This window comes from Crinia signifera, chromosome 7, assembly GCF_055691185.1.
Source record: "Crinia signifera chromosome 7, ASM5569118v1, whole genome shotgun sequence".
NCBI classification, from domain to species: Eukaryota; Metazoa; Chordata; class Amphibia; order Anura; family Myobatrachidae; genus Crinia; species Crinia signifera.
Genome location: NC_139223.1, coordinates 36382758 through 36448552, shown reverse-complemented (window position 1 = coordinate 36448552; position 65795 = coordinate 36382758). Strand labels below are relative to the sequence as shown.

The 65795-nt window shown below is 48.1% G+C and overlaps 1 protein-coding gene and 1 pseudogene across 1 annotated transcript; both read left to right on the top strand.

The window, feature by feature from the left end:
- The first annotated feature begins 34101 nt into the window (after positions 1-34101).
- LOC146025470 (U2 spliceosomal RNA) lies at positions 34102-34206 on the top strand (annotated as a pseudogene).
- Positions 34207-34797: 591 nt separating this feature from the next.
- On the top strand, positions 34798-49173 carry LOC146021166 (uncharacterized). The gene is made up of 5 exons (XM_083154967.1): positions 34798-35785; positions 35996-36279; positions 36401-37592; positions 38301-39225; positions 49134-49173. The coding sequence occupies exons 1-5, from the start codon at positions 34798-34800 to the stop codon at positions 49171-49173; spliced, it is 3429 nt and encodes a 1142-aa protein (XP_083011093.1).
- Positions 49174-65795: the final 16622 nt, after the last annotated feature.

Genomic DNA, 65795 nt, shown 5'->3' with positions numbered 1-65795 from the left:
CCAGCACACCCACACTCACCTCCTCAACCCTCTATCTAACATTTGTACCGCACACTTACTCCCTGCACACCCTTATATCAAACACACTGCTAACACGTATACCTCAATGCAAACATACCCCACACATCCACAACCAAACACCACCTACTCTATGCTTAAACACCACCTACAGTTACACACCACTATGCCATCCACCTACACCACCAATGCACACGTCACTCCATCAGTCACACTACTCCAACACTTTCACAATAACCACACATGGCACAACCACCTCACACGCAAACACAACCCTACACAACTTCATGACATATGCTAAACACAACCAACACCTTACAATAACGAACATCTCACAACAAACATCCTAAACTGTACTGCACCACACCCTAAATCCTCACTGCACCACCTACACAACTCACAACCAAACAAGCATAATTATCATACTCTAACACCTACAGCGCACACACACACACCTAGCCAGGGGCGCATAGGGATTTAAAACCAGCCCAAGATAATTTTTCAAACCAGCCCTAATGGGGGTGGGATCTGATGTGGGGGCGTGCTAAACCAAAGAGCCAGGAATACTACCGCCCCATATATAACTCCCGCCCTTCCCGCATAACCACACCCCCTCACCACAGCTATGCTGCAGCCCAGGGTGTGTTAAAGATTAGAGTTAGGCTGCAAGAGGGGAGGATGAATGGATAGGGTTAGGCTATGTGTGTGTATACATAGGATTAGGCTACGTGTGTGTATTTCTACCTTTAATGGGGCGTAGCCCCTTACGACGGTGTCAAGAGCGCCCAGAGGGCACAATGAATCACCTAGTATAGTGTATATATAACATAATGCTGAGAGCAGAATAGGCTACAGGGAATGGACATTACTGTATGTCACGGACCCACCGGTCGCCTGCTCCGATACGTCAATCTGAGCAGCCCCGGCCGTGACTGGGGTTCACTTTGGACACTCGGGTCCTTTCTTTAAGGTACACTGCCACCAGCCAAAACCTGATTTTAGCGCATGAAACTGCGCAAGGGGCGGCTTGGCTCACACCTGACCACACAATACATAAAACTGAGGTAACGCTGACCACTCTTCGTTGGCTTACAGGTTCTAAGAATCACAAAATCAGAACTGAGAATATGTATTATTTATTCCTAGAAATACTACAGAGCTTTAGTGAAAAAATGGTTACAAGATATTACAATGATTTTAAAAGTACACACAAGATAAATGCAATTCAGAAATAAAAGGGAATAAAAAGAAATGACAGAACCGTATCTTACACCTAAATACAAATTCTGATGTGGGGGGTTCTCCACAAGAAACAAGCGGTCGCTTCCAGCTCGATGCTGCTCCCCAAGAAGTACAACTAGGTATTGAAAGGAGAGGTGTTTTATCTGCAGCCAACCTCATCCCTCCGACCCTTGGGATTTTTAACCATTCTCTTGCTGAGCCTAGGGAAGGTCCATAGATATAGAAACTTTCCCATGAAAAATTCGTCCCTGCTTTGAAGTAGATTTTACACATTCCTCAAGTGATAAGAGGTAATTTAGTGGAGGGGCGGAGCACCTTTGACCTGTTGCTCTTCCCCCCAATCTGGTTTATGAGGGGTCTCCGATCTTATCGGACATCCTAACTTCAGAGGAGCCCACAGATGGTTACACTCCCTGGGTCACCAATAGTTTACACACATACTACATGACATGTCCTGATTCCAATCATAATAATCACAGGAGACATAACTATACTATGTACAGCGCTGCGGAATATGTGTGTGCTATATAAGAAACTGTTAATAAATAATAAATAATTGAAAGAATTGTCTCTTCTCAGAAGCTGTGTTCTAGGCACCTGCTGACTATGCTTTTCAGCCTGCTGTCTAATTAATCCTGCTACTGAGATTTCAGCTTCCAGTGCACCATTAGGATTTCCTGCTGTTCTGTTCTGGTGTCTGCAGCACAGGCCTGTACTCAAGACCATTGGTTCCCAGGCCAATATTCCCAGACCATCTGTTTACCGGGCCGATACTCACAGACCATCGGTTCTCAGGCCGTTACTCTCAGACCATCGCATACCTCCCAACATGCCCCTCTCCAGGAGGGACACATTGCTCTGCTCCTGCACTTGCCTCTTAATGTATGATTGCCATCACCTGTGTTGAGCAGGGTAATTAGAAAGAAAGGCGCTTCACCACAGGTGACAGCAATCATACATTTGGAGGAAAGTCCAGAAACAGAGCATCGTGTCCCTCCTGGAGAGGGTCATGTTGGGAGGTATGCCATTGGTTCCTTGGACGATACTCTCAGACCATCGGTTCCTTTGCTGATACTCACAGATCATCGGTTCCTTGGCCGATACTCACAGACCATCGGTTCTCAAACCAAACTGCAGACCATGGGTTCCTTAGCCAATTGTGTTACCATCAATTTACAGTCCAGACAGAGGGCCTCCATCTATCAGTAGTAGCAAAAAACATATCCTTTGCAGGGTTCCCTGCAGATTAGACTCTATGCTTCTGTTTTGGGTATCTGCCAACACCTCTATACTATCTGTGCCCTCCGTGTCCACCTTCTCTCACTCAAATCTCATCTGTCCAAATCTCATCTTTTTGCAGATAACACAAAGATATGCAACAGAGTAGACACACCAGGAGGGGTAAATCAAATGACTGATGATCTAAGTAAACTTGAGAATTGGTCAAGAGCATGGCAACTACAGTTTAATGCTAAAAAATGTAAAATTATGCACTTGGGACTCAAAAACCCAAAGGCTCAATATAGTATCAAGGGTACCATAATGGAAACTGCTGAGGAGGAAATAGATCTAGGAGTCACTATTTAAAGTGACTTAAAGGCAGGAAAGCAATGTAGCAAAGCAATGAGGAAGGCTAGTCAGATGCTTGGTTGCAAAATGAACCTTCTCCCTCGTTTACTTTATTATTTTCAAACCTTACCAGTTAGGGTTCCAACTTGTGTTTTTAAATTCATACAACGTAAGATAATGAACTTTATCTGGTTCATGAAAAAACCAAGAGTAAATCGTAAGATAATTCAAAGACGTGCTTCGGAAGGTGGATTAGGGGTCCCTGATGTAAGATCGTATTATCTTGCAACAAGACTATCGCAAAATATCCTTTGGAATAGGCCAAAATCAGAAAGAGTCTGGGTTGAAATTGAATCTAATGTTCTTAATATGCACACTGTTTCCTCTTTATTATGGTTACCAAGAAAATCTCGACCAAAATTTTTTAAAAATCATCCGATAATTTCTTTAAGTTTAGAAATATGGGATATGTGTAATAGACTTTACAACATTGCCCCGTTGCCTAGTCCTTTGATACCGCTGTCCGACAATCCCAACTTTACTCCTGGATATAAGACAAAGTCTTTTGATCCTTGGTGGCAAAGTGGAATTAGATTTCTTAATGATATTACGCAAACTGCTAAATTTCCAACATTTGCGGAAATCCAAACTTCTCGCTCAATTCCTCATAAAAATTTTTACCAATATCTACAAATTAGATATTTTCATTTCTCAGTAAATCAACAAATCACCACCAGAAGTTTGACCCCAACTGAAAGGTTAATTTATTATAATACAACCACTAAAGGTCTTATATCAACATTGTATCCATTGTTATTGCAGCAGGGATCTAACACTAGAGATTTACATGAGATCGCGTGGGAAAAGGATCTGGGAGAGTCTCTAGAGAATGAAGATTGGTCTGAAATTTACAAAAATGTCTCGAGTAGCTCTATTTGTGTAAGACTAAAAGAAAATGCGTACAAATTATATTACAGATGGTATTATGTCCCGGTTAAGCTTAACAAAATGAATTCTGAAATTAGCTCTACCTGTTGGAGGTGTAAATGTATGGAAGGAACATTTCTTCATACATGGTGGGATTGCCCAGTTTTAATTCCACTCTGGAAAAATATAGCTCTTTTGGCTGTCTCTGTTTTATCAATTCAAATTCCTTTCAAGGCTGGGTATTATCTTCTTTCCATGAACATCCCAGGAGCTAGTCATGCACAAAACAAATTATTCATGCATATAGTTCTGGCGACTAGAACTTGTATTGCTAGCCACTGGAAATCATCGAAATTACCAACTTTGGCAGAAATAACTGACAAAATATGGTATATTCATTCAATGGAGTATATAACCAGCATTTTGAAAGGCTCGTCTTCAAAATTTATTAAAATATGGAGCCCATGGACCACATATTTCAATGTCCCCCCAATGTTTCATTAAATTGATAATAATATTCTCAAATATCTATGAATGATTAACATATGCCAACCGGGTTGGTTCCCTTTCCCTATCCTTTCCTTCCCTTTCATCCTTCTTTCTTCAATTTTTTTTTTTTTTTTATATTTTTATTTTTTTATTTTTTTTCATTTATTTTAATCTGTATATATATTTTAGTCTATATATATACATATATATATATAAGATGGAGTCTTCTGAAATAAAAGAAAACTATATACATTTAGAGTATAGACATGAATTATTATAAGCTACTAAACAGATAAGCTTTTATTTTAATGTATTTAATAAGTAAATATTTTCGGTCTAATGTGCTCTAAAAATATTACTTCTGAATTTGAACATTTGTATAAATGAATTACTTGCTATTTATTTGTATTCAATGAATTATCTTTAATAAAATATATTTGACAACAGATGCTTGGTTGCATAGGGAGAGGAATCAGTAGCAGAAAAAATATGTAATAATGCCACTGTATAGGTCATTGGTACGGCTTTATCTGGAATACTGTGTCCTGTTCTGGAGACCATATCTTCAGAAGGATATATATACATTGGAGAGTGTACAAAGAAGGGTAACTAAAATGGTGCATGGCCTACATCACAAAACTGAACTGGAAAGGCTAAAAGATCTTAAGATATATAGTTTGGAGCAGAGAAGGGAAAGGGGGGACATGATAGAAATCTTCAAATATATCAAGGGTTTTAACATAGTACAGGAGGGAAATTTTCTTCAAAGGAAAAGAAGTAATAGAACACGAGGACATGCACTGAAACTGGAGGGAGGTAGGTTCAGGGCAAATGTTAGAAAAAATTAATTCACAGAAAGGGTAGTGGATAAGTGGAATAGCCTCCCATCAGAGGTGGTAGAGGCTAAGACAGTAGAACAATTTAAACATGCTTGGGATAGGCATATGAATATCCTTACAAAGAAATAAGGATTAAAAAGGGTTGAGATTACCTGAAGGGTAATAAAAGGGGCAGACTAGATGGGCCAAATGGTTCTTATCTGCCGTCAAATTCTATGTATCCACGTTACATAAAGCCTTCCAAGTTCCAGATCTCTATGGCCACCACTGGACCACTACTGTCACAGCCACACCATAACATCATTGTGACTCCAATTGGGAAATGGTTAAGTGGCCTGAAGCAAGGCGACACGCTACACTAATTTAGTGTCCGCCTTGTGCATGTCGACATCTTCGTATCGACCTAGACGCTGTCTATCCTATGATCCAACCCTAAATCCAGGCAAGTTCAGTCAGAAAGTGGGTGCTAAGCTGTAAGCAGGCAAACAAGTGGGCAGGCATGTTATTAGGACGCCTGTAGGTGGCAGCACTTTGTTGTACAGAACTTGCAGTATGACAGCTAACCTGTAGATGGAGACAGAGTGCTATAAGCTCAATGTGTTATCATATGACTAATAGCTGGCATATGATTTCTTGGCTATATGTCTCCTACCACCTGGATCACCAGTGCCTACTGCCACACCTACCCAGCTGACTGTATCTTATATTTACAACATATGACTTAATATGACTGTAATGGGCATTGTTCATGGAACTTCACTCAGTCTTTAGTATCAGTTTGTAGTGTTTACCTGCCTAGTCCAGAATTCCCTAATCCCTACCGAGTTTTGTTTATTGGTTCTTATGTGGTTTTGCTTATTCATGCTTTGTTGTTGTATATACAGTATTATACCAAATTGTTCTTTGTTACGAAATATTAATTTATTGCATCCACCAATGTGTGGGTGTCTGTGCTGAAGCCGGGGGATTCCTGTAAGCCTATGATCTCACTGCCGACATTGAGGAAGTGAAAAAACCTCAACATTGTCTGTGAGCTATACCACACCCTCTGAGCTTACAATCCGTATGATGCCTGGAACTGTGGCATTGGAATAGTCTATACAGACCCCACAGTGGCTTGCAGGTGCTGGCTGGCTTCTGGGCACTGGGGTCCTATTGTTACGCCACTTCCTGGACCTGTAGATACTTGTCTGCAGTCCCATCGCACCTGCCCCATTGAGAAGGCCCCTCCCAAAATGTCCGTCGCCTCAGAGAGTACAGTTATTAAGCATGCTAGAGGAGGCTGTGAGGGACATTTTTAATGGGAATACATGCAACAGACCCACTGTGAGGGGGGGGGGGCGTCCCAACTGACAACAGCCTGGGTTCTTCCAGGGTCCTGATGTGAAAGGGGTAAAACCAGGGTTGCCGACCCTCCCGGAATTTGCGAGAGTCTCCCGAAAATCGGGTCCTTCCTCCCGGCCCCCGGAAGGATGGGCAACCCTCCCGGAATCAGGTGGACCCTCACTGAGCCCCCCGATCGCGGCATTTATATGCCGCAATCCGCGGGTCTCAGGGGAGGGGGCGGAGCTAAAACGGCACAATTGTGTCATTTTAGCCCCGCCCCTTCCATGGATATCAGGTATTTCGGCTATTTGCCGTAATGGGGACGGGGCTTAATGACGTCACCGTTAAGCCCCGCCCCCAAAACTCGTAATGCAAGATTCCTCTCCGGGCTTCTCCCGGAGAGGATTTTTTTAAAGTCGGTAACCCTGGGTAAAACGCATGTGAAACTGTGTTTATTTTCCCAACTTGGACATCGGGGTATGAGTAAATAAAATATAGACATCATAATGCAGACTATAAAATACAGATGTAGCCAGCCAGCATAGTTATTGCTAAATCTAGCGTCTGTATTTAGAATATGGCGACACGCACATTATATTTCTTATATTAAAATCTTAAATTGCCTTTCTTTTTTTCTTTTTTTTATTATCAGATCAATCAACGGAATATTAGGCTCCGGTTGTGAAATAGAAGATTTTATCCCTGGGCAATAAACTTTGCAGCTGTAATAAAACATTTTAACGTAATGTCAAGGGAATATGCACCGCTCCCATTAATAGACAGTATTTGTCACGGGGAGGCCTTGGCTTTGTCTGCGATGGAAGTCCGCCACACTTCATCATTGAAAGTACAGTCAGCTACAGCGAACACTAAAAACTATCATTGGAGAGGCACAAGGAAAGTTATAAATAGAGAAAACGTAAAAAGTAGAATCTGATTGGTTTCTATGGGCAACACCCCATCTTCGTTAGAACTCCTATCTTACTTTCAATGCATATTAAATGGAATGTATTGCATTTTAGAACCAGTTAAAAAAAATCGAGTAAGATGAACTAGGTTGAGCCAGTTGGACCATTTCAAAACTCGTTTGTTGGTTTTCAAGGTGCTTTAGTTTGCACTGGTTTGATTAATGTAATGCCAGCAATAGGCGTGGAATGGGTTAAACATCCAAGGCTGTGTGTGTGACCCTTGGGAAGCAGGTGACTCGGGGGTCCAATAAGGTACCTGGGAATGGCAGAGTTAGCTGAACATTAGGGCAGGAAAGGGAGGAGTCTTCCTCTCTTTCCTGCTGAATTTTCCCTCCCTCCCTTCCCTGGTTATCAATGGTCTAAAGGTTTTTTTTTCTTTGGGTGTTTTAATCACGTTGGCTGATAGGCGGGAAAGAACGGCAGGTTAATAGTTTTTAGCCTTCATTACCTGTTGATGCAACGTATATAGATTGTTTTCGGTGCGCTCGCCTATTCATTGACTTTGGCCTTTCACTTGATCACCCGCTCGGGGGCAGCGAGACCACCCGGCTGGGTGGTAGTCAATGCAGTAGGTCGAGTGGATACCGCTTGGTAGGGTAGTTTGATTACGTATGCAGTGTTTGGGGGTGGAGTTTAGTTTAGTAGCCGTTCTTTCTTGGCCACCATTTATTTAAATTAGTTTAAACAGATCAAAACTAGCTTAAATATTTCAAATAATAAATCAGCTAACAATTTCTGCCAAACCTATGTCTCCGAGTCTTTATTTCAGGTTTAATGTTAAGTTAAGTTAAGTTAAAGGTTTAACATGCTAGAGGTACACACACATGAGGTGCTAGGATGTTTAGAGCTGTTTCAGGATTAACCTTATAATCATAGTTTTCGTTTAATTTATTCAGTCGGTGAAATATTGAATGACAAATTGCAAGTTGCAATTGAAAATTTTACCGCAAATTTCAAATTGTAATTTTTCAACCATCTTTTCTCCCTTTTACCTTTTACCATGCAGTAGTGATTTTCAACCTTTTTTACTCGCAGCCAACCAACCAAGATTTTAAAATTGCCAAGGCAACCATCGGAACCTCCACAAGGCAAAAACATTGGCCCCATATGAAAAAACAATAACACTGGTCCCCACAGGAAACAAATATAAAATACATTGGCTCTCACGTAAAAACAAGAGACCAGTAAATAACAGTTGACCTGGGGGTGGCGGTCAGGGTGAGATACAAACAGGAGCGGGGAGAAAGTTATCTGTGAGGTCTCAAATCCTTGTGCATTTTTACAGGTCAGTGGCATAAGGGCTTATTTACAAAGCATTGCCTTGTATTGACCAAGATCACTATATAACCCAGTTGGCAAATCTTGCTTTAGAGATATTCCTATTTCCAAAGATGTCTTTAAACATAAGAAAATAAATGATACAATGATATGCCAATTATTAACATGTAGACTTTAATGATTTACTGCCTATTCCGGGTAGTTTACCTTGAGATTTAGGTGTACCTGTGTGTGCCATGCTGATTTTGGTGCCATTAGCTGTGTCTCCTTTTTTGACACAACCCAATGCAATTTATCAGGGTGTATATGCTAATCTATATACTGTATATAAAAATGTATGTGTGTGTGTGTGTGTGTGTGTACTGTATGTTCTAACTTAACTTTGGAAAGCCTGGAGCAATTGACACCAAACGTGGTACACATATGACTTACAATCTGGGAAAAAAATTACTGTGGATGTAAGACACACTTAACATCCCTGTGGGTGTCCCGTGAGCCCAAAAAGAGGTCCGCTTACTACACAAAGTGGGACAGAGAAGTGAGATATGGCAATGTTAGAGGACATTGATTGGGTACACATTAGGTTCACAGCCACTAACATCTGCAATCCCAACACCGCTGGGGACCCAAAAAGGGGTCCGGTCAAGGGCGTAACTAGAACTCTGTGGGCCCCATAGCAAAATCTTGATTAGGGCCCCCCTGTCGGCAGGCATGTGCGGGTCAAAGGGGGGGGGGCAGCTAAGTTCAGGGCACAATCAGGTCAGAGAGGGGGAGCAGGTAAGTGCAGGGAAGAGAGGGGTCCAAGCTGATATCTGTGGGGGTTGGTTGGCAGGCATGTGCAGGTGACAGAGAAGGAGGGCAGACTGTCAATTGCAGGTGAGGGGGGGTTGGTAGGCACATACTGGTTTTGAAGGCAAAACATGTAATGCACAGGGATGGGTGAGGGAGGAGTAAAGTAGCACCTCTGTAAGCAGCCACTAGCCCATCTACAACACCCCCACCCCCCTACCCAGTTACCTGCTCCTAGCTGAGAGTATACTTATTACTGCCCATTCATCCTGTGTACACAGATGACTGTAAGGGGGCATCTGACTCTCTGCTGCGGTGCCTCATTAGGTAGGAGCTCCGTACCACCCTCCCTCCGACATCCCTGTGCAGCGTACATGGAACATTAGTGCTCCTCTTGTGAAGGACCCGCGGGGTGCCTGCTGGTAAAAAGACCTTACCGAGCGATTGGCTTCCTCCTCCTAGCCGCGCTCTGACTGCTCTCTCCTTGCTGCTCACAGGCTCAGTCAGCTGGGTTATGGACACCACGGACCCCACTCCCCGCGGGCAAATGGAGAGGGCAGCTGCAGCGCCCTCTAGTCAGGCGCTTCATATAGTCGCTCTAGCCCACCTCCAAGCTTCCGTCACTCTCTGACACTCCAGCAACTTAGAGTGGCAGACGGCAGCGCAGCACCGCAATTTTTTTGGGGAAAACAATATTGAAAAGGGTGCAGGCAGTGCCGTACTTATATAGGGTGCAGGGGATAACCTGTTGGGTCCTCGGGCCCCCCCCCCCAAGCGGCCGGGCCCCATAGCAGTTGCATCCCCTGCACCCTCTATAGTTACGCCACTGGGTCCGGTCACTACACAAAGTGGGTCAGGGATGCAAGAAATGGCAGAGTTGCATAACATAAATTGGGTAAAGGACATGGGGTTTAGGAAAAACAATCTGTGATCAGATCCGGGAGCCCAACATAGACAGGTGTATGCTGGACACACCATGGGCCCAACACAGACAGGCGTATGCCGGTCACACCATGGGCCCACCACAGACAGGTGTATGCTGGTCACACCATGGGCCCACCACAGACAGGCATATGCCGGTCACACCATGATCTCACCACAGACAGGTGTATGCCGGTCACACCAGGAGCCCACCACAGACAGGTGTATGCTGGTCACACCATGGGCCCACCACAGACAGGTGTATGCTGGTCACACCATGGGCCCACCACAGACAGGTGTATGCTGGTCACACCATGGGCCCACCACAGACAGGTGTATGCTGGTCACAATATGGGCCCACCACAGACAGGTGTATGCTGGTCACACCATGGGCCCACCACAGACAGGTGTATGCTGGTCACACCATGGGCCCACCACAGACAGGTGTATGCTGGTCACACCATGGGCCCACCACAGAAGGTGTATGCTGGTCACACCATGGGCCCACCACAGACAGGTGTATGCCGGTCACACCATGGGCCCACCACAGAGAGGTGTATGCTGGTCACACCATGGGCCCACCACAGACAGGCATATGCCGGTCACACCATGATCTCACCACAGACAGGTGTATGCCGGTCACACCAGGAGCCCACCACAGACATGTGTATGCTGGTCACACCATGGGCCCACCACAGACAGGTGTATGCTGGTCACACCATGGGCCCACCACAGACAGGTGTATGCTGGTCACACCATGGGCCCACCACAGACAGGTGTATGCTGGTCACAACATGGGCCCACCACAGACAGGTGTATGCTGGTCACACCATGGGCCCACCACAGACAGGTGTATGCTGGTCACACCATGGGCCCACCACAGACAGGTGTATGCTGGTCACACCATGGGCCCACCACAGACAGGTGTATGCTGGTCACACCAGGAGCCCACCACAGACAGGTGTATGCCGGTCACACCATGGGCCCACCACAGACAGGTGTATGCTGGTCACACCATGGGCCCACCACAGACAGGTGTATGCCGGTCACACCAGGAGCCCACCACAGACAGGTGTATGCCGGTCACACCATGGACCCACCACAGACTGGTGTATGCCGGTCACACCGTGATCGCACCACAGACAGGTGTATGCCGGTCACACCATGATCGCACCACAGACAGGTGTATGCCGGACACACCATGGGCCCACCACAGACAGGTGTATGCTGGTCACACCATGAGCCCACCACAGACAGGTGTATGCCGGTCACACCAGGAGCCCACAACAGACAGGTGTATGCTGGTCACACCATAGGCCCACCACAGACAGGTGTATGCTGGTCACACCATGGGCCCACCACAGACAGGTGTATGCCGGTCACACCATGATCCCACCACAGACAGGTGCATGCCGGTCACACCATGGGCCCACCACAGACAGGCGTATGCCGGACACACCATGGGCCCACCACAGACAGGTGTATGCTGGTCACACCATGGGCCCACCACAGACATGTGTATGCTGGTCACACCATGGGCCCACCACAGACAGGTGTATGCCGGTCACACCATGATCGCACCACAGACAGGTGTATGCCGGTCACACCTTAGGCCCACCACAGACAGGTGTATGCCGGTCACACCTTAGGCCCACCACAGACAGGTGTATGCCTGTCACACCATGGGCCCACCACAGACAGGTGTATGCCGGTCACACCATGAGCCCACCACAGACAGGTGTATGCCGGTCACACCATGAGCCCACCACAGACAGGTGTATGCCGGTCACACCATGGGCCCACCACAGACAGGTGTATGCCGGTCACACCATGGGCCCACCACAGACAGGTGTATGCCGGTCACACCATGGGCCCACCACAGACAGGTGTATGCCGGTCACACCATGATCCCACCACAGACAGGCGTATGCTGGTCACACCATGATCCCACCGCAGACAGGTGTATGCCGGTCACACCATGGGCCCACCATAGACAGGTGTATGCCGGTCACACCATGGGCCCACCACAGACAGGTGTATGCCGGTCACACCATGATCCCACCACAGACAGGTGTATGCTGGTCACACCATGGGCCCACCACAGACAGGTGTATGCTGGTCACACCATGGGCCCACCACAGATAGGTGTATGCTGGTCACACCAGGAGCCCACCACAGACAGGTGTATGCCGGTCACACCATGGGCCCACCACAGACAGGTGTATGCTGGTCACACCATGGGCCCACCACAGACAGGTGTATGCCGGTCACACCAGGAGCCCACCACAGACAGGTGTATGCCGGTCACACCATGGACCCACCACAGACTGGTGTATGCCGGTTACACCGTGATCGCACCACAGACAGGTGTATGCCGGTCACACCATGATCGCACCACAGACAGGTGTATGCCGGACACACCATGGGCCCACCACAGACAGGTGTATGCTGGTCACACCATGAGCCCACCACAGACAGGTGTATGCCGGTCACACCAGGAGCCCACCACAGACAGGTGTATGCTGGTCACACCATAGGCCCACCACAGACAGGTGTATGCTGGTCACACCATGGGCCCACCACAGACAGGTGTATGCCGGTCACACCATGATCCCACCACAGACAGGTGTATGCTGGTCACACCATGGGCCCACCACAGACAGGTGTATTCCGGTCACACCAGGAGCCCACCACAGACAGGTGTATGCTGGTCACACCATGGGCCCACCACAGAAAGGTGTATGCCGGTCACACCATGAGCCCACCACAGACAGGTGTATGCCGGTCACACCATGAGCCCACCACAGACAGGTGTATGCCGGTCACACCATGGGCCCACCACAGACAGGTGTATGCCGGTCACACCATGGGCCCACCACAGACAGGTGTATGCCGGTCACACCATGGGCCCACCACAGACAGGTGTATGCCGGTCACACCATGATCCCACCACAGACAGGCGTATGCTGGTCATACCATGATCCCACCACAGACAGGTGTATGCCGGTCACACCTTGGGCCCACCACAGACAGGTGTATGCCGGTCACACCATGGGCCCAACATAGACAGGTTTATGCCAGACACACCATGGGCCCACCGCAGACAGGTGTATGCCGGGCACACCATGGGCCCACCACAGACAGGTGTATGCCGGTCACACCATGGGCCCACCACAGACAGGTGTATGCCGGTCACACCATGAGCCCACCACAAACAGGTGTATGCAAGGCACACCAAGGGTCCACCACAGACAGGTGTATGCCGGACACACCAGGAGCCCACCACAGACAGGTGTATGCCGGTCACACCATGATCCCACCACAGACAGGTGTATGCTGGACACACCATGAGCCCACCACAGACAGGTGTATGCTGGACACACCATGGGCCCACCACAGACAGGTGTATGCTGGTCACACCATGGGCCCACCACAGACAGGTGTATTCCGGTCACACCAGGAGCCCACCACAGACAGGTGTATGCTGGTCACACCATGGGCCCACCACAGACAGGTGTATGCCAGTCACACCATGGGCCCACCACAGACAGGTGTATGCCGGTCACACCAGGAGCCCACCACAGACAGGTGTATGCTGGACACACCATGGGCCCACCACAGACAGGTGTATGCTGGTCACACCATGGGCCCACCACAGACAGGTGTATTCCGGTCACACCAGGAGCCCACCACAGACAGGTGTATGCCGGTCACACCATGGGCCCACCACAGACAGGTGTATGCCAGTCACACCATGGGCCCACCACAGACAGGTGTATGCCGGTCACACCATGGGCCCACCACAGACAGGTGTATGCCAGTCACACCATGGGCCCACCACAGACAGGTGTATGTCGGTGACACCAGAAACCCACCACAGACAGGTGTATGCTGGACACACCATGAGCCCACCACAGACAGGTGTATGCTGGACACACCATGGGCCCACCACAGACAGGTGTATGCTGGTCACACCATGGGCCCACCACAGACAGGTGTATGCTGGTCACACCATGGGCCCACCACAGACAGGTGTATGCCGGTCACACCAGGAGCCCACCACAGACAGGTGTATGCTGGACACACCATGGGCCCACCACAGACAGGTGTATGCTGGTCACACCATGGGCCCACCACAGACAGGTGTATGTCGGTCACACCAGGAGCCCACCACAGACAGGTGTATGCTGGACACACCATGGGCCCACCACAGACAGGTGTATGCTGGTCACACCATGGGCCCACCACAGACAGGTGTATTCCGGTCACACCAGGAGCCCACCACAGACAGGGGTATGCTGGTCACACCATGGGCCCACCACAGACAGGTGTATGCCGGTCACACCATGGGCCCACCACAGACAGGTGTATGCTGGTCACACCATGGGCCCACCACAGACAGGTGTATGCCGGTCACACCAGGAGCCCACCACAGACAGGTGTATGCTGGACACACCATGGGCCCACCACAGACAGGTGTATGCTGGTCACACCATGGGCCCACCACAGACAGGTGTATGCCAGTCACACCATGGGCCCACCACAGACAGGTGTATGCTGGTCACACCATGGGCCCACCACAGACAGGTGTATGCCGGTCACACCAGGAGCCCACCACAGACAGGTGTATGCTGGACACACCATGGGCCCACCACAGACAGGTGTATGCTGGTCACACCATGGGCCCACCACAGACAGGTGTATTCCGGTCACACTAGGAGCCCACCACAGACAGGTGTATGCTGGTCACACCATGGGCCCACCACAGACAGGTGTATGCCAGTCACACCATGGGCCCACCACAGACAGGTGTATGCTGGTCACACCATGGGCCCACCACAGACAGGTGTATGCCAGTCACACCATGGGCCCACCACAGACAGGTGTATGTCGGTGACACCAGAAACCCACCACAGACAGGCGTATGCCGATCACACCATGATCCCACCACAGACAGGTGTATGCTGGACACACCATGAGCCCACCACAGACAGGTGTATGCTGGACACACCATGGGCCCACCACAGACAGGTGTATGCTGGTCACACCATGGGCCCACCACAGACAGGTCTATTCCTGTCACACCAGGAGCCCACCACAGACAGGTGTATGCTGGACACACCATGGGCCCACCACAGACAGGTGTATGCCGGTCACACCAGGAGCCCACCACAGACAGGTGTATGCTGGACACACCATGGGCCCACCACAGACAGGTAAATGCTGGTAACACCATGGGCCCACCACAGACAGGTGTATTCCGGTCACACCAGGAGCCCACCACAGACAGGTGTATGCTGGTCACACCATGGGCCCACCACAGACAGGTGTATGCCAGTCACACCATGGGCCCACCACAGACAGGTGTATGCCAGTCACACCATGGACCCACCACAGACAGGTGTATGTCGGTGACACCAGAAACCCACCATAGACAGGTGTATGCCGGTCACACCATGAGACCACCACAGACAGGTGTATGCCGGTCACACCATGAGACCACCACAGACAGGCATATGCCGGTGACACCAGAAACCCACCACAGACAGGTGTATGCCAGGCACACCATGGGCATGGTATGCGGTTAACCTTAAAACAAATGTAGAATAAAGTTCCAGTAATGCTAATTGCACAACCAAACCCGGGCAATGCTTGGTACCTCAGTAACCATATAAAAGGTACAGTAACATACTGCGCTGCGTACCAGGTGTCCATATTCACTGAAGCTCCAGTACATTCTGTATGATGTTACATCCTTAGTACATTACTAATCTCTTAGCGTCAACCTTTTACTTTCCCAGATACGCTTCCCACAAAACTACAGAAACCAGGAATTCTGGGTAGCTCTACAAGTCTCTTGAGGCAAAATACATAGAAATAGAGTGGCAGCCAGTCCTGAGTGAGAAATGATTCAGCAGGGCAAGCTCTCGTTTTACATCATTATCCCTTTTTTAAGCTACGTCTGACTGGAGCTCTGAGTGACTCATTATATTCCATATCAGCGAATTGAGATGAAATAGGCCTCATGTGAAGACATCCGTGGGCCCATTACCACAAAGACGAAAATACCAAACGGTGTAGGCGCAGATTATTAGGCTGGAACTGACTAAGATGGAAATTCTATTTCACATGGGATGTTGCTATGGGAAAACCCGACGCGTTTCTTCCCCGCCTGGGGATTTGATAAAGTCCCTAGACAGGGAAGAAACGCGTTGGTGAATCCCGCATTGTTTGAAAGCTCAGGGAACACGCCATCTTGCAATGGGAGAAAGGGTTACCGGGATCCCTACCCCCTGGTACTTGCTCATGTTGAACTGTATCCTGAAGTTCTCTCTTTCTGGTAATTATCTGCTTCGACGCTGACCTTGTTCTATTAAATGTTTTTATATATTGAGTTATATGCCAATTAAATCTTGTATTTACATGTCATAATGACCCATAATACACGTGGACCCTCTCATAATCACCGGATAGGTTATATACTCCATTTTTGTGTATGCATGCCGGTTGAGTGAAGGATTAAGTAAATCTTCTGGAGCATCACCTGTTATCTGCACACTGTCACTCTTCTACTACCCCTGTTTTTGTTATTGTGACTTCCAGGTTTGACACAAGCGTCGATTGTCAAGTGTCAACTGGGGGGGGGGGGGGGGGGATTTCAGGATCGGAACCCTCAATGGGGGAATCATACAAAGAAGCCCATACAGTTCTATAGGGCAACACCATGTAGAATTGACGTTGCCCACCACATCCAAGACCTGGTAGGTTTTGCATACCATTGCTTGGTGCAACCAAACAAACATCCAAAACCATAATTTTAACATGATTGGCTGCATTTGTAGCATTGGTGCAACCCAACTGTTATGGTGTACACGTGAGCTGATTGGCTGCGGATAGAAAACACTGATCTGTGTTGGAACCAGATACAATGTATACAGGCATATAAACAGAAAAAGGATTTTTTTGTGTTGAGCTTGGTCCCTATGCGTATTTAAATGGATCACAAAGTTATAGTTGGGTAATTTTACTTGGTGATAACGTATATATATATACGTTATCACCAAGTAAGATTACCCAACTATAACTTTGTGATCCATTTAAATACGCATAGGGACCAAGCTCAACACAAAAAAATCCTTTTTCTATGTACCATTTAACAGGAAGGCACAGTCAGACCTTCTAGTGTTTTGCAGCTAGTCCACAACAGTAACACTTGGTGCGCAGGTATACCACAACCTTTACAACAGGCATATAAACAGGTAAACATATTATTCAAAAATCAAGTTAATGTTATGACAGCGTCCCCCGGCCTAAACATCCATGAGTCCCAAACATGGAAAAACAAACACACAGAGCAAATAAAATAGAGGAAGGGCAAATAAAATAAAAATAGCTCCAGGGGGAAAAGATTAAAAATAAATGTATAAAAATAACCATCTGTGGAATTAGCAGCCTGATAATGGGAGTATCCCTGTAATAGACTCATCAGCGGCTCCCAGGCCCAGAGAGCAGATTACCATCACACAGCGGAAGTTTCTATTCAGGTCCTTAAACAATCGGCCAAGTGGAAAATACATAACAAGCTGCTATTGCTTTTGTCTCTTGGAGATGCATATAGGTTTTTACTGTTATTTCAAAGACTGTGGGGCAGATGTATTAAGCCTGGAGAAGAGATTCATTGAAGGTGATAACGCATCAGCCAAATCAGCTCATAACTGTAATTTTTCAAACCCTGTCGCAGTTGGATGAAGCCTTAACAAGAGATAAAAGGGTACTTGTTTCCTAGCATGGCCACAATCGCGGGCATCGTGTGTCAGTTTTAGTGGTATACGACGCGACCGACGCGATGCCCCCGATTTTCCCATTGAAATGCATTGAAAATAGTCAAAATCACGTCGGTCGCGTCGTATGCGGCTAAAAAAGCCTTAAATGGTCCAGACGCGATGCCCACGATTTCCCCATAGGAAACAATGTTAAATGGCTCAATGTACCCGCGATGCCCCCGATTTCTCATAGGGAACAATGTTAAATACCTCAATTTCACCAAATCATCATAGGGAACAATGGTAAATGGGCCAGAAAGCCCCAAAAACACCCCAGAACAGTGAAATGCCCCCCCAAAAGTACTTTACGCCACCCCACGATCAACGCGAACCCGAAGCGTGGCGAGCGCAGTGAGCCCGCGAGGGGCGGCGGTACGCGTCCTCCGACCTTTTCATACCCCCACTATCCACTAGGGCGTGGAGTTGAGAATAGAATAGTGTGGCGAGCGTAGCGAGCCACCGAGCCCGAAGCGTGGTGAGCGCAGCGAGCACCGCGAGGGGACGCGGATACCTTCACAGGTAAACGCGTCCCTTCGCGGGCTTCACAGGTATCCGCGTCCCCTCGCGGGGCTCGCTGCGCTCACCACGCTTCGGGCTCGGTGGCTCGCTGCGCTCGCCACACTATTCTATTCTCAACTCCACGCCCTAGTGGATAGTGGGGGTATGAAAAGGTCGGAGGACGCGTACCGCCGCCCCTCGCGGGCTCGCTGCGCTCGCCACGCTTCGGGTTCGCGTTGATCGTGGGGTGGTGTCAAATACTTTGGGGGGGGACATTTCACTGTTCAGGGGTGTTTTGGGGGCTTGATGGACCATTTAACATTGTTCCCTATGATGATTTGGGTAAATTGACCCATTTAACATTGTTTCCTATGGGAAATCGGGGGCATCGCGGCTAAATTGAGGCATTTAACATTGTTCCCTATGGGGAAATCGCGGGCATCGCGTCGCGACCATCGCACCCGATTTTTTTAGTGCTTGCGATGGCCGCGATGCCCGCGATGCCCCCGATTTTTCCTCACGATGCCCACGATCATGATCGTTGTGGCCGTGCTAGGAAACAAGTACCGATAAAAGCAAAGGTGATAAAGAGTGATAAATCTGTGTCTGAGAAGTGGCATTTAGGAGCTGATTGACGGGTCATCGATCACTCTCTATCACCCTTGCATTTATCTATTGTTAAGGCTTAATAAACCTGCCCGCCAGTCTGTAACTAGACAGTTAGGAGCTGATTGGCAGGTGCATTACTTATCACCTTCAATTTTATCTCTTCTTGAGGGTTAATACATCTGCCCCTGTGCTACAGACTATTCGATGTGTGTACCGGCATCATCACGGCCAATGGGACCCACTCAGTGATGCCGGCATCCACAGAGTGCCAGCGGAGGCCATGACGCATATGGCAGTATGGCCCTTGCTAGCGATGTCTTATACTGTTCTGCTCACTGTTGCATGTGCAACATATGGCTGTGCCTGCGCAATATCATTATACGGACGGGACACTGCAAGGAAGCGAGCATAGAAGTTGCTGAAGAGGGCGACTCCAGGATCTTGGCCTTCTAGGTAGAGTGGCAAAGAAAAAGCCATATCTGAGACTGGCCAATAAAATGAAAAAAATAATGTTGGCAAAAGGACACAGATATTGGACAGAGGAAGATTGTAAAATAAATGTGTTCTTCACTGTCACACCGGTACACAACTGAGCAGGAAGACAAGCACATTAGAGTCTCTATTTCTAAAAATAGAGACTCTAATGTACTGTACTTGTCTTCTTGCTTAGTTGTGAACCGGGGCTTACCACTTTCTACTCTGGTTAGAGCCTGTTTGTACTGTTCTCTGAAGGGAGTAGTACACACCGTTGTAGGAAATGTTCAGTTTCTTAGCAATCTCTTGCATGGAATAGTCTTTATTTCTAAGAACAAGAATAGACTGTTGAGTTTCACTTGAAAGTTCTCTTTTTCTGTCCATTTTGAGAGTATAGTATAATCGAGCCAACAAATGTGATGCTCCAGATACTCAACTAGCTCAAAGAAAGGCCAGTTTTATAGCTTCTCTAATGAACAAACCCTTTTTCAGCTGTGCTAACATAAGTGCACTAGGGGTTTCAAGGGTTTTCTAATCATCCATTAGTCTTCTAATGTGATTAGCAAACACAATATGACACTGAAGTACACTGAATGTACCACAATGTACACTGGAGTGATGGTTGCTGGAAATGGGCCTTTATACACCTATGTAGATATTCCTTTAAAAAACAGATGTTTGCAGCTAGTATAGTTATTTACCACATTAACAATGTATAGATTGTATTTCTTTACCACGGACAGTACAGAGTTCATATATTTATTGAGAGATATATTAGAATTTACTATCATATGTATCGGACTACGGCCGAGATATTTAGAGTCTGGCCAGACTTGACTTATGTTGGGGATATAGAGGAGAGGTTGGGGATACGATACACATGTTTTGGTCTTGTAGGAAATGAAAGCCTTTATGGGAAGAGGTTGAAGTATCGATATATCAGGCCTGTGGAATTAGACTGATGCTAACCCCCAGTTGATATTGCTCCATTTGTCAGGGTAGAAATGGAATAATCGCAGCAATATCTTCCTTTACATATAGTAATGTCAATTAAAACTTGTATTGCACAGTTATTGGAAGCAGGAGCGGATCCCAAGCATCCCAATGATTATTCATCAAAATAAATGATTGTTCCAAAATGGAGAGTGGAAGCTATAATAGAGTGTCTTTCTGATTAATTTAATGTTATCTTCATTGAAAAAAACAATGCTTTTCTTTCAAAAATAAGGAAATTTCCAAGTGACCCCAACATTTTGAATAGTAGTGTGTGTGATAGATAGATAGATAGATAGATAGATAGATAGGTAGATAGATAGATAGATAGGTATAAGAGTGTTAGAAAGCAGATAGATCATACCTCCCAACTTTCTCTGTGCCGGTAGTGGGACCCCTCGGGACCACCCGATTTGGGGGGCGTGGCCTAGTGATGCGGGCATGGCCTATTTCCATGAGGCCACGCCCCTGTTTTCGCCACTGTGACGGCTTGCCTAGCAGCTCTCTATTCTGTGTCTATTCAGCAGCCTATGGGGCTGGGGAGATAGTGACAGGTGGAGACAGGAGGGGCACTCCATTGCCCATCCCCCCCCCCGCTGCGGGAAACTGCAAGTTGCGGGAAGGACGCGGGAACGTCCACTTTTTTATCCACAATTTCACACAGTCATACCTGTTAATATTTTAAATTGTGTTTATTATTCTCTGTGTGGTTTTGAATTGTTCTTATTCTCTGTTGTGATTTTCTCAAAAGAAGGGCAAAATCCAAACCGTGTTTTCCCTCCTCAGCACAGACTCGCTGACATAAATTCAAAACAACATGAAATGTTTGCTCCATCGCTGTGTGTCTGATATTAGGTGCTCTGCTCACGTCAAAACGCCGTAAAAGCACCAGGAGCCACGCTGTGCGTGAAATGGCCTCCGGGGGATGATGAGAAATGTATCCGTCTGTCCCACGGCGTCTGCTGCTTTCTCACTCTGTAACTGTCTGATCAAGGGACATTCTGCTCTGTACAATACAAATTCACCTAACAGGACAGCATCTGCTGCCATACTGGCTGTGACTTGCCGCCGTACCCCTGGCTGTAGTACCAGGCTGGTGATAACACAGGGTTCTAGCACAGGGAGTCCTCACATCAGATGTGATGAGGTGGGGGCTGCGTCTTTAAACTTGCTCGCACATCACAGGATGGACAAATGAAATGCAGACAGTAAAACCAAGTGTGCGGAGGGCCCTGGTGGCGAGGGAGCTTACAATCTAACAATACATATGCTACTCAACCCTACTCAGTAAGGGCCTAAGGGCCAGATATATCAAGCTTCAAAAATTGAAGGTCGCCAGTTCTGAGGCAGCTTTGCTACATGGAGCCGACTAAGCTCCTTACAAGCGGCGCGCAGGTGCGCGGTGATGTCACCCATGCACCCGCCACAATGCATTCCTTGGGACCGCTGCAGTTTCAGGAGTGTGTAGACGGTCCGCATCTCTGTCCTTTGCGGTCCGGAGATGGACCCCGGTCCGCCAGTTGCCTATCCACTGCTGTAGCAGCTCTTACTAACTGCTTTGGGGCTCATCTACATTTGGATAGAAGTCATTTTAAAAGATTCCTCTCAGATGTAGCAGTACACACCCACGCTTCTAGGTGCCACGTTCACAATCACTTTTCACAATCTCTCCATATATGGAACTAGACACACCCCTTAAGTTTAGCTTAACATACCCCCACAATGGGGCACTGTGCAAAATTCTGCTACCAACTATAATCTCCCTGAAACTAGTTTTCAAAAGTAGGCAAGTATGCCATGTATATAGATAGATAGATCTATCTATATATAATTGAATATAACTGTGAGGAGTTACTCTTCCTCTTGCACTCGGTTTGGTTTTTAAGCATCATGACTGTCTGCCTGCATGCCAAGGACAGGCCGGGGAGCTGAAGACATGTCAGAGAACTGGTGTATTCAAGTTTACACACAACAGAAACTGGATAGATAGACTGGCATCTAAACTGTCATAGAGGGGGCAGTGTATAGATGCTTCAGAGACCATTTATAATTAGTCTTGGTATTGTGGGGAAAGGGTATTTCATTGCTATAATTCTCCGCTCCTTACAGTGTTTTGTCGTACAATTGTATGATTATAGGTTTTCACCATCTCCTGCCTCGTGCCAATGCTTGGCTACTGACTGGGGGGAGGGGCCCTAAACTGCACACCCTGGATATATGAGGTGCTACCTGCTGAGACCTGTAGTGCAGCAAGCAGGAGGAGGAGTTTGCAGGTGCACACTAAATATAAATGCTAGACCTTTTAATAGCATTGCTATATTGCATTTCTGAGGTTATTAGCATAATGATGGCCATTATTATGGGCTTGTCCACCGCTTCCAGGTTACCTCACACAAGTCCCTAATGCCCCTTTCAGACCGCACTTAAAAACCGGTATTTTGCCGATTTTTAACCGTTTTAAAATGGTAATCTGTGCGGTCTGAAAGGTGCAGAACCACTTTACCGTTTTACAAAATCCGTTTTTGTAAAACGGTTAAAATGGAGGGTCCTACCCGTTTCAGACCTGGTATTTTGGCATCAAAATCGGGTCTGAAAGGGTATTTAGGACCCAGCCAATGAGCTGGGTCCTAAATTCAGCGCAGTGAATATTTAATGAGCGCTCATTAAATATTCATAGCACCGAAGACCCCCGCCGCCGCCCCCCCCCCCCCCCCCGCGCGGGTTAACACCCCCCCGACTCCCCCCAGCCTCCTGCTACTCACCAACGGGACGGTAATATGCAGGGCTGCGGCTCGGCACTCAGTTCCTCCACCGAGGTGGAGGACGCGGCCCCGCAGTTCCAGTCCCTGGCACACAGCGGGGCTCAGGCTGTCAGAGTCCTGGGGTAGAGCCACGCCGCTGCCCTCCTCCCATCACTCCCTCCCCGGGCATCCGAGCTCCGGCTCCATGCCTTCCTCCTGCACCCGGCACAGATCCCTGAATACCAGCTGGAAGAGGCAGCGGCCTCTCGTGCGGCTCCAGACGGCGGCTCCTCTCTCCGTGTAGCTGCACGTACAGTGCGCCTGGGGCCGGGGCATGGTGCAGGGGGTGCGCCTGGATGGTAACCGCCACACAGGGCTGCGACGAGGAGGACACAGTTCCAGCCCCTGGCACACAGCGGGGCTCAGGCTGTCAGAGCCCCTGGGTAGAGCCATGCCACTGCCCTCCTCCCAACACTCCCTAAGCTTCAAAAAGTGATAAAGTGGAGAGTGATAAATTACCAGCCAATCAACTCTTAACTGCCATGTCACTGCCTGGGTTTGAAAAATGTCAGGCAGGAGATGATTGGCTGGTTGTTTATCACTGTCCATTTTATCACTTTTTGAATCTTAGCGCATCTGGCCCTGGGGGTGCAGGGGATTTTTTTTATGGGTATTGCTTGATGATGTGGTCTCATCCCAATTTAGACCACAACACCTTATATATCTTATCCTTTCTGTAAACCTGTTTTGTCATTATATTTCTGGGGCCTGATTAAGAGTTCCAGTCACCCTAGGCTTATACAGAAGTGGCCGTACCCCCTTCCCAATTTTTTTGCATATTCAACTAAAAATCTGTAACATTGCCATTTGCCAATTGTCGCCCAAGCAGTGCCGGCAACGGTGGCAGTGGCATCAATCGTAGAGTCTGCGGCGGCAGTGCCAGCCGCGTCTCTCCAAGGATCCCTGCTCAGCCCCAACTCCAACAGCACCAGGAAGCTGATCTCCCCAGGACCCAGTTCCCCAGGCTGTAGCCTAATCAGCCTATTTGGTTTATTAGGCCCTGCATATGTCTTTGTGAGGCATAGGAAATTATTCACTGTAAACTCCATGTTTACTTGAATTAAGGCTCTATATAAGAGCTGTCCTTTGAGATGACAGTTCTTACAAGTCCCTCTGCGGATGTTGGGGAGGGATCTGACTGGATCCCTTTCAGGGGGCCGGATGTACTTCACTTGAAAAGCGATTAAATGGAGAGTGATAAAGTACCAGCCAGTCAGCTCCTAACTGTCATATCACAGGCTGTGTTTTAAAAAAATGACAGGAGCTGATTGGCTGATCATTTATCACTTTCCAATTGATCACTTTTCAAAGCTTAGTACATCTTGCCCAATTTGATCCTTCACAGGGGGGATTTGGTCCATAGGCTTATATAGGGTACCATTGCGTCAAAGCCCTGGGATGTAGGGATTATTACATATGGAAAATGCAGCCAAAGCCCAGAAATGGGAATTTGAAAAAAAAGTCAATAGAAAAAACTGGTCACATGGTAATGTTCTATGACAGCGGCTCCCAACCTGGGGTACTCGTACCCCTGGGGGGTACGCTGCAGACCAGTAAATAATATTGGTAATGGCGGAAGAAGAAGAAATCTCCCATTGCCATGGAGATGAACCATGACGAATCACTATAGGTTCCATGTACAGTGTCATCAGGGTCTCCTCATGCTTTTGCCTGATCAGCAATCCACGGAGCTACCTGCACTGCCCTCAGACATCAGTGATCATCTGGAGGAAGCAGCAGCATTAGTCCTACGAGCATAAGCGGGAACCCCAGAGACAGTACACAGCCAACGTAAAAACACCTGTCCCATCAATAAATCAATCTCATATACCTGTGCTGTGCTGCATCAATTAACCGCAAAATATCAGCCCAAATATTACACATAATTATTAGCCAAATTGAGCTAATAAAGCTAATTAGTCATTAGGACAGGGCCCCAGGGGTACTGGACCAAGGGCCTGATTCAGAGATGGCACCAATGTCCCAGTCTCCGCGACCATTCTAGCCGCCGATGCGTATTTCTATGCAGTTGTTGGGATCTGCAAACTACTGGTGCATGTTTCTATGCAGTTGTTGGGATCTGCAAACCGCCGGTGCATGTTTCTATGCAGTTGTTGGGATCTGCAAACCGCCGGTGCATGTTTCTATGCAGTTGTTGGAATCTTCAAACCGCCGGTGCATGTTTATATGCAATTGCTGGGATCTGCAAACCGCTGCTGCATGTTTCTATGCAGTTGATTGGATAAGCAAACTGTGGTGCATGTTTCTATGCAGTTGATTGGATAAGCAAACTGTGGTGCATGTTTCTATGCAGTTGATTGGATAAGCAAACTGTGGTGCATGTTTCTATGCAGTTGTTGGGATCGGAAAACTGCGGGTGCATGTTTCTATGCAGTTGTTGGGATCTGCAAACCACTGATGCATATTTCTATGCAGTTGTTGGAATCTTCAAACCGCCGGTGCATGTTTATATGCAATTGCTGGGATCTGCAAACCGCTGGTGCATGTTTCTATGCAGTTGATTGGATAAGCAAACTGTGGTGCACGTTTGTTTCTATGCAGTTGATAGGATCTGAAAAACGCCGTTGTGTGTTTCTTTACAGTTGTGTGGATCTGCATACCGCAATGCATATTTCTGTGCAGTTGATAGGAACTTAAAACCTTCGATGCATGTTTCCATGCAGTTCCTGGGATCTGACAACATGTTTCTATGCAGTTGATAGGACTTTCAAACTGCCGGTGCGTGTTTCTATGCAGTTGCAATTGCGACCATATTTAGGTTAACAGAATAGTGGAAAAACCATGACCAGCCGCGTTAAGTTGCAGGAAGCTGTGCTAAGTTAACCGCTGTGAACAGCATTGCTATAGATTAACACATACTGTATATCGCAGAACAGAATACAACTTCCTGCTGTTTTTTCCCACAGCCTTGGAGCTGGAGACTTACAGTATCCTAGCGTTGGACATTGCCCAAAATATGCAACGCCCGCAGGGGTTAGGCAAATAAGCATTTACTGGGCTTAAACATCCTAATTACAGATGACAAGAGAAAGCAAGCAGAGAGATGGAAAAATACCACTTATACACAGGATACTAATTACAGGCAGAATGTAAATTCCCAAATGGGTTCTCTCAGATGCACTGAAGATTCCTATTGTTTACAAGCTCATGGTGGTGCAATACAGAAGGACACTGTGTCCAAGACTGGGGTAATACAGGGTTGGTGATGACATGGCTGTAACTACGTAAATATCTCTTTTATCAGGACAAGATGTATTTCTGCGTCTTACAATTTAGAAGTGGAAGATCCTATATATAGTAATCTGTGTGTCGCCACCTTATCTGAAGGCATCATCAGTTCCGTTACTGAAACGTATGAAGGATGAAGGTTAATGTAAAGTCAAAAAGCGGAAACTGAGGTCATGTCATAGACACTTCTGAGCCCCGGACCCTGCGCAGACTCATACACGTTCCCGCATAGCGCATGTGCCCAGTCTGTGCACACAAATGTATGGGCAACACATTTCAGAGGCATCTACACGTATCACGGGTGATGTAACAGGGAGCTGTCACATAGGATTAGCGGGTTGGGATCATTGGGTCGACCTAATGATGGTCGACAGTCATTAGGTGGACACCGCTGGGTCGACATACAGCAAGGTCGACAGGTGTCTAGGTTGACATGGGACAATGTTCACAGGTGTCTAGGTCGACACATGCGGTAGGTCGATGTTGGTTAGGTCGACAGTGAAAAGGTCAACATGGGTTTTTCACTGTTTTTTTTACCCCGAATGTCGACACAGTCGACACAAACTCAGTTTTAAGTGCACCGCGTCCCCTCTTCGCGCACACTCTTTTATTCTCCCACTACGCTCTAGTGGATGGTAGGGCATGAAATACCGCCTGTCGGCACATGTCGGCTCAAAAAACAGTGAAAAACCCTGTAGACCGTTTAACTGTTAACCTAACCCAAGTGTCGACCTTGACACATGTCCACCATGCCCCATGTCGACCTAGACACCTGATGACCTTGAGCCATGTCAACCTTGCTGTATGTCAACCCAACGTGTCGACCTTATGACTGTTGATCATCAGTAGGTCAACCATTCGACCATATCCCGGTTTAGCTCAGTAAGGGAGTGACAAAGCGGGATATGCAGCAGTGGACAGCGGCGTCAGTTCATCCCAGTCTCACAGATGCAAGTTGGAGTTTGGTGCCCCACTCCTTAAACAAACTTCTGTTGGTCTTATCAGCACTTTCCGTACTACGTCGCTACCTCCCCAGCCACTACTGTTCAGGTTTGAAAGTGTTACGTCACTGGCATTGTGACTGCAATAATGCCAGAAACAATGGCTGTCCCACTTGCACAAAAGAAGAGCAGTGTGCAGTGATTTTGTTGCAAAGAAGTGTGCATGAGTGGGTAGAGAAGTTAAAAGTAGGATTTACAAGTGTCAGCCTTCAAGAAGAAGCCGGAGCCCATCCACATGCACGAGTGACGACAGCACTGAGCGTGCATGTGAACTGATTCTGTTGGATAGACAGTAAATCATGTTGCAAATCAGCCATGGCTCTGGGTGCCTGAGTGCAGAGGTGGCTCGCAGCCAACCATTTTTAATGAGGGAAAAGAACGGCTTGTTGACAGATGGACAAAGGGCCTTATTTTGGTTCATTCACTCCCCGGGGAGAGATGTTTTACTTCTGCACATGTGCATACACTGGGTGCGAACAGGCGCGGAAAACTGCTAGTTGGCCGTCGTTTTTGCACCTAGCAGTGCGGTGGGAGGCAGTGGCGACAGGCTGCACCCATGGGAACGCCCAGCATATCATTGGTGCTCCCATGAAAACACTGGTTGTTCCCATGGAAATTTGCCAGTGACGCGGGTGCTGGAGGCGGGCAGCTGACGTCACCGGATGTCACCTGCCCACCCTGTTCCCGTACAGGGAGCACGCAAAGCTAAAGGTGCCCACACACTAAAAAGATCTGCGATCATAACATCTGCGCATAAATTAGCCTTCAAATCTGTCCTGGACAGGATCCTATGGATCTTTTGCCTGTCCTGGACAGGATCCTATGGATCTTTTGTTAAATCTTCTGATCTTTCATGCAGCACGTAAAGGTGCCCACACACTAGAACGATTTTTGGGCCGATTGGCCGATTATCGGTAATCATCGGATGATATATCGGCCGATTTATCGGAAATCGGCCAATCGGCCAAAAAATCGTTCTAGTGTGTGGGCACCTAGACACCAGAGAGTGTATTAGTATTTGCGTGCACCTTCCAAATCAATCGATGGTCGGCAACCATCAAATGACTTGGTCCCCACACCCAAGGCTGCGAATGGATGTTTATGCAAAACATCCAATCACAGCCAAGCGGGGAACTCGACGAGGGAGGTAGGGGTGGCGGCTGTGCAAGCGGCGGCTGGGGTTTTAGTCCACACACTGCTGCAAATTTTACTGCATTGCGTGTGGACCAGAATAAGGTCCAAAGTGATTTGAAAAGCAGGGAAATTATATAGAAAAATAACGTATTTGTCATTTCTAAAAGTTGATTAACATAAATTCAACAACCAGTGTGCGGATACGTTTCGGCTTACCCCTGGTATATCTATAGTGTACATGTGGTAGGGAATATAGATTGTCAGCTCCACTGGGGCAGGGACTGATGTGAATGGTCAAATATTCTCTGTACAGCGCTGCGGAATATGTGTGCGCTATATAAGAAACTGATAATAAATAAATAAATATTGTGGATGAAAACATTATGGTGCCTGGTTGCTCATGTCTCTCTCTCTCTCTCTCTCTCTCTCTCTCTCTCTCTCTCTCTCTCTCTCTCTCTCTATATATAAATTGTAAATTGTAAAATGTTAATATATTTTGCAGATCTGTAAATTGAGAGGCGTATGATACAAACAAATCCCATACACTGACAATATAGAAGAGTAGTTATTAAAGAAATATTAGAAATTCCGCAAATACTGCAGATCATTATGTAGGAAACACGAGATCAGTAAAACACCAGAAAATCCGGAAGCATCAGAATAATCACCAACATCTGAATTTAATTTCCAGAGACAATAAGCAGCTGTGAGACCCAGCGATGTCACAGACACTGTATACCGCACAACGCAACCCACGCGGCCTGGGGAACTGGTGCTGTCAGCAACATCCAATGATTGTATCTACGGTAATTGTAATTTATAAAGAGTATAGACAGATAAGGAGAATTAATATGATATGTAGGCAGGTGACAGACTGCTAGCAGAGACCCCTTTCCTGGATGTGATCTTGGATGTTAAATCCCACTGACCTTTATTAACGGCAATAAGAAATGATCATTTTTGGAAACAATTAATTGGGGCAGCATGGATGGTGTAATGGTTAGCATTACTGCCTCACAGCTCTGAGATCATGGGTTCCATTCCCACCATGGCCCTAACTGTGCGGAGTTTATTCTCCCTGTGTTCCGGGTACTCCAGTTACCTCCCACAATCCAAAATACACATGTACTGTAGGTTATTTGGCTCCCAACAAAATAAAAAAATTGCTGCTTACTTCTGGAACTGTGGGGGCATTTATGTGTGGCACTGTGGGGGCATATATGGCACTGGGGGCATATGTGCGGCACTGTGGGGGTATATATGGCACTAGGGGTATATGTGTGGCACTGTGGGAGCATATATGGCACTGGGGGCATATGTGTGGCACTGTGGGGGCATATGATACCTGGCACTGGGGGCATATGTGTGGCACTGTGGGGGCATATCTGGCACTGGGGGCATATGTGTGGCACTGTGGAGGCATATTAGTAAATGGCCCCCCTCTGTCACCCTGAATAGTATGCCCACAGTGTCTATTTCTGCAGCCAGAGGCTGCGGGTATAGCCAGAAGCTCACTGAGCTGCTGGGCATACCCCCACAGCAGTGAAAATGGGGGCGTAACCTTGCAGGAGAGCCGTGAGTATAGGCCACACCTCCAAAAAATTTGGCGCGTCGGATAGCAAGTCACAATGCCAGGGTGCCTTCACTGATAGCTGAATATGCAATGGAACATCCCCAGGTCCCCCTGGAAATAATGAGCTGCACTCTCCGGGCTTATAAATCAAAACTTTTTTTAGTGATGCATAAAGGTTGTCACATCTTACGTCAACGTTTCAAGACTACAATGCCTTTTCTTCAGGACGGGCAACAATAAAGTGCAGTGGTGGAATAACCTTACGTGATGTAAACATATGTTGTACATGTGGAAGTCTAGGCGGTGTGTTACGTATATCCTTAGAACATGGCACCTGGGCTAATTATTTCTTTTAACGCCGCAGTAAGAATATTTTTTCACAAGTTGTTGCGGCTGTTGACACTCATTAACACATAATGGGTCATGAAAAATGGGTAGGTTGGCGCTAAGGATATCTTTGTACGAAGGGGCTGCAGTGGTCCAGGCTCTTGAGTAATGCAGAAAATACGGGGGTGGTACTGCGCTCAACTTCTTGGAACCTTGATGTGATGATATATCAAAATCAAGGGTCCCGTGGCATGTATTAGGTTGGCACGTGCTTGTGCACCAATATGCGATTGACAAAGATATAGTAAAGAAAAGGGGATTGCCTAGTGCTCACCCTCTAAGAATGCAGACTAGTATCTGTGTGACACTGTATAGATGCAAAGGACACAAAGGGTATAATGCAATAAACAAGGTGTTTATTGGGTGAAAATGGACTGAGCTGTCTGCCAGGTTGATGGTAAGTCCGGGTGTCCCAGTATTGGCTGGTGCTATTTGCAGTAAGCACGTACTGGGGCTGGGTGACCTGGACAGCACAGTGGGTGGTGGGGATGGGGGATGTGGCGTTTCTCTGTGGTGGGGCAAAACACAGGTAAAGGTGAACTAAAGTTAACTGGTGCAAGGATAATAATGGGTCATATTACCTGATGCGCCAGGCACTTGTGCTAATGCAATAAGCCCCACTTTATAGGGAGCAGCCTGAGATTTGCAGACACATCAGTGTTCAGCTGGAGCCTGAAGGCTGCTGCTTCACCCGCTTTATTCCTGCGCAGCTCCAAGGTAAAATCTCTTGTAGATCGCGGCCAGCTACTGTACTATGACAACAACGGCCATTGATGGCAGCAGTCAGATTGGCATTCTCTGAGAGGCGGGGAGATCAATGGCTTTTTATTTTATCTGGGTCACTTATGACAAAGGAATATGTGTAGGCGCGTATACTGTTTATTGTGGGAAAAATGCGCTCATTATACCGCAAGGTTTCAGATGTTTTTCTGGGACATTTTATGAATGTTTGATCTGAGATCTGCACACGGATGTCAACAACAACAATGACGTCTCCTCGAAGTTCTGACCTTGTTTTTAATTGATTAAAAAGTTTGCTTTCATTTTTGTCTTTAATGACTTCCATATTTTTTAGTTTAGCACAACCATTGGTACTTGTTTAGTTTCACGGCGGCCGATATATCGGATGCGATATATCGGCCGATCCGATGCGTTCCGATGCGATTTTTTACCTGTTCGTATCCCCACTATCCACTACGCATGGAGTTGATTTTATATAGTGTGGCGAGCGCAGTAATCCGCGTCCGCTCGCCGCGCTTCGGGCTCGGTGGCTCGCTGCGCTCGCCACACTTTATAAAATCAACTCCATGTGTAGTGGATAGTGGGGTTATGAACAGGTAAAAAATCGCATCGGATCGGCCGATATATCGCATCCGATATATCGCCCGCCGTGAAACTAAATAAGTACCCAACCATTTATTTATGTCTGGTATATACAATAGGAGATTTCACCAGTAAAAGGGACATTATGAACCAGATGCACTAAGCTCTAAGGGGCAGATTTATTAAGCTTGGAGAAGAGATAAACTGGAGATAAAGCGGAGAAAAGGTAAAAGGAGATAAAGCACCAGCCAATCAGCTGTGTTTGAAAAAGACAGTTGGGAGCTGATTGGCTGGTGCTTTATCTCCTTTTACCTTTTCTCAGCTTTATCTCCAGTTTATCTCTTCTCCAAGCTTAATAAATCTGCCCCTCAATGTGATAAAATGGAGAGTGATAAACAGCCAGCCAATTAGATCCTACCTGACATTTTTCAAACACAGTCTGTGACATGGCAGGTAGGAGCTGATTGGCTGGCTGTTTATCCCTCTCCATTTTATCCCTTTTGAAGCTTAGTGCTTTTGGCCCTATGATTGTTATGCACCCGTGACATGGATGCCAGGGGCGAGCAGCTGACGTCAACGGATGTCACCAGAGAGGTGTCTTAGATCTGCGAGCGCTTGCAAAATCATTCGATGGTCAGCGACCATCAAATGATTTGGTACTTATGTATTAGCCGGGCGCCCGGCTACGCTACGCTGACAACATAGCTTTGGCTACATTGTCCGCATAGCCATTGCCGGATGGCCGGCTAATATGGGGCGGCGGGGATCCTGCGGCGGCCGGGCGGACATGGGGGGTTGACTTACAGCACACTGGGGGTATGATGTGGATAGTGGGGATATGACCCTTTATGTATTAGCTGAGCTCCAGTTACGTAATTTGCTTAAGTTACGTAGTTTACGTAGCCAGCATAGTGGTGTATTGGTATTCTCAATACACCACTACGCAAACTATGTAAGGGGCGTCCGGCTAATACATAAGTACCAATGAGTTTGTCCCCGCGTGTAAAAGGCTGCGAATGGATGTTTATGCTAAACATCAATTCACATGCCTGCGGGGAAGTTGGCATGCTTGGGGCATTTGTGTAGGCAGTATTTAAATGACCTGCAAAGCTGTGAATTTTTCAGCTTTACGGGTCAGCCAGAATCACCCGCAGAATCACATCATCTAATTAAAAGTAGAGAGTGTGCAGCTACAGGCTAATTTGCATGATGCTGTGACTGCCAGATTCCCTACCTTGTGCTAATGTAGGGCTATTGGAAGGATCTGCCTGGCTTCAAGCTCGGCCTACTGTTTTTGTCAAGTGGAGTGCACTACAGAGCAGTCTCCAACAACATGGCTCCTCTAGGGATGCGTCATTCCCTAATCAAGATGGCCACCAATAGCATACCTCCCAACTTCTGACCTGAAGAAATAGGGACAAAAGCCGCGCGAGCGTCCGAACAGGGGGCGGGGCATATGCAAATGAGGGTGTGGCTTATGCTAATTAGCCGTAACCTCATTTTTATACGAGAATAGACGCTGTGCGCATGCGCACAGCGTCTATTCTACTAGATTGGGGGGTCTCCCAACTGCCACCCCCTGCAGCGGGACAATGCCTGCCGCGGGTGGGACAGCGGGACAGGACCCGAAAATCGGGACTGTCCCGCTGTAATCGTGACAGTTGGGAGGTATGCAATAGTCTATCTGCCCATGCATTTTGCCACTGTGTATGAGCAACACGGTAGATTATGGCTGTCTTTCTCTTAGCTTCTGAGACCTGCCACTTTACCTCGCCATTAGTACAATAGCAACCAGTTGGTGAGATGTCTACACCCCTGCTTAACTACCTGCTCTGCTCCATCTGATAATCCAGCACTGTAACAGTAAGATGCACCTTCGGCCTTTTGGCTAAGATCAAGTGTAGTATCTGTTCTTATCAGTTTATTCTGAGAGGCAGCTCTGCTCCTTGTTTCTTGGACCGACAACGGTCCTTCTCAGGGCTACCGCTGCCAGGCCGAGAAGAGCGAATTGAGCGAAGACGTCGAGACTGCGAGGAGGAGAAGACATCGCTGAAGAGGGAGAAGCCGGAGAAGACTGAGGGTCAGACTTGCTCTGCTCTGCCCTCCGAAGCGACTGCCGACCCCCCCACCTCTCGACGCCGAGGAAGAAGCTCCGCCCCCGACTGCGAGGAGAAGAGGATTTCGCCAGAAGAGGAGATCAACGCACCCTAGCCACCTGGGAGAGGCAGACTTGTTCGCTCTGCCCTCTCGAAGCCTTGCAGCACTCCCGAGCTGCCTAGGAGGGTCAGACTTTTCTGCTCTGCCCTCTGAAGCCTCCACTGCTCCGGAGCCGCCGCCGAGGGTCAGACTTTCCGCTCTGCCCTCCGAAGCTCTGCAACGCTCCCCAGCCTCCGTGGAGGGTTAGACTTGCTTTGCTCTGCCCTCTGAAGCCGTGCATCGCTCTCTAGCCTCCTTGGAGGGTTAGACTTGTGTTGCTCTGCCCTCTGAAGCGACCCCTTCATCTCCTCCTTTCGACGCCGGAGGAGACCCTTTGCCCCGACTTCAGCTGCCCCGAGAAACCGGAAGGATGGCCACAGCTGCTCCAGCCCTGGTGCCGGCCTCAGCCTCCACTCCGGCCCTCCTCGCTGGGAGGAAGAAGCCCGGGAAAAAGGGTAAGTCACCGGCCGAAGGTCCGACCGTCTCGGCTGGCCCCTGCTCCACTGCCCCTTCTACGACACCACCAACGGTGCCCGACCAGGACCATTCCAAAGGCCTCCCAGCCCTGGAGCCCTGGATGAGGCAGACCGTGGTGTTGAAATTTAAGGAGTCGGATGGACAGGTGCCGGACATGTCGATCGACACCTTCGGCAAGAAGATGGTTCTCGACCAGGGATTCACGAAGGCTGAAACACTCAGCATTCAGAATTACCTGAAGGGGATCTTCTACGTCACCTTCACCTCCATTGCCATCTGTAAGAGGTACTGGGAGGCAGTGAAAGCGGCGAGACCCGAATCCCCTCTCTCTCGCTTTGTGGGCAACTGCCCTATCCAAAGGGAGGAGAGGCGGGTGACGGTTTCAATGCGCAGCCCTCACACGCCAGCCGGAGACATTGCCACATTTCTGGGCCGATTCTGCACGGTCGTGAGGAACCCCACAAGGATCATGACCGATGATGGATTCTGGTCCACGAAGTGGGCAGTGATCGTCCGGCTGCACAAGGACACCTCGTGCCCAGAAGGAGTAAAGCACCTTCCACAGTGCTTCTCCCTGGGGGGAACAGCAGGACTTCTCCATTACTCTGACCAGCCGCGCAACTGCAGGAAGTGCAGCGGGAAGGATCACATGGCGAAGGACTGCAAGGTCCCGGCCTGCAAACATTGTCACATGGCTGGTCATGAGACAAAGGATTGCCCCACGAGGATGACCTGCCACCTGTGCGGCAACACGGAACACGTCTACCGGGACTGTCCCGACAGAGTGAGATCCTACGCCGCAGCAGTATCGGGTGTGGTAGCCCCTGCCAAGGTACCACCCAAGCCTGCACAGAGGAAGCAGATCCAGCAGAGACAAGGCGGTAAGAAACCTTCCCCTCCCCCCACCATCCCTAACCCTCCTCCCCTCCCTCCCACTGTGACAGCAACCCCCACCCCGGCTGTTCGCACCACCCCCCCTCCCTCACCCTCCCGACCTGTGATCAAACCAACCCTTCCTCCCACTACCCCCTCTATCCCACCCCCTGTCCCTCTCCTCTCCGAGGAAGAGTTTCCACCACTTGCCCCTGCAGGAAATGTACAACCGAGAAGGAAGAGGAAGGAGTTGGACAGCCCAGCTGCCGACCCAGAATCTTCAAAAAAAGCAGCAGTGGAATCGGTCGAGCCAGTCCAGGGCTCCCTCACCCTCGAGGAGGAGATGGAGGCCTATGTAGAGGTCTTGGAGGAGAGCGGAGTACCTGAGCTCAACAGCCTGTGTGAGATCGACGAAATACTTGACTGCATCCAGACACCCCAACAAGGAGATCCGGCTGCAGATCCTGATGAAACGCCTCCCGATGGGAGTGGTAATGTAAACGTACAATGACCCTGCCTTTTCCTCTTAACAAATGGTAGCTTTTAATCTTTTTACCATTAATGTAAGGAGCGTTAAGGATAAGAACAGACGTCAATCTATTTTTTCCTTTCTTGACATTCAGAAATGTGATGTGTACATGTTACAGGAATGCTCTCTCCCTTTCTCCAGGTCCTATAGGCATCTGGCCCGGCAGTGGTCCCATGGTCCATCTTACTGGTCCGGTGGAGGTGAGTGTAAGTCTGCAGGGGTAGCCATTCTGATCAGGGGGAGCCTCTTCACGCTAGATTCTGTTCAGGAGCTTGTCTGCGGCAGGTTAATCGTCGTAGACGGCTCCTGGGCAGGTGAACCTATCAGGCTTATCTGCGTGTACGCTTCACCTATCAAGAATGAGCGTTTGGAATTATTCCAGACCCTGCGGACCCAGCTCGCCACCACCAGGGCTGTAGTGATGGCCGGGGACTTCAACTGCCCGATTGAAGGGGATGGTCGAAGCACCTGCAACTCTGCGAAGCTGGACATCACGTCCAACCTGCTCAGGGAAATGGTGGCCGAAGCATCACTGCGGGACGCTGTGGGCTCCATGGGGGCTGGCTCCGTGAATTTCACGTGGAGCCGCCCCGATGGCTCCGTGCGTTCCCGCATTGACTTTGTGTTCACATCCCGGGCAGTGCAGCAGGTTAGGCATTCTATGGTTCCCTGCTTCTTCTCTGACCACAGGGCCATTCACTTCCAAGGAATTCTGGGCCATGGTTTTCCATCTGGCCCAGGCTCCTGGAAGTTGAACTGTGCCTTACTGGAAAGGGAGGAAGTACTGGCTGAGCTTAAGGATGCCTACATCACATGGAAGAATGACAAATGTTATTTTGACTGTATGTCTGATTGGTGGGAATATGCCAAATCTAACATCCGCAGTTTCTTTCAGGCTAAAGGGCGTATCCAGGCATGCGACCGTAAGAGGAACCTCAGAAAACTGCAGCGTGAGCTCCAGTCCCTGGTGGACCTCCAGCGGTGCGGCTGGGACGTGAAGGACGACCTGGACGAGACCAAAAAGAGCCTGAAAAGGCACTTTGAGGAGGAGTCCAGACGCATCGTCTTCCGTTCCAAGGTGGAGAATCTGGAGAAGGGTGAGACGTGTTCTTCTTTCTTTTTCAGGAAACTCCACTCTGGCCATACGCCCCTGACAGAGCTGCGTGATGAGAATGGCATCCCCAGACAGGGGAAGGAGGGCGTGATGAAGGTTGTTCGCGACTACTACAGCGACCTCTACTCCCCTAAGACTACAGACACAGATGAGGCGGATAAGTTCCTGTCAGGTATCACTAACACTATTGATCCTGCAGGTAAATCAGCCATGGACGCTCCCCTGGCGTTGGAGGAGGTGCTCTCTGCCGCTAAATCCTTTAGGCAGGGCAGGACCCCGGGCAGTGATGGTCTCCCAGCAGAGCTCTATGTTGCGCTGTGGGATCTCATTGGCCCGGACCTGCTCGAGCTGTACGAGGAGATGGTGGTGGAGGGCAAAATGCCTCCTTCGCTGAGGGAAGGAATGATCACGATCTTGTATAAGCGTAAGGGGGAGAGATGTGACCTGAAAAATTGGCGTCCCATCTCTCTTCTGAACGTGGACTACAAAATCCTCGCCAAGGTACTGGCCAACCGGCTGAAGGCTGTCATTGGGCAGATCGTTCATCCGGACCAAACCTGCGCCATTCCCGGCCGCAGAATCGCAGACAGCCTTGCCCTCCTCAGAGACACTGTCCATTACGTGAAAGACCGTAATGTGTGCACAGCCCTGATCAGTCTTGATCAGGAAAAGGCCTTTGACCGTGTCTCCCATGAGCTGATGGGCAAGGTACTGCGTAAATTTGGTCTTGGTGAGCTATTCTGTTCTTATGTTAACCTGATGTACCTTGACATTTACAGCTCGGTGTTGGTGAACGGCTGGAAGACTGACCCCTTCTCAGTTCTGTCTGGGGTCAGACAAGGCTGCCCTCTTTCACCTCTTCTTTTTGTTTGTGTTATAGAGCTCTTCGCTGTATCCATCAGGCAAAATCAAGAGATCAGAGGGATCACCGCACCGGGTCCAGACCACCCAGAGGCCAAGTGTTCGCTGTACATGGATGACGTCACTGTGTTCTGCGCAGACCAGAGATCGGTGACGGCCCTCGTCCAGACCTGCGAGGACTTCGGCCGTGCTTCGGGAGCAAGGGTCAACCTTGGGAAGTCAGAGGCTATGCTCTTCGGAAAGTGGCACCTGTCGTCCTCCACTCCATTTCCATTCACGGTAAAGCCAGACCTCATCAAGATCCTTGGTGTCTGGTTCGGAGGAGATGGAGCGGCCCTGAAGTGCTGGGATGAAAGACTTGCGACAATGCGTCAAAAACTTGGATTGTGGAGTCTCAGAGACCTTACCATCGAAGGGAAAACACTTGTGCTGCGGAATGAGATTCTTCCTGTTCTTCAGTACACCGCCCAGGCCTGGCCACCTCTGGCGGCGATCTGCAAGGCCATCACACGGGCTGTTTTCCACTTCATCTGGGGCTCCAAAATGGACAGAGTCAAGCGGATTGTTATGTACAAGGATCCCCTCAAAGGTGGCAAAGGCATTCCAGACATTCCAACTATGCTGAGAGCCTTCTTTGCATGTAACTGTATCCGCAGAACTTTGATAGACAATTGTGCCGGCTCTGCGGGGAACTCCATGTCCCGCTTCTTCCTCCTACCAATGTGGAGGACCCTTAAATGGGACAAGTGGGACAGCTCCATCCCTTACAACTGGACTACTCCATGGTTCTACCTGGATGTGTCCAAGTTTGTGAGGGAGCACCAACTGGAGGGATTGAAACCCGACTTGTGGAAACCTAAAACGGTCCACAAGCTCATCAGAGCCAAAGACGTAATGGAACTGATTTCAGGGCTCCCTTCAGCAACTGCCAAGTTTGTCTGGGAGTATGTGGCCTCCAAAAGGCTCACAAATAGACACAAAGACATGTCATGGATGGCCATTCAGGGGGGCTTACCTCACCGGTCATTCATGCACTCCCGAAACTTGTGTAGGTATAGACATTGTCCCTGGTGCCTTGTGCATGAAGAAACCTCCATGCACATCTTCTGGGACTGCACCTACGCACAGTTGTTGTTGGATGCCCTAGAGACTGAATTCAAGGACTCCGTGCCCAGGAACTGTCTTTCATACCTTTCGGTATTGTATGGACTATTCCCAGGAACCCACACGTATGGGGCGACCCAGGAAGCCTGGCGCCTTATAAACTGTGTTAAGGACGCTTTGTGGTTTGCCAGAAATCGTCTCATATTGCGGAGGGAGAGAATGTCCGTTCAGGACTGCCGCAGGCTGGTTCACAGCCTGCTCAGAGACTATTCCATTCGGGATAGCCCTGAGGAAGAAGAGGACTAAACCCCTTTTCTTCTGGTCCTTTCCCCTTGTTTGGACTGCTTTATAAGACTTTGGGACCGTGGCCCCTTCCCCCCCCCACTTCACAATGTCTGTTGTTTTGTTGATGTATTTCTATTTATTGCCCTCCCCTTATATGTGTCTGTCTGGTCAATAAAGCTTCGGGCATGTGATTCCTCCTCCCTCACCCCCTACCCTCCACACCCATAGTCTTGTATACTGTTGTATAAATGTTACCGTTAGAATGCATAGTGCATAGTATAGTCTATAGTGTGAGTTTATCTTGTACTGTATTTTATAATATGTACTATACTGTATGCATGTGTACTGTGTTTTGGCTGTGCTGCGACACGGTATATGTGTGATATTTGTTATCGTCTGTTTTTTGCATTCTTTATGTACAATAAAGACCTGCTTTTTCAATCAAAAAATCTGTTCTTATCAGTTGAGTCTGGACCGCCCCCTAGCAGAGAATAGAGAAAGCAGTACCGTAGCATCTTGTTACTGGGCCTGAGGATAGTAGCCATCCTCATGTCCTGGGCGAGTGCTAGGAATGGCTTAGTCTCGACTCCCTGCTAGGGAGGGAATACCATTCTTTCCACTGGTAGGGAGGGGAGAAGCATCGGGCTTTGAGATGGGGCTCTTGTTCAGGGGTCTTTGCCTCTGTGGGAGAGTCACTCGAAAAGCTCGGTCTAGTATCCACTCCCAGGAAGACGGGAAAAGCTGGGACCGAGTAGATTGCTCACTGTCCGGGGGGTACAATGGACCTCGGCCAGGGAGACAGCGAAAAGCCCAGCCCAGTACTCAATCCCTGGGAGAGGTGAAACGTCGGGACTGAGTAGGTGGTTTCTTCTTCCTCAGTTGGTCTATTTGGGCCTCTGCGGGGGGGACTCACCGAAAAAGCCCGGTGGAGTATCCATTCCCATGCCGGGGGTCGGAAAGGGCCCACTGGTTGAGCGGAGAAACACTTGGTCGGACGCTGACTGGCTGGCTGGCTGCCTGGAGTCCGAGGCTGCACTGTGCCCCCGGGGAGACTCGGGGGTGCCGAACCTGCACGGGTGATCCCCAAATCACCTGGCACAAGTAAGCACTTGCACTGCGCACTTCCCCCTCTAGGATAGGCTGCACGTCCTTACCTCGTCCTTTTGGATGGGGTAGGACAATTTTTCACACCCCCACCCCGGCCTTCTGGCTGGGGTACTCTTTATTATTTATTTCTCTTCTTCTCCACGTTCGTGCACTTTTTCGCGTTTTCTGTTTTCTGTAGTGTGTCACGTTTTTTGGGGTTGTGTGGTCGTCCCTTACGGGCCTTCCATTTCCCCAACGTGCCAAAGCTCTCGCCTTTTGGGGAGAGCTGCGGTCCCCCCGAGGACGACCCCGAGCCGCAAGGCGGAGGGAAGTCCACTGCAGGTCTCTCCAAACCGGAGACCCACCGTCCTAACCCTTTCGGGGGTTGAGGAATGAGGGTCTCTCTAAGCTTCGGTGAAGAGGACCCACCGTTCCCTATTTTCCCCTCTTCGGCCTTATGGTTGAGAGGGGTTAGGGGAAAAACGGGGCCCGTCTCCTTCGGGAGATAAGCCCACTCGAACGCACGGCCCCCTTTGCACGTGTTTAGGCACAGCACTGGTGGTAGGGAGCACACCTCGGGCTCCTGAGTTTTTTCAAACTCAGTAAGCTGCACCTTAGCTTGTACTGCAGACAGTATACCACATTACCTGGTTCCACCACTGGCCTGGTCAGTGCCCCTGAGGGGCAAATGTTTTGAACCCAAATGAAGTGATAAAGAGGCAGGTGTTAAGATACAGCCAATCAGCTCTTACCTGTCACGTTACAGGCTGGGTTAGAAAAATGACAGTTAGAGACTGATTGAAATGTGGACATGGTTTATAAACATTCCTACAGCTGATTCTGGTTGATACTTCAACAGTGTCTAGGTCAAGAGGCACAAGGTTGACATGGACAAAAGGTTCACATGCACTGTGACATTGACAAAGGGACAACACAAGCAAATGTTGACGTGTAAATGGTCGGCACATGAAAAGGTCAACTTTTTTTAGTGCTAATGTCGACACGGACCCCAGATACTGTAAGGCTGCAAGAGATCTGACTTCAGTTCCACAGACGTATGGTTCAGAATTGGGAATTGGACAGACATCAGCAAAAATGTGCAGATTCACTGATGTCCTGTGTTGTAAAACTCACTAATTGGGGTTTATTTACTAAGATGGGATTTCTATTCTATTGAAGATGGGATGTTGCCCATAGCAACCAATCAGAATCTACTACTTATTTATTTAGCACCTTCTAGAAGATAATAGACAGAATCTGATTGGTTGCCTATAGAAACATCCCATCTTCAATCTTAGTAAATAAACCAATTTGTGTCAATGCAAAGTGATCCATCCAGCTTATACCCCTTTCACACCAGCCAAAATTCCCAGGTTGGCGCTAGTGTGAAAGGTTCCCAAGGTAAATTCCTGGGAAAATTTGCCGGGATTTCAACCCAGCTAGCTAGCCGGGATGCTCCCATGACCCCACCAGGTTACTGGTTGGTGTGAAAGCTACTGACCCGGGCAGTGGACAGCAGGGTCTGGGTGGAGGGCAGCCGGTTCCAGGGAGAGGGTCCGGGCAGCGGGGTCTAGACTGCGGGGATCCGGGCAGTGACGGCTGGGAGCTTGTAGCGCTATTTGCCGGGCGGCGGGGTGGGAAGTGCTGAATTTGAACACATATTGAAAAGACTGGCCGGACGCTCTCAGCCAATCAGCGTCTGGCCAGTCTTTTCAAAATGTTTTCGGTACTCTTTACCTAGAACGGCGCCCACGATGTCCATCGCGGTCATCGGGGGTAAAAAATCGCGGCCATCGCATGCACTAAAAAAACGGGTGCGACGCGATGCCCGCGATTTCCCATAGGGATCAATGTTAAAAGTGTGATTGGACGCGATTTTACTGTTCAATGCCTCAATGCCCGCGATTTTTCCATAGGAAACAATGTTAAATGGGCCACAGAGCCCTAATAGTCCCCCTGAAGTCTGAAATGGCCCCCACAATTGTTAACGCCACCCCACGATCAACGTGAACCCGAAGCGTGGCGAGCGCAGCAAGCCCGCGAGGGGCGGCGGTACGCGTCCTCCGACCTTTTCATACCCCCACTATCCACGTCGGCGTGGAGTTGAGAATAGAATAGTGTGGCGAGCGCAGCGAGCCACCGAGCCCGAAGCGTGGCGAGCGCAGCGCGCCCCGCGAGGGGACGCAGATACCTGTGAAGCCCGCGAAGGGACACGTTTACCTGTGAAGGTATCCGCGTCCGCTCGCCACGCTTCGGGCTCGGTGGCTCGCTGCGATCGCCACACTATTCTATTCTCAACTCCACGCCGATGTGGATAGTGCCACCGAGCCCGAAGCGTGGCGAGCGGACGCGGATACCTGTGAAGCCCGCGAAGGGACGCGTTTACCTGTGAAGGTATCCGCGTCCCCTCGCGGGGCTCGCTGCGCTCACCACGCTTCGGGCTCGGTGGCTCGCTGCGCTCGCCACACTATTCTATTCTCAACTCCACGCCGACGTGGATAGTGGGGGTATGAAAAGGTCGGAGGACGTGTACCGCCGCCCCTCGCGGGCTCGCTGCGCTCGCCACGCTTCGGGTTCACGTTGATCGTGGGGTGGCGTTAACAATTGTGGGGGCCATTTCACACTTCAGGGGGACTATTTGGGCTCTGTGGCCCATTTAACATTGTTTTCTATGTAAAAATCGCGGGCATTGAGGCATTGAACAGTAAAATCGCGTCCAATCACACTTTTAACATTGTCCCCTATGGGAAATCGCGGGCATCGCGGGCATCGTGTCGCACCCGTTTTTTAGTGCATTTGATGGCCGCGATGCCCGCGATGGGCGCCGTGCTAGGTAAAGAGTACCATGTTTTCAAATTCAGCAGCTTAGGAAATAGCGCTACAGGCTCCCAGCCGTCGCTGGCCGGATCCCCGTTGCCCGGACCCCACAGTGCCACAGGCACACTCCCAGCGCTGTCTCCTCCACCTCACACCAGAAAATGCAGGGACTAGGCTGGTGTGAAAGGGGCCAACCCGGTAATGTCCCTGCTTGGTCCCTGGACTGTATTCCCGGGTTAGCCCCTGCATTTTCTGCTGTGAAAGGGGAGGTATTAGAATCAGTCCCTGCGTAGGAGTATGAGAATGAGACCCACCTATTTAAATCCTCTATGACAATACTGGCTCATCCTTCTGTATCTAGATTGTCTCGCAGTTATGAAGTGCAGGTTGATCCCCTCAAGTTCCTCATTTCATACCACAAAAGGGCCGATGACACCCGTTTGTTCAGGTTCAAATTCAACCCCTTCCCCAATGTTCGGAGCCTATACATGCGCGAATATGGAAATGTGGGAACTCCGGGAGCATATGGCGAATGGCCCGCCCCCTTTTTGGCGATCTGCGGGCATAATAAAAGTCAATCTAGACTGACTTTAATTAGCGAACGGCCGAACAATCATTCGATGGTGAGCGACTACTGGATGATTTTTCGGCTGTATGCGCGGGGATGATATCACCATCTTATCCACAGCTGACTGTGAATGACCCCACCGGTGTCAGCTGAGTTCTCCACAGCTCCCTTGTATGGTTGTGAAATCTGACGGAGTGACCTTGATCACTCAGAAATATCATGTCGTGTGACCCTCACGCTTGTAAAATATTTTGATTGCGCTGACCATTAAAAGCGCCTTATCTGTACTTGTCAAATGTTTTTATTGAGTAAGGCCGTTCCCGAGACCTCAGGTCCTGTCTGTCCTTAGATCAGAACGTCTGAAGCAGAACAGTTTAATAGATAGCAGCCGTTTTATTATCATAATAGAGCAGCGCCCACAGCAATCTACAAATCTGTTGAAGTATGTGACCAATTTCTTCACTGACACTGTAAAACATAATTATCAGGAGAATATATAAGATAACAGTGGTAGAATTCCTGCACGGAAAATACAGTATATAATGATGGAATTGGAATTAAGTAAAGGAAAATTATATAAAAGGATGTATATAAATTATACAGATCCTGCAATCACAGATTTTATATATATATATATATATATATATATATATATATATATATATATATATATTTATATTAACAGAATTAAAAAAGAATAGTGCCGAATGAACAATCCTATAAATCATGGATAATTAAAAACATCTTTACGGACAAACAATTAACAATCACGAGAGATATTTTTTGAGAAATAGCTAATTAATGTTATTATGTATACACGTTGTCAACACTGTCTTTTTCTTTCTTTTGACATTTATGTTATTCTTCGCTTTTTACTGTAGCTCAATTTTCAATTGTATTAATTAACAATAAAGATTATGTTTAAAACATATTTGTACCTTCACAATAATACAATATTCTAATGAAATAGTTCCAGTGCGTGGCTCAGTACAGGAACAGTTTTTCTTTTTGCTTGGAATAGGACATTCCTGGGTGCAGAAGGAAACCATTGGGATATTAAGTGGATGGGAAAGGACTATTTTGTCCAGTAGTAGATACAGGGCCTAATTCAGTACTGGTGACTGTTGTGTGTAAATCGCTAATCGGCATGTGTAATCTGCGGTCATATATTGGATAATGCGACTCTAGTCTGTTAAAGTCGTGACCGCTGTTTAGAACTGCCACAGTGAACACTACACTGCCTCTGTTCTATCCTTCAAAAGATGACTGGCACCTGCAGAGCTAGGTCTCAGACTTCACCTGTAATAGCCATGTTTGAAGGGGCAAATTAAGTCCGCTCCAACTCCGGTGCCATCAGCTGGCTAAGGTTCCTACCTAACGGGGAAAAGAAAACTAACGGCATCTATTTTATTATTATTTTATTACCGGTTTCTTATACTGTATATCACACACATGTTCCGCAGGAATCGGTACATCTGTCAGACCACACTTAGGTCTACAGTCATTAGGTCAACCCCACTAGGTCGACTGGCAGGAAGGTCGACCTGACTTAAGGTCGACATGGGCCAAGGTCGACATGACTTAAGGTCGAATTTGCATAAAGGTCGACATGAGGAAGGTCGACTGTTCATAAGGTCGAAATGGGTTTTTCACTGTTTTTTGACCCGAATGTCGACACAGTCGACATGGACACAGTTGGCAATGAGAATCGGACCCTCGCTTCGCTCGCAATGCTTCGGGCACGGGGGCTCGCTTCGCTCGCCACAGCTTTAATAACCTCCTCCACGCCCTAGTGGATGGTAGGGCATGAAATACCGCCTGTCGGCACATGTCGGCTCAAAAAACTGTGAAAACCCCATGTCGACCTTATGACCAGTCGACCTTCCTCATGTCGACCTTTATGCAAATTCGACCTTAAGTCATGTCGACCTTGGCCCATGTCGACCTTAAGTCAGGTCGACCTTCCTGCCAGTCGACCTAGTGGGGTTGACCTAATGACTGTAGACCTAAGTTCATTCTAATAGATGACCGCTTCCCGTTCCGCAGCGCTTTACAGAGAATATTTGAACAGTCACATCAGTCCCTTCCCCAGTGGAGCTTACAATCTATATTCCCTACCACATGTACACACACACATAGGAGCTAATAGACAGATAGAAGCTAACTGTTAGCTTTTATCTGTCTGTTAGCTTCTATCTGTCTATTAGCTTCTATCTATCTATTATCTATTTATCTGTCTGTCTATCTATTAGCTTCTATGTATCTATCTATTAGCTTCTATGTATCTATCTATCTATAAGCTTCTATCTATCTATCTATCTGTCTGTCTATTAGCTTCTATCTATCTATCTATCTATCTATCTATCTGTCTATTAGCTTCTATCTATCTGTCTATTAGCTTCTATCTATCTATCTATCTATCTATCTATCTATCTATCTGTCTGTCTATTAGCTTCTATCTATCTGTCTATTAGCTTATATCTATCTATCTATCTATCTATCTATCTATCTATCTATCTATCTATCTATCTGTCTGTCTGTCTATCTGTCTATTAGCTTCTATCTATCTATCTATCTATCTATCTATCTATCTATCTTCTATCTATCTATTAGCATCTATCTATCTATCTATCTATTAGCTTCTATCTATCTATCTATCTATCTATCTATCTTCTATCTATCTATTAGCTTCTATCTATCTTTTAGCTTCTATCTGTCTATCTATCTTTTAGCTTCTATCTGTCTCTTATATTCTATCTGTCTATTAGCTTCTATCTATCTATTAGCTTCTATCTGTCTATTATATTCTATCTGTCTATTAGTTTTTAGAAGGTGCTAAATAAATAAATAAATAAGCAGAATCGGTACTCTTTACTTAGAAGGGCGCCCATCTCGGCCATCTCGGGCATTGAATGCACTAAAAAATCAGGTGCGATGCGACAGACGAGATGCCCGAGATTTCCCATAGGAAACAATGTTAAATGGGCCACAGAGGCCAAATAGGCACCCTGAAGTGAATAATGGCCACCCGAATTGTTAACGCCACCCCACGATCAACGTCAACCCGAAGCGTGGCGAGCGCAGCGAGCCCGCGAGGGGCGGCGGTACGCGTCCTACGACCTTTTCATACCCCCACTATCCACGTTGGCGTGGAGTTGAGAATAGAAAGTGTGGCGAGCGCAGCGAGCCACCGAGCCCGAAGCGTGGCGAGCGCAGCGAGCCCAGCGAGGGGACACGGATACCTTCACAGGTATCCGCTTCCCTTAGCGGGCTTCACAGCTGTCCGCGTACCCTCGCGGGGCTCGCTGCGCTCGCCACGCTTCGGGCGCGGTGGCTCGCTGCGCTCGCCACACTTTCTATTCTCAACTCCACGCCGACGTGGATAGTGGGGGTATGAAAAGGTCGTAGGACGCGTACCGCCACCCCTCGCGGGCTCGCTGCGCTCGCCACGCTTCGGGTTCACGTTGATCGTGGGGTGGCGTTAACAATTCGGGTGGCCATTATACACTTCAGGGTGCCTATTTGGCCTCTGTGGCCCATTTAACATTGTTTCCTATGGAAAAATCGGGTCAATTGAGGCATTGAACAGGAAAATTGGGTCAATTGAGACATTTAACATTGTTCCCTATGGGAAATCTCGGGCATCTCGTCGGTTGATCGCACCCGATTTTTTAGTGCATTCAATGCCCGAGATGCCCGAGATTTTTTACTAACGATGCCCACGATCAAAATCGTGGGCGCCCTTCTAAGTAAAGAGTACCGCAGAATCTGCATTTCCAATATAAGTCCTACAGTATCTTAGTAAATGTACCCCTATGCTATTAAATGTACAGTACAGGACGCCATCTCCATCCAACCAGCAGCCGCGCTCACTACTCATTTCATTGCTAGCTTGGACCCTTTCACTTCTAAAATAAGGGCCCAATTCAGACCTAGTGAACAGGTAATCGCTGCTCTGGAGTTTGCACATGTGCATAAACACGTCGGGGAAAGGGCCAAATTCAGCCTACTATGAATCGTCTGAATCGGCCCCTAAGTCTACTGCAAATCACTGCTGAATACTCGTGTTTGTGCTCCCATAATTAGGATGCAGTAGGTTCAGGGCCGGTGCAAGCTTTTTCGGCACCCTAGGAAAGACGTCATCTTACTGCTCCGACTCCCGCCCACACACCAATACCGACTTTCCAGAACATCAGGTGTAATGCTGGGTACACACCAGGACGACAAGGGTCCGATCCCATCAATCTAGATCCAATTCCAACCGATTGGATGTAGATTGTGTGGTGATCGGGCCCTTTTCTGTCCTGGTGTGGTCCAATGCCGATCCGATGCGCGGTCCCGCGGGTCGGTCGATCGTTCTTCAGATCCTACCTGCTGCAGGTAGGATCTGAAGAACGACCATACTCCCGGGTGCGGGTCGCCATCGGATCGGACCCACTCATGGTGCACATCGTGAGCGGGTCGTGCCCCCCCCCCCCCCCCCGCGTCATCGTGAGCAGGTCAGAAGAAACACTGACGACCGCTCGCAATGTGCATCGTGAGCGGGTTGTCCTGGTGTGTACCCCACAAAAGAGTGGAGGATTGAGTCTTAGAAGTTCAGAACCTGCTGTTGCCATTAAGTTCTACAATGACGTTTCATTCTTAATTTCTTGATACACTCAGGGGAACCCCATATCTTGGAGCCCCTAGGCAGCTGCCTAATGGCTCTGAGTAGGTTACTCTTTCCACGTGTGGGGCCTTTACCCGTTAACCTGGGTTTTGGTTTGGTGGGCTGGTTATAGTGACTCTTATTATTCAGTGTACCAATTAATCATACTAAACGCTGTAGCTGGAGATTTCCAGGGAGATGTTGCGTTACTCATTCGGAATTCCAAGCAGCCGAGAACAAACAGGAAGTCCTGGCCAAACGTCTTGGGTGGTGGCGGAGCTCCTCCTGTGTGTTTATATAGACATTGTGTTATGACACAGTTCTCATTGCTGGTTTTGCTCTAGTCCGATGATCTCAGGAGGACTTCTGGCTCTCTCGGGGTGACCTTGCTTTGCGTTATCTCTTCCTGAGAGCGTATCTTTCCCATACAATGCCTTGCTCTTATCCTTGCATGACGATCTGTGCGTGGCCAGTTTTTTTGTCATTATGGACCAATTCAAATTATTTATGATCAATATCTGGACAAAACCAGTGCTGGTGGCTGCCAATCATAAAATGTGTACAATCAGAAGCAAATCCTGCCCTTTACCACATAACTGAACCTAAGAAGCACATATAAACACAATCTGCTTAATTTGATATATATTTTTTAAAGCCTAGGGGTGCCGTGGAAAAATTCTGATACTCTAGGGGGCCGTGATTAGAAAAAGATTGGAAACCCCTGCTCTATGCACAAAATCAACAAACCAGTGGAGTGCATTCATATGCAGCATATGCAGATCCCGTGCATAAAACAAATCAGGGTACTTGTGTATTATAGCGGCGCCCCCAATTTCCATCGTGCAATGTTTTAATCGAATCGCATCGCATGCCATGCACCCGATGGCATGTGATGCAATGCGACGCGATTTTTGGCCCCTATATGATGAAAGATTGTATAAACACCCTAAAGGGTGCTTTTAAGCACCGTAATGGGTGATTACAATGTTAAATGCACCCCCACGCCAGACCCCCCCACTATAAACGTGAACCCGAAGCGTGGCGAGCGTAGCGAGCCCGCTTGGGGCGGCGGTACGCGTCCTCCGACCTTTTCATACCCCCACTATCCACGTCGGCGTGGAGTTGAGAATAGAAAGTGTGGCGAGCACAGCGAGCCACCGAGCCCGAAGCGTGGCGAGCGCAGCGAGCCCCGCGAGGGGACGCGGATACCTTCACAGGTATCGGAGTCCCCTCGCGGGCTTCACAGGTATCCGCGTCCCCTCGCTGTGCTCGCCATGCTTCGGGCTCGGTGGCTCGCTGCGCTCGCCACACTTTTTATTCTCAACTCCACGCCGACGTGGATAGTGGGGGTATGAAAAGGTTGGAGGACGTGTACCGCCGCCCCTCGCGGGCTCGCTGCGCTTGCCACGCTTCGGGTTCACGTTTATAGTGGGGGGGGGGGTGGCGTGGGGGTGCATTTAACATTGTAAGCACCCATTAGGGTGCTTATACAATGTTTAATCGCATCGCATTGTATGGCATTGTATGCCATATACAATGCCATACAATTTTTAAATTGTATGGCATTGTACAATATCGCGCGATATCGCGTCTCATCGCATACCATCGTATGCCTTATGGTATGCGATGCGATGGGCGCCGCCAAAATACACAAGTACCCAAATCAGCATTACACCAAGCCTGCAAGCAATGTACTCATTCACATCCAGGCAGGGGCGAGTGACACCGAATGTTTGCTTATTGTAAATATACATCACTGTTACTTGAGAGGAATGGACAGTTTATTAGATTAGGTATAATTGCATGCATAGCTCGTCACACATAGATATTGATGTTTACAGACGTTTTTTCTCGTTCTGACTGGAGAGAACTGGAAAGCCATAAATAGTCACACACATCAGGTTCCTGTCATGGGGACGGTGACATATCCCTCCCAACTTCATTAATAGGAAAGAAAAAAAATCAGCAATTAAACGTCACAAATTGTTTCTCTCCATCTGAAACTGGCTTTGGCCGGAGCAGATCAGTTCTAATCCCTGCAGGGCTATGGTTTCGTGTGACCGCCTACTGAAGTGGGCATAGGGTCTGTTTCTATGGTTCCACAGAACGGCCATTAATTAGAGGCCACGGAGATGGAGTCGTGCAAGTGTACTTCTAGGTCTTATTATACATGAAGGACCTTGTTGTTTACATCAGTCAAACTGGGACATGAAAACATATCATGCACTCACAGGGGGAAATGTACCAAAATGGGAGTTCTAGGTTACATGGGATCTATCATCAGAATCTACTTTATTTTATTTAGCACCTTCTAGAAGATAAGAGATAGTGGGCCAGATTCTCTAAGCTTCAAAAGTGACAAAATGGAGAGTGATAAACAGCCAGCCAATCAGCTCCTGCCTGACATTTTTCAAACACAGTCTGTGACATGGCAGGTCGGAGCTGATTGGCTGGCTGTTTATCACTCTCCATTTTATCACTTTTGAAGCTTAGAGCAGGCATTCCCAACCACGGTCCTCAAGGCACACCAACAGTGCAGGTTTTAGTGATATCTAGGCTTCAGCACAGATGGTTTAATCAGAATCCCTCAGATACTAATTAAGTCACCTGTGCTCAAGCCTGGATATCTAGAAAACCTGCACTGTTGGTGTGACTTGAGGACCGTAGTTGGGAATGCCTGGCTTAGAGGATCTGGCCCAGTATTTGATTGGTTGCCCATAGCAACAGCCCATCTGAAATAGATTGGGACAAATTTGGACCCCCGTTCAAAGGTGGGAGTCTGCGCGAATATTCTCATGTGCAAACCCCTTGTGGGAAGGCCTTCGGCTAGTATCCCACTCGCCAGAGCCGTTTGCCCTGTTAGGGGAGGGAAGGGGGCGGGCTTGAGGCTGGAGCAGGGGAACACGAGGGATAAGCGAGCCCATAAAAACGCTGGGCGATCCCCTGTAGACACAGGTGTAGCATGCCTGCTCGGGGCGGCCGGCTGACGTCCCATGGCGTCATTGCCCGCCACGAATTCCGCCATTTTTTAATTCTGAATTCCGCCATCTCCAGTCAGTTTCGACTGACTTTTATCTGGGAATGGGTAGAAATCATTCGATGGTCAGCACCCATGTGTAAGCGCACGCATCCCCTTGTATGCAAATGTGGGGATTCGTGCAGTGCTGGGGAAGGTGGAAGTTACCTGTTCGCTAGGCTGCAAGTATATGCAGCTTAGCGAACAGGCCTGAAACAGGCCCTTAGTAAAGTGCCGTAGTAGGGACGGAGCAAGTGCCATTTTCCCACTGCAGTTCACATTACGCCATTTTGAGATGAGGAATCCGAAGCCACACGATACGCAGAAAGCTGACCTCTCTGTCCTTTATTGAATCGCACAGTGATACATTTCAGTCAAGGATCAGGGGGTGCTGCAGGAGAAGTCAGGAACTTCTCCGCGGGGACTCTGCTCTGTGAAATGCTATGTTTTGTGGTAAACATTGCTTTTCTCTGCTCTATGAATAGGCCCCTTAAAATGCAGATTATAAACAGGTATACTTCCTCCGTGAGAGACACAGTTCAGCCGACAATGTGCCATTTCCAGCCTCGCCCACCTGTTGTTACCCCCCCAGGCTACGGTGCAGACTACACTCAGGTATATTACCCACACACTAGGAAGATCAGCAATTTTAAGATGTGCGCATAAATTTCCCTCATTTCAGTCAAGAGCACAATTTGACAAAAGATCGATTTTAAGATCCGATGTGCGTTCCTATTGATCTGTTGCTAAATCTTCAGATTTTTCATACAGCATGTCAGAAGATGCATAAAAAGATCTGCGGGTGCGCGCATCTGATCGTGATCTTTTCAATTTCCCGCCAATTTGATAGGGCGATCGGGCAAAATTCGGCCGATCTGCAAAAAATTGTGTTGACACCTTTAGAGTTAATTCCCAATACACAGCGACACCATTCTCCCGTCTGCTCCATGGAGCAGGCCGGCCTCTATTAGCCTAGTTTCTGTATTAAGGCTGAGAGCGGCACAGTGACACAGAGAGGGAACAGAAGGGAGCGTAGCGACCCCACTGCGAGGTGTGCAGACCGCACAATGGCGGCTATTATCCATCCTGCTCTCCTATTCACAGCCGTTCTCTCAGCGTTAGGCGTAATGAGGTGCTCGATGTACAGGCCAAGGCTTGTGAATCCTGTTCATTAGTTTCCTTTTCTTACCCTGACCCACTTATAAACGTCAGTAAATAGTCAATACAGAATACAGGCGTTCTCAGTTTCTCATCAATACAGAAGTATTCAGAGGCTCCAGTCAATGGCCTAGCGCCTTATACGGTCGAGCAGGACCCACTTATTTCTTTGTGTGAATCATGTATCGCTGTTTGAGGCCTATTTATTATACAACTGTAGCCATTGCCATTGTGTAGTGCCTTTATCTCAGTAACGCATACCTCCCAACTGTCCTGCTTTTTACAGGACAGTTTAGTTCTTTTTGGGACGGTCCCGCGACGCGTCTGGGGTCGGCAGTGTCAGCGAGGCAGAGGGGCTGGGGGCATGGCTTAAAGCTTATACAGCGTTGCCCATGCCCTAGTAGTGTTGTAAAACTGGGGCGTGGCCTGCGGGTGCAGCATCCGTGAGGCCACACCCCATAACATAGGTCATGCCCCTTTTTTGGTGTGGGTGCGTCCCGATTGCTAAAGTCACATTGTTGGGAGTTATGGTAATGTGGGCTACGTTATTGCGGCTATTTATCATGCTGGTCAGCTCCGGAAGCCAAAACAGCTACAGAACATTTTCCAATTCTTAGGGGTCAATTTACCAAAGCTTCTAAAAATGAAAAAAGGTGATGTTGCCCATGGCAACCAATCAGATTATCTATTGCATCCTAGAAAATGCTAGACAGAATCTGATTGGTTGCTATGGCCAACATCACCTCTGTACAAGTCTGTGGGGCAAAGCTGCCCCTATACACACTTTACCACTCTCGCGGAACATACAAGGGCTTCTGAAATTTTGGATAGTCCTATGTAATCCCCGAAGAGTGCGGAACCCCCTGTGCAACCTGTCCAATTCCTATTGGAATGGATGGGGTAAGTAAGGTGACTAATTACAATTCTATATGATCACCAGAGATTCTTGGCATTGCATTGTGGGGGGGGGGGGTAAAGCATCCCTGTTGTCGCTGCCGCCAGAGGTCTCCTGGAGAACAGAGATGGCCGTTACAAGGATGGGACTGAATTGTTCCTCATTGCCACCATAATATCATGACTATTGGTGGCACGTGACCATCGCTTGTTAACCATGGGTTGGATTAAACCACCAATCATATGCTCATAACGCAGACACATTGCAGACATTGGGAACCAGACATTGGTACAAAAGGCATGCTATCACTCTCGTGGAATTTAATAAAAAAAAAACATCTCTGTCATATTAAATACATCAATGGTTCAAACCACTGCTGACAAAAAAGGGGTGTTTACTGATTAGCTGGGCCCAAGCCTGATGGTGTGGCCCCGATCTGTCACTACCCCCCCCCCCACTCCCCTACCACCACCTGTCAGTAGCAGCTGCTGCTTTGGGGTGTGGCTTAAATGAAGCAGTCTCCTCTACCAGTGCGTGATGCAGGGGGGGCCACGCCTACCACAATTAGGCCACATCTCCCAAAAATACCTGGGCCCAGAATTCCTCTCTACGCCCCTGGTTCCAAGCATAGGTTGGGGACAGCGGACTGAAAGTAGCCAAGAATGAAATGCTAATAATGACCAACAATGAAAGAATCTGTATAGGATCTGTTAAAAAAAAAAAACATATATAAGCAAAAGAAACATGGGCGCTCCGATAGTGTATTACCACTTTTTATTTACAAAAAAAGAAGAACAATCAGGTAGGGTCACGTACCGCAAGCTGCGGCTGTTACCTGCCGCTGGTATGTAGAGCATGAACCCAAAACACAGTTGGAGAGGTTACACTCCTTACAGCTCCAAGGCACACGATCACAGAGACGCTAGGCCACGCCCCTACGCATTTTGTCACACCGGACTTCGTCAGAGGGCTGGCCTAGCGTCGGGCTAACTCCTCTTACATAGTATCAGCGCACATGCGGCGAATTTATACACTAATTACCTGTCAGATTCCCTGACTTAAAAAAACAGCACATAAAATGTTCTTATTTTCTGCGCGTTAGGATGAAAATCCAGGCTATATGGACAATTATAACATGATCATATCGAATTACATAAAAATACATACACATATCATAAAATTCTCTTAAAAATAAAAAATTCTTTGCACATAAAATTATCGTGAAAAACTATCGAATATATCAGCATAATAAAAAGTGCATGGAATACATATATGCACACCCACACATAAAAATGACAGCAGTATATGCTAATAAATCACATAATGGAAATAGCAGAAATGGATTATAACCATTTATTGTAAACCTGTAGGATACAACGTGTCTAGCACGTAAATCCAATACGACTCTCTTTTAAGGAGCGGAGTGTCTCTATTGCCAGCTATTATATCTAAAACGACATGCTCCAATCCCATGAACCGCATGCCTTCTAGATTACCGGCTTGGCAGGTCTTAAAGTCCCGGGGTACACTATGGGATGTTAAACCATTTTTGATATTGCGGTAATGCTCTAAGATGCGAATTTTGAGCATTCTTTTTGTTTGGCCCACATACCGTTTTCCACAAGGACAAACGAGTAGGTAGATCACATATGTTGTAAGGCAATTCATTGCCCCTTTCAGAGAGAAATTTTGTTTATTTTTACACTCAACTTTTTTGTCATTTTTCATTCCATGTGAACACATCTTACATTTACCGCATTTATAAAACCCTTGTAGGGAAGGCATCTGATATAGTTTGGCCGGTACAGGATCTACACGTAATAGATTTGGTGTAAGTTTAGTTTTTAATGTGTTTGCTCTCCTGAAGTCAGGGCGAGGACCTATTACTTCTTGTAGGTAGGTGTCCATCTTAATTATCGACCAATGTTTTGAAATGATGTGTCTAATGTATTCACCTTTTTATCTCTGTACACCAGTAAATCCTTCCTCTCTAAGTTTCTACATTGGTCGATGGCTGTCTGGATCAGAGGTTCGGGGTACCCTTTCTCTCTAAAGCGACTACAGTAGGTTTCAACTTGTTTATCAAATAGCTCAAGATTGCTGCAATTACGTCTTAAGCGCAGCAGTTGGGAATAGGGAAGGTTGTCTTTCCACTTTTTGTGGTGGCAACTCTTATAATCCAGATGGTTATTTGAGTCTACTGTCTTAAAAAAAGTTGAAGTTTCAATGGTATATCCTTTGTCATTAGAAGCTTCTACTGCCCTAAGATTCAGATCCAGAAAATCTACAGTACTAACCTCAAATTTGTATATATTTATATATATGAATTTGGATTTTTATTTTATTATAACAATTTTTACTGTATTTTGACTGTATTATCTGTTTTCTAAACTATTCAATAAATGCCAAAAATTGTTTGAAATCAAACGTTTATATCCTTTTTATACCCTTATATGCTGACTGCATTTACGGTCTGAGTGCACAGGTTACACGTTCACAAGGGTCTCCAAGCGCAGAGTGACACCGCAAGGTGTAACCCCCCCCCCCCCCCCCTCCATACTTCAATAGGTACTGGTACACACTTCTGCAGCTAAGAAACCCCCCACCGTCCACGGCGCAACCTTCCCGTACACCCTATCCCCTGAAAGACTCCTCATATCGATGTCAGTGAGACCCGATCGCTACTGTAGCTGCACTCACTGCGCCATATTTGTTACTGGCAGATATTCCAGTAATCACATAAATGGACCATACTGTAAATACATCAAAAGGTGCATATACTGATAAATAGAGCTGCGCTTACTGTGCCATATTAGTTATTGACAGACAATCCGTTATTTGATTAAAGGGACAAAAAGTGCTTTGAAAAGTGCATATAGTGACAGCCAATACGATGCAAAACAGTCAAATCAACTTCTCTTAGTTAATACATGATTGATGCTAAAATAATGTATATAAAAAATTATATATAAAAGACATTACAAAAAGGGAGCTATCTCATAATTATCATTTAGGGGCCCATTTATCAAGTAATATTTGCGGTTAAATCCCCGAAAACACCCGTTTTCGGGGGTTAACCGCAAATATTAAGTATCCCCCCTAATGTATCACAGGGGACCGCAGCAGGAATCTCCGATCCCTGCTGCGAACCCCCCCTGCAGTACCGCCGACCGCATCCGCCATAGGTTTCTATGGGGGTGCAAAGCTGCCCGATGTATCAACATCGAGCAGCCCTGTGCTATCGCCATTCTGATATGGCGATAGCCCATTGTAGCCTATGGCTACACATCGCACTGCCTTATCGGGAATGCGGTCAGCGGGGTCGCGTGGGTGTCAGCGCGTAACTGCGCATGCGCAGACCCCCCCGGCTTCCGGCTACAGGCATTGCAGGGACAGGCTCCTTTCGGAGCCCTGTCCCTGTGCACAGCAGGTAATACATTGGGGCGAAATGATCGCAATTTACAATGTGATCCTGGGCGGTAATACTCCGCCCAGATTGCATTGTAAATGCGATCAATGGTAAATGGGGGCCTAAGGGCGGGATGTACTATTATTCGCATTTCTGTAGTGTAGTGTAGTTGTTTTTTTCATGTAGTTTTCGCACTCTTTTTGTGGAGTTTTCCGCGTTATGTATCATTTTTTTCTGTCTGCATTATCTGTGATCTTGGTCGGAATATTTTTGCACTTTTTTTTTCTGCGCATGCGCAATGACGTTTACTTCTGTCATGCGCAGTAGTGCGGGTTTCTCTTACTCCCAGGCGCCACTCTGCCCATCACCACCACCCTACCTCCCCTCACCCGTAGCAACCTACTGTGCCCATCACCACCGCCCTACCACCCCTCACACGTGCCTATCAATTCAGCCCTACCACCCCTCACCCTAACAACATCCCTGGCCCTAATTTAACAATGACACCTTGATCTGCTACAAAGCAAACACGATTTAGCAATTTGACAAAACCTCAAACAAACATTCCAAACAAAGATCACATTGGCCCTTATTCTGATCGGTGCGGCCGGAGCCGATTATGCGGCCAGGACCGTGCGTGCGAAACCCCGCCTTCCATACGGATCGCCAACTCCGTCCGTATGCGGTAAGAAGCTGTCCGAACGGACCGCACGTGTATTTTTCACGGAATACGCCTCCTCCATCTAAGGGAACCTCCCCCATCATTCGATGGTCGCAGACCATCGAATGCAGGACCGAGTGCTCCACCAGCACCCGCAACCTCAGACCACACGGACATTTTTCCGTGCAAAAGCAAAGATCTGGGCGGGCAGCTGACATCCGGCGATGTCATATGTCCGCCCCCTACACGTGTGTCACGGCCGCATTACCATACGTACGCCCAGCGTTTTCATGGGAACTCCCATGAAACGCGGGGCGTATGCATATGGTAATGAGCCCAAATAGCCCTTCACGCCCCTCTCCACCCCCTGTTCGGAGTGTTCACATATCATGCGGAATTTGGCCGTACGCCCCGCTCGCACATGCGCAGAGACGCCTCTGCACATGCGCAGACACAAAACATCGGCGGGCCGAACGCACGCGGATATATCCGCACCGATCAGAATAAGGGCCATTGTCCTCATTACCCTAAGCAATGGCGTAACTACATTTTGGGCGCCCCCCCCGCCGTTAAAGGGAGGGCGCCCAGCCACTCACCCGCCCCTCCGCCCGCCGCCCGCCGCACCAACCCCCGCAGTCTACATTCAGATCCGATATATAAGTGGGTACCTGGGGGAGTGGCAGGCGAGGACCGCAGGCGGCGCAGATGGAGACCGGGGGCGCTGCGAGAGAATAGGAAGAAATCCTATTCAAAAGACCGGGCGGCCGCTGATTGGCTGAGCTCTCAGCCAATCAGCGGCCGCCCGGTCTTTTGAATAAGATTTCTTTATATTCTCCCGCCGCGCCCCCGGTCTCCATCTGCGCCGCCTGCCGCTCCCCCAGGTAGCCGTCAATGCAGGTGGGGGGGACGCTGCGAGGCGTCTGGGGGACACAGAGGCGGCAATTACTTACAGCTGAGCCGGGCAGGGGGAGCCGGGAGCTGTCACTGTCAGTACGGAAGAAAAAAAAAAAAGCCCATACAATGAATCGGCAGCCTGTGATTGGCTGAGCGCTCTCTCAGCCAGTCAGCAATTGGCTGAGAGAGCGCTCAGCAGCCAATCACAGGCTGCCCATTCATTGTATGGGCTTTTTTTTTCTTCTTCAGTACAGACAGCTCCCGGCTCCCCCTGCCCGGCTCAGCTGTAAGTAATTGCCACAGCTGTGTCCCCCGCAGCGTCCGTCCCCCCAGCCGCCTCGCAGCGTCCCCCCCACCTGCACAGGTAAAGACTGGGGATGGTGCGGCGGGCGGCGGGGTGTAACGTAACTATAGCACTGCAGCCCCCGGCGCCCGCACATGCATAGCGCCCCCCCCCCGCGGTCGCGGGGGCTGCGGTGCTATAGTTACGCCCCTCACCCTAAGCCATGGCTATCCAGCAAAATACATTCTAATGAGATGCCCACAAGACAAACAACAGCCCTATTAACTAAGACAAATCTTAATAAAAAACAAAAAAAAACCTTCTAGTTTAATATATTTCTGACACAAAAAACCCCCATGAGATAATACAGAGTATAATGCCTGAAATACAAGGCAAATAATTACCACACAAAGCTGAGTGCTGCGAGTGTTAGTACATCTCACAGACGCTTCAGCTACACAGGAATCAATGAGGGGATCTGCCGCGCCGGAAACTCCGCGAGACCAGAAGCCGGCAGAGGTTTTTTTTCAACAGCACATCGAAACTTTAATAATACATTGCACGAAGCAAGTGCGGATGCAAAATAGGGATGCATACGGAGCGGTAAGTTTTAGTACATCCCGCTCTAAGGCTTTTAGCTTTTTTAATACAATTTTAGGTTTTTGAGGTAAAATCTGGTTTAAAATATTCCAATGCTTTTCTAGGGCTTCCTGTATTTCTCTCTTTCGAGTATTAAAAACAGTAATAAAATTGACATTGTTACCATTTTTCACGTCTTTCTCTCTATATTTGAGGAGGTCTTTTCTGTCTACTGTAGTGGTCTTTTCCAAAGCTGTATTCATTACGATGTCCGGATACCCTCTGTCTTCAAACCTTTTCCGATAGATTTCTACTTGAGCTGTAAAATCAGTCATTTCTGTGCAATTTCTAATATATATATAACACATAAGAAATACATTTTCAAAAATATCTTACTGAAGCTTTTTTCCAGCTAATACTTTGTTTAAATGACCGATGATTGAGCATGAGGTGATGATGAGATGAGGCAGCATTACTAATCAGAATGCACACGCCAAATTCTGTGTCCTCAGCATTATAAATGGAAAAACCATTTAAGTGCATCTATTTTAATCCCAGCTTTTTATATATGTCACGTCTGTAAATATTTAATTATAGCACCAATTGGATCTTAAGCCTCCTAGGGGACCGGTGTCACCGGCCCTGCTCTAACTGTGACCACATGTCAATGAATATTAAAAAACCCTTAGCCGGCGTATGCAGAGGAGAGCAGGAGCCCGAATGAGGAAGACAAATTGGATCAAGTCGATGTGTTGTCTGCGGGATGAAATCAATGATCTAAATATAGTCTGGAAATGGGATGAACTCACATTGGTTCTTCTGTGTCGTTTACAAAAGTGACGGAGCTGAGAGCAGCAGAGACGGCCAAGATGGCAGTTTCCTTTTCCAGAACGACGCCGGGGAGAAACAAAGGGAGCGGCAATTAGTGGTGTTTGTATTTACATCCCCCTCAGCACAGAAAGTAATTACTATAATCACTACTTACTATACATGCAACCGGTGGCGGCTATAGGGGGTAATTCAGGCCAGCATTCAGGCAGACGCTGGCGAGACAGTGAAGTCTCGCCGTGCGCTTGAATGTGCTGCTGTGTGAAGATGTTTACGGCTACAAATCTATTCAGTGAACTAGTCATCGCCGCTCATAGTAGCCAATCACTTACTCGACGGCTGTGATGAAAACAGGCATATCCGGCCTTGAGCTGACTTCACACACCCTCCCCCATAATGATTGGGTACGCCTTTGTTTTTCCTGACACGCCCAGAAATTTTCTTGGCCCTCCCATGAAGCGGTCGGTTCCCGCCCCCCCAGACGCCTACTTCTTGTTAATCATCTTGCATACGGCCAACGATAGTAGCAGGCTTTCATTGCAGGACAGCCTCACGCATGCGTACTATGGAATGTACGTATGGGCAGTCTATCGATTATCATCTGCTGTGCGAATTTGCGGCCATATCTGAGTGACCCCCACAGGTCCCATAGCAAAACTATGTACCACCCAGTGGTGAAAAATGTATATAGCACGTGTTACTTTTACAAATAAGGTGGGCCCCTTTCAGTTGTGGGCCCCATAACAGCTGCACTCCCTGCAACTATGGTAGTTACTGTATGTCCTTGCATGCAGCTATCTGGTGCTCACAGAACCACCATTACATCCATGTACATGTGTGCGACAAGTATATGGTTTAGCACAGGCATGTCCAACGTTGGCCCTCCAGATGTTTTGAAACTACACATCCCAGCATGCTTTGCCACAGTTTTGCTATTAGAGAATGCTAAAACTATTGCAAAGCATGCTGGGATGTGTAGTTTCAAAACATCTGGAGGGCCAACGTTGGACATGCCTGGTTTAGCATATGGCAGTGGTTCCCAAACTGTGCTCCTAGGCTCCCTGGGGTGCCTCAGAGCACTTGCAGGGGTGTCTCAGGTTGGTGGTCCAGAACCAATTCAAATTATTTATGGCCAATGAAACAGCCAAAATCACTGCTTGGGGCTTCCAATTATAAAATATGTGGGGAAACAGAAGTGAATTGTGTTCCTCACCACATAACTGGACCTAAGGACGACATTTAAGCACAACTTATTCTGTTAATTTTTTTTTATTATTCTTGGTAACAAACTTTGGCCTAGGGGTGCCCTGAAAAATATTCTGATACTCTAGGGTGCCGTAATTCAAAAATGTTTGGGAACCTCTGGCATATGGGCAAAAAGAAGGAAGTACACCCGCTAGTGCTCCCCTGTAACCAAATAAACCTGAAAATATTCAGGCGTGGCCTAATGTTGAGAGTCATGGTCATGCCCCATTAAGAAAAAGTATGAACACCGTGAGTACCTAAGCCAGTGGCAAATCCAGGGGGGGAGGGGGTGTGTGACCAGTGTGCTGGTATGTGGAGACAGGTCACTGCACCATCCAACCTGCCCATTACTGACACATATACTATGCCTTTACACATCAAATGCCACCCATCATAATTACTACTATGGGATAAATAAACTATTGTATGCTAATAACTGTTTATGTACCGATAGCGTTTTGCGCTCCCTGACAAAGCTGAAACTTTCCACTGAGCAATGACTCACATTGCTGGCTGCTGTTCTTGCAAAATGTTCTGATTGTAAATTACAACCTGTTTTATACTATATATTCTTAATGAACACTATGGGCTTGGTGCAGAGCAGAACAAATGCCTGTTCGTGGAACATAAATTGCACCACCTGCGCGCTCACAAAGGGAATGGAGGGATTGACAAATGCGACGGAGGAACAGAGAGTCTGAAAAATGGCGCTCACGGAGACCCGCAGAGACGTTACCTATTCAGATTGTAAACGAGGGACTCATCAAACTGTCCAGCACTCCCAGAGATGCTGTTGCACTCACCCGGTACTCCTCCAAAGTGTAGGTGCTCCTTCCAATAACTCCCCCCCCCCCCCCGGACCTTGGAGGATAATACAGGGCTCCAAAGCAGTCAGGCAAACCGAGTCCCTGATAGAATAATGCCATCTCCAGATGGTGTTACCCTATAGTAGCCTATGGGATACTATTTTGCAGAGATCACTGGGGATCCCTCCCCAGGAACGGGCCACTGCAGATGTGTGATCAGTAGATCGCACTTAGGGGCCACACGTACAGGTCCCCAATGCTGAAGGGACTGGCCATGCCCATAAGCAGACCCCCGCAGCGACCACCTTCGTCAAAACATTAATTAGCCGGGGTGCTCGTTGCCTGATTGACTAGCAAGCGTTCTGGGGTGGACACACAGCATCAGATGGGTGCGTTCGCCGTGGTGGCGTTAACCTGCTCATTAGGCTCTGAATATACGCAGCTTAAAGAGCGGGTCCGAATCAGGCCCTTAGTCAGTCAGATCAGCCCCGGACAACATTTTTCTTCTTTTCGATCCTGATCCTGTATGTGAACTTTAGTACATTTCTGAGAAAAAGCGGAGAACAGAATTTCTGATTATCGGTTCTGAAATAGTTAATATATATCCCCCTTTGTGAGACAGTATAATTGTAATACTTATGATTATGGCCAACGGTGTGGACAGCCGGCAGCTGGTCCTCATCCTGCTGTCATAATGATGCGCCTATTGTTTTGTGTAGTCCAGGAACTCCTCCTGCTCCAATGAAGGGCTTCACACCTGATCGCATGGCTGAAGGAGTACCCCCGCCAGAATGATATCCAGCCTTGCGAATAGATGTGCGTGGCTTGCGAAGCTATTCGCCGCCGTTCTAATATTTCCAAATCCATTCGCAAGCCGCTCACATGGAATAATTTTTCCAGTGTGTGCAGTCAGTAGCCCAGGACTTACTCAGTGGCTGCAATGGAAACAGGCTGATCGCTCACAGCTGACGTCACAGACGCTTCACTACAACGCTTGGGCACACCTACATTTCTTTGGCACTCCCATAACATGGCCACCCCCAAATGCTGGATTCCTGTTCCAGGCTTGCCGACTGTCAAATCCTCCTCTCCGGGAGAAGCCCGGAGAGGAGACTTTCATTACCCGTTCGGGGGCGGGGCTTGACTGTGACGTCATTAAGCCCTGCCCCATTACGGGAAATCACTGATCTCCATGGAGGGGGCGGGGCTAAAATGACACGAGTGTGTCATTTTAGTTCCGCCCCCTCATTTAAATGCCGCGATCGGGGGGCTCAGTGGGGGTCCCCCTGATTCCGGGAAGGTTGCCCACCCTTCCGGGGGGGCCGGGAGGGGGACCCAATTTTCGTGAGACTCCCGGTAATTCCGGGAGGGTCAGCAACCCTGTGTCAATCGCCTTGCTGGCTAACGTAAAAAAAAAAAGCAGCAGTTCACCGCTGGACAGCGTCACGGAATCGGTACATCTGTCAGAATGAACTTAGGTCTACAGTCATTAGGTCGACCCCACTAGGTCGACTGGCAGGAAGGTCGACATGGGCCAAGGTCGACATGACTTAAGGTTGAATTTGCATAAAGGTCGACATGAGGAAGGTCGACTGGTCATAAGGTCGACATGGGTTTTTCACTGTTTTTTTATCCGAATGTCGACACAGTCGACATGGACACAGTTGGCAATCAGAATCGGACACTCGCATCGCTCGCAATGCTTCGGGCACAGTGGCTCGCTTCGCTCGCCACAGCTTTAATAACCTCCTCCACGCCCTAGTGGATGGTAGGACATGAAATACCGCCTGTCGGCACATGTCGGCTCAAAAAACAGTGAAAAACCCCATGTCGACCTTATGACCAGTCGACCTTCCTCATGTCGACCTTTATGCAAATTCGACCTAAAGTCATGTCGACCTTGGCCCATGTCGACCTTAAGTCAGGTCGACCTTCCTGCCAGTCGACCTAGTGGGGTCCACCTAATGACTGTAGACCTAAGTTCATTCTAATAGATGACCGCATCCCATTTCATCAATACAGGTGGAAGCAGTCCTGTTTGAAACTGTACTTTAGTCTCTAAAAAAGTCACAGCAATACCTAACTGAAAACAAGGATTTAACATAAGTTAATCAGAACTCTGGCAATAGATTCCCTTTGATGCAATACAATTCTGTACATCATTTTCTGTGCACGCCATTTGTTTAGAGCCGAGCACTTGAGCAGTAATTTCCCTCGCTGAATGAGCAATATCCTGCGAGCTGCATTCCTCTCTAACCTGAAATCAGCAAAGTGGGTAATTTACAGGAAAATTATATGAAATAACTAGACAGAGATAATATAAGAGCAGAGGAGCCAGTTCGGAATATTCTACGCAAATGAACAAACTTCCTGTGCTTTGTGCTGCGGCCAGGCTCAGTCAGACGTGAAGGCCGAACAGAAGCCTTAGTCAATAAAGTCTCCTTGTACCACAGGCAATGGCCTTTTGTGGCGTACAGTAATTACAGGTATTGTACATCTGTACATATAGTTCTGGCGAGATGTTGACCCAGGGCTGGCACTTGGCTGAAAAAACATGAATAATGTCAATAAAAACAAGAACTGCTTATTACACAGGGCTCTGCAGTGCGCTGGGAATACAGGCTGTTTATAAACTCTCTGACCTGACCTTACTGAGGCAAATTACCAAGCTCAAGCTGTGAAGCCGCTGTATGTGTGGGATTACATAGGAGGATGATGGGCACATTTGTGTAGGGGGAGGGGGGGGGGGAGTAAAGATGCATGCACACTATACAAGTTTTTAAACAATATGCAAAATAGCTACATCATTAACTATATTATTGTGCAATACGTCTAGTGTGTACACAGTATAACTTTAACACCTGTCGCCTGTGCATGCAGTCAAATCCTGACTATGGGGGTTATTCAGGCGGGATCGCATCTCTGCGGCCCTGCCAAAGTGACATGCCTTCCCTGAAAATGTCTGGGCATTTTCCCCGACCATCCCATAAAACAGACAGTTATCGCCTACAGACGCCAGCTTTCTGTCAGTCAGCTTGTGTGCGGCCAGCGATTAAAATAAGACAGTGGATTTTGTCGCTGGATGGCTTGGCACATGCGCAGTACAAACCGTACGCATTTGCTGTCAATCGATAATGCCAGCAATCGGGTCTGAATAACCCCATATACATATTAGCATGTTTGGGGCCGTGTTGGAATATCACTGAACGATATCGTTTAGCGTGTATGCACA

What these genes read in the sequence shown, in the direction of transcription:
- LOC146021166 (XM_083154967.1), top strand. Translation starts at nt 34,798, where the DNA reads ATGGCCACAGCTGCTCCAGCCCTGGTGCCGGCCTCAGCCTCCACTCCG. An exon ending in GATCCAGCAGAGACAAGGCG is followed by an intron (nt 35,786 to 35,995) that starts GTAAGAAACCTT and finishes TTGCCCCTGCAG; the next exon opens with GAAATGTACAACCGAGAAGG. An exon ending in ATGGGAGTGGTAATGTAAAC is followed by an intron (nt 36,280 to 36,400) that starts GTACAATGACCC and finishes CTTGACATTCAG; the next exon opens with AAATGTGATGTGTACATGTT.